Source organism: Eschscholzia californica, unplaced genomic scaffold (genome assembly GCF_041429995.1).
Source record: "Eschscholzia californica isolate CP2 unplaced genomic scaffold, dmEscCali1.0.p SCAF_5, whole genome shotgun sequence".
Taxonomy (NCBI): domain Eukaryota; kingdom Viridiplantae; phylum Streptophyta; class Magnoliopsida; order Ranunculales; family Papaveraceae; genus Eschscholzia; species Eschscholzia californica.
In genome coordinates this window covers 21,416,728-21,488,816 of record NW_028238472.1, presented here as the reverse complement: position 1 = coordinate 21,488,816, position 72,089 = coordinate 21,416,728, and the positions used below count along the sequence as shown (strand labels likewise).

General features: G+C 35.0%; 3 protein-coding genes and 1 pseudogene across 4 annotated transcripts; all 4 read right to left on the bottom strand.

Moving 5' to 3' along the window:
* Positions 1-7,586: 7,586 nt before the first annotated feature.
* On the bottom strand, positions 7,587-18,235 carry LOC147537790 (putative indole-3-pyruvate monooxygenase YUCCA10). 2 transcript variants are annotated; one of them, XM_086643871.1, is made up of 5 exons: positions 18,099-18,235; positions 14,442-14,577; positions 8,561-8,797; positions 8,206-8,325; positions 7,587-7,977 (listed from the first exon to the last, which is right to left on the bottom strand). In XM_086643871.1, the coding sequence occupies exons 2-5, from the start codon at positions 14,511-14,513 to the stop codon at positions 7,771-7,773; spliced, it is 636 nt and encodes a 211-aa protein (XP_086499997.1). In that variant the 5' UTR covers positions 14,514-14,577; positions 18,099-18,235; the 3' UTR covers positions 7,587-7,770. The 2 variants fall into 2 exon arrangements, with proteins under 2 accessions (XP_086499997.1, XP_086499998.1); XM_086643872.1 differs by lacking the exons at positions 14,442-14,577; positions 18,099-18,235 and adding exons at positions 9,019-9,056; positions 11,506-12,146.
* A 12,916-nt stretch (positions 18,236-31,151) lies between these two features.
* On the bottom strand, positions 31,152-33,203 carry LOC147537789 (putative indole-3-pyruvate monooxygenase YUCCA10; annotated as a pseudogene).
* A 12,353-nt stretch (positions 33,204-45,556) lies between these two features.
* On the bottom strand, positions 45,557-58,106 carry LOC147537788 (putative indole-3-pyruvate monooxygenase YUCCA10). The gene is made up of 7 exons (XM_086642273.1): positions 57,981-58,106; positions 53,788-54,402; positions 49,033-49,182; positions 47,906-48,943; positions 46,491-46,727; positions 46,163-46,282; positions 45,557-45,934 (listed from the first exon to the last, which is right to left on the bottom strand). The coding sequence occupies exons 4-7, from the start codon at positions 48,512-48,514 to the stop codon at positions 45,752-45,754; spliced, it is 1,149 nt and encodes a 382-aa protein (XP_086498399.1). The 5' UTR covers positions 48,515-48,943; positions 49,033-49,182; positions 53,788-54,402; positions 57,981-58,106; the 3' UTR covers positions 45,557-45,751.
* Positions 58,107-68,266: 10,160 nt separating this feature from the next.
* On the bottom strand, positions 68,267-70,471 carry LOC147537787 (putative indole-3-pyruvate monooxygenase YUCCA10). Its single transcript, XM_086642846.1, has 4 exons — positions 69,745-70,471; positions 69,057-69,293; positions 68,702-68,821; positions 68,267-68,473 (listed from the first exon to the last, which is right to left on the bottom strand). Exons 1-4 carry the CDS (start codon positions 70,351-70,353, stop codon positions 68,267-68,269), a joined length of 1,173 nt encoding a protein of 390 aa, XP_086498972.1. The 5' UTR covers positions 70,354-70,471.
* Positions 70,472-72,089: the final 1,618 nt, after the last annotated feature.

Sequence of the window (72,089 nt, the reverse complement as noted above, 5' to 3'; positions counted from 1 at the left end):
ATGGCTCCTGTCGCTTCCTGTCAAAATATAACCATGTCTGATTTGGTCAGAAATTCGTGGCAATTTCTTGCATTATCATTATTACTTAGGCCATTTTCGACGCACTTTATTCCTTAACTCTTCAGCCGAGGCTTCTTGCTCTTCATCTTCCCTTTATTGTTTTTCCTAACTCATTATTTTCTTTAAGATTCCTCTCCAAGTCTTCTGATTTTCTCAAGTTCAAGGATAAGACCTTTGTTTGATCTTCTGTTAGAAGTTGTTCGTTTTTCATATTTCATGGAATGTGGATGCTGACCTAAGGTGCTAATTGGGGTCTCTTCTCCAGAAGGCTCGGGAATCTGGCATAAACGAAACATACTGCCTGACCCATTTTCTTGATGAAGTCTTGCCAGTAGTTTTTTTTCCTTCTAGAAACTTGTTGATTTGGGAGAAGCCTTGAGATCTTCCAATCTCTATATATCTTTCAGAGTTTTCATGCTCCTCTTGGATTGTTTTGCCCCTGCTCCTTTTCACTTTCCGCTGGTCCAGTTGCAAGATATTAGATATAATTTCTTCGACTCTCTTGTAATTTCTTCTGTAATAGACCGGAGTAGACGTGCTCATTTTGGTATCTTAGCGGTTATTTCTTCTGTATTAGACATCATGATGAATAAAAGTTTTCTTTCTTTTTTATGACTTCTTAGTCCCTTGCATTAATTTTCCATTGGCTTATTGTTTTTGGCCTCCCTTTGATTATTTTAATTGCGTCTCCTTGTTCTCCATGCGATGCCTTTTACCTTCTGATCATGGTGCCCGGTCGTTTTGAATTCTTCGACGAGCCTTATTTATAGTTCTTGTGTATTCTCCTTGTTTGCCTACCTAAGCAGAGCTTTTCTTCTTGATATTTTACGCCTTCTTAAGTAGTCATAGGTTGGGCTAGCAGGGCTTCCAATTTTTCCTGCTAGGCAGGTCTGATCTTAAAAGCTCTTAGGTTTTTAAATGTTTGAGGCGTGCAGAGCACGACTTTAAGTTTTGCCTGCGAAGCAGGACTTGTGGGTGCTCGGCCAACGAGGCTTTTGTTTAAATTTTGAATACGACTTCTTTTTAATTTCGACTTTTGACTAGGACTCTCTCTTAGGCATGCGCTTTAGCAAGGCTTATGTTTTTATGGTTGGGTTATCGCTTGGGCTATCCGGGCTTTCGTATTAACAAGTTTCGACTAGGGCTCCCCCTTAGGCCTTCACTTTAGCAGGGTTTATTTTTTGATGGTCGGGTTATTACTTGGGCTATCCGGGCTTACGTTTTAACGGGTTTCGACTAGGCATCCCCCTTAGGCCTGCGTTTAAGTAGGATTTGTTTTTTGATGGCCGGGTTATCACTCGGGCTATCCGGGCTCACGTTTTAATGAGTTTTAACAAAGCCCCCCCTTACGCTCTGCGCTTCAGCATGGCTTATTGTTTTATGATCGGGTTATCGCTTCGTCTATCCAGGCTTACGTTTTAACGAGGTTTGACTAGGGCTCCAACTTAGGCATGCGCTTTGACATGGTCTAGTTTTAATAGTCGGGTTATCTCTTTCGCTATCCGGACTTCCGTTTTAATGAGGTTCGACTAGGGCTCCCCCTTAGGCCTGTGCTTTGGCAGGGCTTAATTTTAGTGGTCAGGTTATCGCTTTCCCTATCCGGGTTTAAGTTTTAACGAGGTTTTGATGATACTTGAAATGGTCATTCCTTGAGTAACGTCAAGAAGTCAAGAAAAGACCAGTAGCCCAACGGGCAACCCGTCTCTAGGCAACAGGACATCTTAGCCCGAAGAGGTCTACAACTTAAACCCAGAATCGAGAGGTTGGCCAAATTATCTAAGGAGTTTCAGCCTGCCTGCCTCAAACACGACCAGGTCTGCCCAGGGATTCAAAGGAGAGTTGGGGGGGGGGGGTCCATGTAAGCAAGGTTGATGCCTTACACTCTGAACACGGCTAGACAGAAGCACGCCGCGCGACTACCGTCTTAATCCCAAATCCTCCTAAGGATCTCAGACGGTTAAGATCTTAAGTGTTTGATTAACTTGGGTTGCAAGAGTCTCAAAGGAGGAAGCATATCCTAGAAGATCTATCATCTCAGCAGGATATCTACGAAACATCTTTAAGGAGAGGAACTTCCAATTATCTTAGATACGAGATAAACTCAAAAGAAACCCTAACTAAGAAATAGTAGTTTCAATACAACACGGTGTATTCGAACCGCCTCAATCTCACAGTCTGTCCAAAGCAGCCTATAAAAGGGCATCACATCACCTTCAGCAAGGTACGTTCCCTAAGGATCGATCAATACTCAATACTTTAACTAGGAAAGGGCAATCAGCTGACTGTCATGAGCGTGGGAGAGGTTTTCGGACACTTTGCAAGTCTTCCCCCCAAGTTTCCAAGAGCGGGAGCTAAAGGAACAGTATCATTCAATCAGACGAAATATCAACCATTCAGACGTGATTAAGCATCAAGTCTCTACTTTTAAACTGATAATCAGAATTGCCACTTTTTGACCTCAGCAGGTTACACTAAAAGGATGATTGACTCTAGCAATATCATCAATTCGGTAACCCGAATCCTTACTCAGTGCTTCTGAAAATTACCTTCGTTATTTTTCTGCTCCAGCAATGTCTTCACAAGAGGATACCCACAACGAAACTGAACGTTCTCAGTTGGAGGAATCGATGTTTGAGGTTGAGCGTCTCACGGCAGAAGAACTTCACAGTGATGAAGACGTATGCAGCCTTCGTGAAGATCTCTGCAAAGCTATAGAGGAGGCAGATTTGGTTTTGAAGGAGCGAGCATTGGGAGAGAAAGTGAAAAGCCTCTAAAGCTCTTCCTTACACCATCCAGTGCTTTCCGAACACATCTCGATGAGTACCGAATGAAGGCCTTTAAGCAGCTATACAAGGAAAGGGAGCAATATTAGACAACACTTTTGGACCCACATCGACAATACATCCCATAGCTCCTAGGGGCAGGTTCGAAATTCAAGGCTGGCCCTAACTTTTAGGTGGCCGAAGTGAAGTTCAAAAATGAGGCCCCTTGTATTATCCATAAATTGAAAATTTACCTTAGGCCCTCAAGAACGTAAATCAACCCCGAACCCATCATACAAAATTTGTGCAAAAACTAAACATCTTTCCCTTCATTCAAAAATGCATACATAATACGCTTATTTTTATCAATTTAATCCTAGTTGGATTTATCGTAATAGTTAACCAACAGACACGGGTGCACTTTTTTGTGATGCTAAAATGGACCAGAGGATATTTAGGCGATTTTGTGGTGTACTTTTTTAGTAATGTTTTTGTTATTCTCTTGGGGTGACTTCTTAAAACATTGAGTTTTGAGATCTCATATAATATTTGAAGGAGATGTTTCACAATAAAGATGGTCATTTAGATTCGTCTAGAGTAAAATAAAGTTTATGTAACTTAAATTATTTTGAACTTAACTACATTACGTATAAAAACAGTTTTAGGTTTTACATTATTAGAAAAAAGACTACAAAATTTTTCGCTACAGAAACAAAGTTCTCGACCTCCATTGATGAGAAGAAACTGATTTGTTTGTAAAGAAATGTAAATTTCGGAAGGGTTGTAAAATCCTAACTTTTTTACTCTCATTTGACATAACATTAGCATGACGAAAAATGATGGAAGCCATCCAAAATAAATTGTACTTTACAAATATGAAAAAATTTATTGTAATAACCATACCATCATGTTGAAACAATTTATTGATGAAGACTTTCAACAAAAAATACAAAATTTAGTGATGAAGCCAAAAGATTATAACTATATATTCTAAAAATATTATATTCTTTTTGTACTCAATCCCAAAATAATGATTAATATCCTACCGTAACTAATAATGTATATTACAAAACATATCAATATGACTGGGACATAATTAATACAAAATAATGTGACTAGGATATGTGATTAGGACAAAATTAACATGATTAGGACTAGGATATATGATTAGGATATGAATTAAATTCCTTTTATTGTCTTAATAATTATTAAACCCCATCTTTACCTCTACCTCCTCCATTATTAATTTCTTTGTAATTATTTCTCATTTTAATATGTACTTACGCCTTCCACATTTTCTCATCTTAATGTGTACTTACTCGTTTCACATTATATCAGATTTTAGTTTTTATTACTCCTTCCACATCAACATAATTAGGACAAAATAAATAATCCTAGATGATTAGGATAACCCCATAGACATCTATATAACAAAACAGAACAAGGTTGTGCTGACTGGGACAAAATAAATGCTCCTAAATGATGATTTGGATGCTTGGATGATGACTTGGACAACCAGATACTTCCTTCTCTTTTAATCTGGGCCGTTCAGACTAATATCACATAAGGGACCCTCGATCGTAACCGTTAAATCCTACTTGACTTGGTAATCGAAACGGCTATATCAAATCCTTGTCGTTCCAATCTCTTTGTCTTCTCTTCGTTCCGTACCTTAACTCCCTTCATCTGAATTCACTTCTTTCCTCTTCTCCCTTAAAATTCTCAAAAGACTTTGCCCATTGCTTCCTCTTTAACCCTTCACTTTCTTCATTTAACCGGAAACTTAAAAATAGACGCTGTGAATCTCTTCCAATCGGTGAAACACTGGACCGTGTGGAATCAATTGAAACGACATTGAAACGTCAATCTCCACGGTTATCCTATTTTTTTTTCTTCACCCATTAAACTGAATTTTTCATTTGTTGCTTATTGTCTACGCCCTCTTCCCATCCCTACAACTGTGATCACCAACTCATTCAGCAACAGTGTAAGTTTAACTAATGGAAACTTGTTTATCATTACGCAAAATTGGTTCGTAACTAGGTTTTCTAAATTCTTCATGAATCCTCTAAGAGCTTGCCTTTATTTTCTCTTGTATTCCCTCAACATCTCTTCCTTTTTCTCTTGCTGGGGATTCACAAATTGAATCAGTATGCTTCTTCCTTGAAACCTAAGGTTTTGCCTCAAGTTTGTTCTATTTAGGGCTTTAAATATATTCATATCATCAACTTCAAGCAACCCTGTATTCCCCTTAATTTGTTGTTTAAGTTCTCTGATTTTTTAAAGTGTTTCTTTTCAATCTGTTTTTGTATGTTTCAGGTGGAAGAAGAAATGTTCATGAACAAATTCTATGGTTACATATGGTCGTCTCTAAAATGAAAATGTAAACCACCTACTTATTTCAAGACGTCCTAGAATTAAATAGAGGAACTTTTTACTTATATATATATAATTGACCCTCTGCTTATATTAGAAAGGTAGGGAGGTGGGATCTTATCAGTTCGAGTGGTTCCTATGCTTTTTACTTGTATATAATTGACCCTCTCTTAAATTTTGTACATATTCTGGTGTGAGAAGCGCAGATTTGTCCGAGTATCTATGAAGAAGTAGGTGCAGTTAACCTCTTATTGATCTCGACTGGAGATAAATGGATCTGTTGTAAAGTACCATTAGCAGCAGTAAGAAAAAACTAACTTCTATAGAGTTTTTATTTAGTTTCTATAGAGTTTTGGTGATTATTGAGTTTCTATGGAGTTTGGTTTCTGTAGGGTTTCTATTTGGAGTTTTGTGGAGTTTGTAGAGTTTCTATGTGGTTTTAATTTTTATACATCTGTATTTCAGGTATGGTAGAGTTACTATTGAGTTTCAAACATCTGCACATAACCTAAATCAAACTACACAGAAACATGATTAGTCTTTATAGAGTTTACATTCAATTTCAATCATGAGCACATAACATGTTTGAGAAAACTCCCCAAATAGCTTACACCCTTGGCTAAATTTTGTTGTGTTGATGACTACCTAGGTTGTTGAGGCTGCTTTGAGGTTAGTTTATATTATATAGCAGTGAAATTTTAGTGAATTTGCTCTTCTACTGTATATTACATGGCAGTGAAGATTGACGGTGTTTATACCAGGTCTGATTTGAAGTAATTCGAGTTTTGTTTGTGTTTTTTACTTCTGAATTAGTTTATATTCTTATAATAGTGAGTTTCTAAGATTATTTCATGGTTATTAGATATTTTAATTCGTAGTATTCATTTCCCAATTTTGAATATTGATTTGTTAACCTTCTTAATTGCTTAAATATCTGATTTTCAAGTTGTGATCCTCCAAATAAGCTAGCACGGGAGAATCTCTTTTTCTTCTTCTGGGTAAAAGGTTTACTGATTTGCTGTCTACTACTCTATTACTCATACATAGAGGGTATACATTTGCATTGTTCGTGATACTTGTAAAGAAACGGAAGAGTGAATCGAGTATTGTAAGATTCAAATTTGTCTTTGTTGTGCTCGTATCTCTTAGTATAGTTATGGATTCATGGATGTATATTCGATGTGCATTAGTGCTCATCGATTCCATTCAACGGCTTAACATTTTTTTTTCCTTCATCACTTCCTGGTTTAGAAGTTAGGAACACTCGTGGCTTATGAAAACAGGTCTTATATGAAAACCAAGTAGTTGATGAGAGTAGATGTACCTCTAACCCTGCTATGTTGAATTGACACATGGGTTTGGTCCGAAATTACTAAATATAATTGTAAGGCGGCTTGCTTACGGTTGGTGATATGCTAATTAGGTATCTGATAACTGAAGTTTCTATAATCTTTGGTTTTCCAATTTGTCTGGATGAAACCTAGATTGTCAAGTTTTAGTTACTATTTGATTCATTTTTCTTTTATGTAACATCTTTAAAATTTTGCTCAGATGATCTTCATTCAAGTAGGTTTAATCTCTATAAGCTTATTTCTTTTTTTTTAATTGTTTTTTGTATTGTTTTTTTATAATAAAGTACTAATTAGCAGGCACTTTCTCGAATTTTCCACCATTAGCTATTCATCCATTATAGTGAAATGAAAGAACTATTACAATTGACTCTGTTTCTGGATCTTGCTCTTTGATTCTATATTCTTATAAACTGCAGAATGTTTTCCCTCCATTATAGTATTATTATTTCATTCATTATATGTTTTTAAGTATAGGTGCGTGATGTATAGGGCCCCAAATCCCAAATCTCAAGCCGCCTTGAAATCGAATATTTGAGACCTTCAAACTGGATCCACGAGCGACGCCTACCTTGAGTGCACAATCAATACCTGAAAATAACAACCCTAGGTTTATGACCCTTCTCTTTAGGAGAGGAACCATTCGAAATGAAGGGTCGTAAGAAAAAGAAAATATTGGTTGTTAATTTTAATTGATTTCATTTCACTTAATCCCTAACAAACTATTACCAGTCTTTGTATAGTGAATCAACAGAGAGAAAGACGAAAACAAGAAAAGCTAAAGGTTTGTTACAAACGGTTATAGGTTGTTAGACAGAAAATAACAACCCTAGGTTTATGATCCTATACGTCTCATCATGATCTTGTGCATCGCGCAGCTAGATAAGCTCTATTAAATTTGACTAACGAATCATAGTCTTGGAAGCTAAACTTAAATATTAGACAATTGTATACGCCAAATTTTTTCATTGGTTATTGGTCGGGGGCAAATTAAAATGAACCGATATTTCAATTCAACAAATTTAGATTGCTCAAAACGTAGTCAAAGAATATCATTTCATTAGAAAATTACAAGATGTATTACCCGACTAAATTTTTCATTCAAACAATTATGTTTACAATTATCCAAAGGATAAATATTCTAAATACCAATTTACAACAAAAACTCTCTTGGAGAGTTAAAGGTGTGGAACCAAAATTTTATTCTGACCAATGCTATACTGTCACAATATCTGCTTCAACGATAGACCAGATATCTTTTCACTAGAAATGACAGACTTGATGTCATGTGCTATGGCTTGAGCATCCATGGAAACTCCAGCTAAACCTCTCCGGGAAAACCCAGCACAATATATCCCATTTTCCCCTTTCCAGTGAGTAGGATATTTGTTCTTCGGCATCCCATCATTATTTAGCAAATAACCATTATCCTGCACATATTTAACAAATGAGCTACATTTTACTCAATTTATCAACCAAATTACAATAACATCACTTCTTAGTATTATTGGAGTCAAAGGGATCTGGTGTCTAAGTTGTGTTATCTTGGCAAGTTCATTCCAAACACAAAATGGGTGACATCGAAGGGGCTTCTTAGTATTATTGGAGTCAAAGGGATCGGGTGACTAAAGTGACCAGTAGAAACTAGAATCGCTTACCTCAACCCAAGCATTTGAAGCACGATAACCAGTTGCGAAGACAATGACATCGAATTTATGCAATTGTCCATTTTGAAAGGTCACATTATTATCTTTAACCTCCAATATCTCAGGTAGTACCTGTGAACACATATTAATGCATCATAAGTTCGTAAACATATAAGATCTTGATACGTCGGTCAATTACTTCGAGAATGCATAAGGGTAGCTCTATAGGCGTGTACATCATCAAATTTGATGATTTATTTAAACTATTGATTAGTACTTTATTTATGGCCAGATTGAGCAAAAATCTTAACTAATTTGCCTATTTGTATAAAATGTACTAAATTATAGCGACAGAAATTATAGTTACCTTGATGACCCCACTTTTTATCTTTTCAACCGTGCCAACATCAATAACGGGAGCTTTGCCTATTGTGGCTTTCTGGGTAAATGGACCTTCCGTAGGCCTACGGATGCCATACTTGGTTAAATTGCCGTATCTGAATCTAGCAAGTGTAGCAACTATAGTATCCATTAGTCCAATAGGAACTCCCATATTTGAAAGAAGCATACCGAGGTATATCATCTCCTTGTTTACAACATGCACCTGCATCCATATCAAATTTTATTTTAAGTTTGATCAAACATTTCGATAAAATTACCTTTTAGCTGTGTATTTGCAAAGTTGGTCAAAAGGAAATTTAAACTCGGTCTATTTTTCGTTTTAATTTAGTTTAGTTGTTTTTATCAACTTTTTTAATCTTGGTCTCTGTAAAGTTTGTACCAAGAAAACGAAACTAGTAAATATGAAGATAAATTTAAGCTTACCGGACTCCTGATAACAATGGAAGTTGATGCTCCATGATGTGACACGAAAATGTCACATTTGGAGAGCCTAACTTAGACTAATTAGTCATTTTCGAGTGTTATCAATAACATTTTATGTGTTTTTCTTGTTTAGGTACCATATTTGGAGCTAAACATGGAATCGGAATAAAGGGGGCGAATTATCACTATCATTTCATGTGCCCAAAATGAGAGAAAAAGACTTCAAGCAAATCATATGAGAAGAGGAGTCAAAGACGAGCCCAACGGTGAAAACGGAAGTCAATTCCGAGTTCGGACGTGGAAGTTGTGAAAGAAAGAAGTCGAGGTTCGGTCTTAAAACAAGGATTCTATGAAGGCACCCTCCTTTGGTTATAATTCTAGAAGGCACCCTCTTGATTTCCAAGTGAAGTCTAAAACCCAAGCCCAAAGAAGATGAAAGAAGGAAGGGATTTTGGAGGCACCCAATGGACTCAAGTTTGAGTCAAAGTCAAGGTTGACTAAGTCTAGGGTTTGAGTCAAAGACACTATTCATCTTCTTCTTCATTCATCATTAAACACACAAGTGAGGGAGAGAGAAAGAGGCTAGGGTTTGGTGTTCTTCATCAACTTCTAGGGTTTGAGTTACTTGAGGGTTTGCTACAGAGAAGAAAGAGAGGGGAAGGAGACCGGCCAAAGCTTGGCCGGCCAAGCTAGGCCGGCCAAAGCTTTGGCCGGACACAAGAGTCTCGGGTAGCAGCTGCTGCAGGCCGGAACAGCAGCTTGCACGGACGCGCACAAAGAGGAGCAGCAGCTTCAACCGGCACGGGATGGACGCTTCTCATATGCTTGGATCTTCACGGGATGCAGCTGTGCTTGCTCGGGACGCGCCTGCAGCACGGGACAGCAACTCGGACGGCTTAGGGAGCAGCATCTTGGCCCGAGAGCTCCACATTTGGCCGGATCTAGCTTGTTTTGGCCGGAATCTTCTTGTCTTTGGCCGGATTTTTCATGGTGTTCCGGTAACCCTCTTGATCCGAAACCATGGGGCTTTTACTTCTCATGTCCTTGGCTTGCTTCTCATGTGGCTTGATTTGATTTTGGGTGAAAAATCTCTAGAGAGAGAAAGCTTGATGAAGCTTTAATGGAGGTTGTGTTCTAATTGGAGAAGATGATGGTGGTCGCTATGGGAAACCCAGAAATTGCTAAGGGGAGATCGGCTGCAACTAAAAACTTATATTTTCCGACGATCTTAGCCTCGAACCATCATCGAAAAAGGGGGATTCTCTCACCATTTCCTTTCCATTTCTTATTCAATCACCATATTTAGCTAAATCAAGTGTGTCGATTATATGAGATGAAATGTGATAAATTCGTGATTATGTTTAATATGATTTGATGTTTTGATTATGAGTTGATGTTCATTTGATTCGATTATCGTTTCGATCGTATTTTCATGTGTCTTGTCAAGCACTTCGCATAGTTAATAGACGAAACGAAGTATTCGATATCGATAGTAGTTTAAGTCATAATTTCATGTGTCTTGTCATGCACTTCACATAGTTAGGCGACTAAATGACACTTTCGGCGACTCGGGATTAACCGATTTAGGACGTTTGTTTGACTAAGTATGATCTCCGGATATACGTAGTACTTATAGACATCACTTTACGAGTCGAACATTGATTGTATTCGACACGTTACATCGGACAATACATAGTTGTAGATTTATCATTATGGATTCCCGGACTTCGATACATTAACTCTCGTATTCGGATACTCTTGAAGCATGATTTGGATGTGATGATTGACTTATTATTTGTTTACATGTGAGTTTAATTGTCTTCGTCTAGTTTTATAAACTAGAAGCCTTGATCTTAATGGTCTATTGACACAAACTTTGATAATGCGTACTTAGTTTGATATTCGATGCTTATTAACCTTTGATCGGTTATACTTAGTTTGACGTATTATACTTATTAGTGTCATTCTTGTTCATTTTCAATTCAGTAGATAATGTGTGTAAGTTTGATAGCCGATGCTTAGTGACGTTTGATCGGTTATGCTTAGTTAGACACATGACGCTTGGGATTGTCAATGTGGGTGAAGATAATTACATTTTCATGTGAATAGATACATAGTACTTGTCACTTTCGATTTTGTGGATCGAAGTATCCGTCTCAATCGATCTTTGCCCGAATCAACTCTTACCGTCTCCCGACTCTTGTTCCTCTGACTCTTCTCTCGAATCTCTCTCACCCGTTTACTTTTGATTATTAGTTAGTTTATTTGCTTTATTCTTTTGTTTCTCAATCAATCATCAAAACCCCCCATGTTATCTTGCTTCTTTTCCGTTTTTGTCTAAGTTAGCTTTTAATATCTAGACCGAGGGATAAGACCCTTCGTCATCCAAGCTACCTTCCTATCCTTGGATCGACCCCGGCTTTGCCGGATTACTACTTGATACCTCCGCTTGGGTGTGCAACCTTTTCGGGTGCATCACTCCATAATCTGAGAGATCGTATGCTATCTCCATGCCAGAATTTCCACACCCAACAACTAAAACATTCTTCCCATTATAATCTTCACCAGATTTATATTGGCTTGAATGGATTATTTCTCCCTCAAAAGTCTCTAATCCAAGTATTTGTGGAATATATGCATCACAATTTTCTCCAGTAGCCACTACTAAGAATTTAGCAACATATATCTCATCCACGCCAGTATCAGTCTTCTTGACTTTGATTTTCCATTTTCCATGGATATCATCATATTCCGCCGACTCAACTGACCGATTATATAATGGGTTGACATTGAAGTTGGATACGTATTGATCTATATATTGGATAAAATTTGCTCTTGGAATGAAGGTAGGAGTATTGGGAGGATGTGGCATATGAGGGAGATGGCAAAATTGTTTGGCTAGGTGAAGCTTCAATCTGTCATAGGATCTTTTCTTCCACAAGGAAGCATAACAATCTTCTTTCTCTAAGATTATATTAGGAATAGATAGAAGATTGAGACATGCGGAAGTTGCTATTCCTGAAGGACCTGCTCCAACAATTACAACAACTTCCTCCATTGCTTGAACTAATATTGCTTGATATGTTAGCTCCTCTGTTTTAAGTTTGGTCGAGAAATTATTTTTAGGAAGGAGAAGAGAGTCTTATAAATATGAGTAGTAAATGAACAATCTTGCATGGAGAATCTCTTCTGCATGCTCACCTAAAAGCATTTGTACATCAGTCGAAAAAATAAAAATAACTTCCCACAAATGTTTGGTCATTTGGAGAGTTAGTTTTTTTTTTTTGGTTGGTCATGATGAAATCGACAAGGAGAAAGTTTGTTGTTGGAGGATGCATCCACATTTGTTGTCATGTAAACTTTATTATTTATTTCTTGTTTTATGACATGGACTAGACTGAGATACTATAAAGTGTACAGCGAGCAAAGCCTCGTTTTAGGACACCAAATTTAGGAGCCACCCTAGCTTTCATTTGGCTTACATAAAAGAATTTACAGGCACTTATGTTTGAATTAAAAGGGCCACCAAAGCCAACTTACTAACCCAATGGAAAAGACGGAAGGAGCAGCACCAAGCACGGTGACCTTTAAAGACTATCCTAAGCAGTCATCCTTTATTGTATTTATAATTAAGTTCAATAAATCATGAGTTTCTACTTCCTGGATTCGGATCGGGATCCTTAAAGTTGCAGTGTGGGTATCTAACCACCATACTAATAAATGGTGGAGGACTATTATTCATTTTGGGTACATGAAATTAATGTAAATAACTAAAGTAATTTGTAAGAAAATTATCCGGCCCAGTCCCACATGCTAAGGTCATTGATATGTGATCTGTGATAGCCGAAATGTCTAAGGCCGGACTAGAAGTACCCATGAGCATCCGTGCCTGGCCCGATTCTCACCCCAACCTATATAATTTAACTCAGCTTACTCTCTCTTTTGACTATAGGTAATGGTTCAACCTTTATCTTATATTCTTTAGTTTTTGGGGTTTAAATTATTTCAGTTAAAATAATAATTACAAGCAACACTTTCTTAATTATTATTTAGGTCAAAATATTTATAAAAATCAAACTACCTCATTCCATAACTAACTCCTTAATTTTCATTTTAAATTTACATAAAAATATATAAATCTTTCATTAAATGTTGAATCTCAATCAAACTTATTTACTTAGAAAAAAATTTTGTTATCTTTTTAACATACAACAACCTAGGTCTTCATCCATAATCGAACACAAAAAACGATATGAAAACAAGTCGACGAAATTGAAACCTCAAAAACAGATTTGATCTAACTTCTTCGTCTTCCTCTTGGTTTCTAAAATAGATGTGGTTTAACTTTTTCGTTAGGAGAGAGGTTAAGAAGATTGTCGGTCTCAGATTGTTTCTCTATCTACATTCCATAACAGTGAAAATGAGAATAGGATGAAGACGGAGAAGATGAACTCTGTCTAAAGTAGAAGAGCAGGAGGAGGAGGAGGAGCATAACTGTATAATTTCTGTAAAGAGAAAATCAATTTTGTTGGCAAAGGGTATTTCTGGAGCGAAGATAAATACAAAATGACCAGAATGATAATCGGAGATACTATCTCACTATCTCACAAACAGGACATAGTTACACAAAATTAATGTGACACATTTCGTTATTTCAAAACGCCATTGACGTTTTTGCTTATTATACCTACTATTTTGACCCAAGCAGCCATTCTCTATAAATATTTGTATTATACAATTATGTTTTTATTTTTATTGAATAATTATGTGATATATTGATTGATCGTAACATTGAAAACTTTTAATGTGTGTCATTAAGTCGGAAATATAGCAGATGTTTTAAGTTTTTGTGAAAAATATTACTATATGGCCCTGAACGCCTAAACTGTATTACTAAGTCTGACTAAAAAGTTGCTAGCATGTATCTAATTTTGCTCAAAGTTGTTATTACAGTCGAATGTCATTCAGAAAATCTTAATTGGAATGACTCAGACATTTTTGCTAAAAGTAGAAATGAAATAGTTGCTAAAACCATGATTCTTGGCAGCTTTTAAATTTAATATGCCTCTCAAATTTTAAAATGACACTAAATTGATTTTTTCTTTTTTATAAATTCACAACTATTTCAAATTTCAGTTGAAATTTTCAATTTTAATTGGGTGTATATAGATTTATGTATTTTCAATAAATGTATAACTGATTGATAGATCTACTCAGGCACAATTAAGTGACGATGTCATAAAATTAATAAAGGGACCTCTCTTTCCGAGTCTACTTTAGGCCCATTCCACCATTGAGCCGGTCCTAGATGTATCAATCTCACGTAAGGTTGTAACTTGTAATGATACAAATGACTTGTAATACTTGTGAAATAAAAGTCTCATTGTGTATTAGTAGGTAGTTGATGGTTTTAGGATACTTACCATGTCCGTTGGAGCAATTATCACGATTCCTGTATTGTTTGGGTTTTCCCCACTTAAGCTTATCACATCCATTTGATATACCCACGTTGTAATATGTATCGAGTAGTGCGGACAATGTTGTAATCGTATAATTATCCTGCAAATGTATGAAGTATTTAAACTATAGAAAATGACTCTTTAAGTCAAAATATTTTACATAATAAGTAAAAAAGCACTTAACTTTTCAAACAACTAAAATGTGTTGTAATATTACGCATATTTGTCAGCCTTGTGTAAAATAATATGACTAGTTATTTTTTAGGTCATTTATAAAAAAACCATTCCAGAAATACCCCCTTACTCTTTACTTCTATTTTTTCTCCCCTCATTTACTTTCTCTCTCTAGAATGCCCTAGCCTTCATCTTCTTTATCTTATTCTTAATCTGTCACATAACCATCTAATTTCATGGATAAATTCGTATTATTATTGATTTAATCTCTTCTTGTTTAATAGGGTTTGAAAAAAGGTTTGATTCAGCCGTGGAAGCCCTTTGCAAACTTTGGAATTCTTCAAATCAACCTAAATATAAAGATTGACAAGGCTTCATATGATCTCACTCCTTCATGCGATTGTACTGATTGGCACTAGAAAACAAAATATAGATTTTGTTACATGAAAATGAAGAAGATGAAAGCTTTTCTATGTCATTTACTTCATGTCTGTTTCTTTAAGCTCGTTTTTCATTCCGCTGGAAGATTTGCGGTTGAGACGGTGAGGCAGTTCTGGTTCGGGTCTTTGTTTTACGTGATATTTTTTTCTTTGTTGGTTCATCTCTTCTTTTTCTTCTTTGATTCTTTTCTTTAGATCTAGTTCATCACCACCACTAAGTTTTAGATATTGTTTTTAAGTGCAAACTAATTCAGATATATGAATATGAAAATTTTCAAGTTTGAAGAAGAAACCTCGGTTTTTTTGTTATCGTGTTGCAAATCGAGTTTGCAAAATCTGAGCCCGAGATTACAGTCTGTAAAGCTTGCAAATCCACTTTGCAATTTACATTTTGCAAACCCTAGTTTGCAACTTACATTTTGCAACCTCCAGTTTGCATTTTATATTATGCAAACCCTTGTTTGCAATTTACATTTTTTCAAGCCAGTGTTTACAAAAATTGCAAACCCAATTTGCAGAAAAACAAAAAAAATGACGTTCCGCTGAGTTTTTTTTTTAAATATTGTAGTGGATCTTGTTAGAAAGCTAATGAAAAATTCTTTCTAAATATATAAATAGATTTGAAGTGTTTTAAAAATAAAATAAAAGAATTAGTTACAAAAATGACAAAAGGGTACTTTAGTATTTGTATGGTTTTGACCTGAATCATAATTAAGAAATGTGTTGTGTTTTTCTACTAATTTTCAATATTATTTTGACCTTTTTAGTTCTTGTCCCTTTAAACAACATTTAGAAATAAAAAAATAAGACCGAAAACTCAATTTTAATTTTTTAAGCTAAAAAGGCGATTTATACTTTGTTTGGTTAAAAACCCAAGTCTTTACATTTTGTTTAGTTAAAACTCTAATTTTTTTTGCTAACCTCTTGCAAGCTGTTAGAAATTACAAAAATACCTAAAGATTTGAAGTCTTGAAAAAATTGATTGATCCCTTTTCAACGAAATGAAAATTTATATGGTATTTTTGACAAAAATTTTCGAATTAATATGTAAATTGATAAAATTACAAGAGGGCAAAAAATTAGTCCTGTAAATAAAATAAATTTTGGGTTAATTTCGTAACAACTTCACATTTGTGGCCGTCTCACCCGTTTGACCCCATAAGTGTGCGGCACTTCCTTTTGGCCCCCACGGGGATTTTTTTTTTCAACTCTTTCTAGAAATACGCTTAGAGGCCAAAAAAGAATTAATTTTTGAAAACAATGAAATCCACCTCATCTCTCCTTCTATCCTACAGTTCCTCACCTCTCTCCTGCACCCCCTTTATTCCTCTCGCCACCTCACCATCTTTTCCGACGAAGGTCGCTGGCCGGCCACTTCCTCCATCGACCTTCAAACTACATTTTATTTATTTATTTCTTATTTTTCCTTTTTCCTCTCTCTTCTTTCTATCTTCCTTCTTCTCTCCCTTGTCTATCTTTTCTTTCTCCTCTCTCCAAAACTCCGTCATAAGGTCAGAGGTTTCATTCACCAAACCTTTGAAGGTCTGGTTCACTAGATCTTCGAGGTCTAGTGAACAAGATCTCCGATGAAGGCCCCCTTTGCTTGAGGTTTGGAGAGAAAGAGAAGAGAGAGAAGGGATAGAAGAGAGAGAAGGGAGAGAAGAGAAGAAGAAATGAAGAAAGAAAGAAGAGAAAATAAGAAGAACAGAGAGAAAAAAAGAAAGAAAAAGATAGAAAAAGGAAGAACACGAGAGAAAAAGAAGTGATAAATAAATAATTTTATTTTTAATTTGAAGGTTGCGGAAAAAAGTAGCCTGCAGGAGACCTTTGTCGGAGAAGATGGTGAGGTGACGAGAGAGGGAGAGAAAGAGGGACATAAGGTTAAAGAGAGAGGTGGTGAAATGGAGGAGAGAATGAGAGATTAGGTGATTTAATTATTTTTAAGTGTTTTGGTAGTTCGTTTTTGACCGCTAAGAGTATTTCTTGAAAGAGTTGAAACTCTTTTGGCCCTTGGGGGTAAATATGAATTGTCGATCAATTATGGGGCCAAAACAGCGAGTTAGTCACGAAGTAGTGGCGAAAACAGAATTAACTCATATTTTCTTAGGGGAAAGAACGTATATACCACAAATGACCAATTGTTGGTATCGAGTCAAAAACTTTTGGTTGGAGTGGTTTCAAAATCGGTTTTGATCCTTGAGGTCTTGAGATCTTGAGCTCGAGACATGAATACTATATTATCTTAATATAAAGAAATTGTTGGTATCTATAAAATTTATCAATCAAATTTGAAGATCCGAACCCCTAAAAAATTAATAGACCCCAAAAAATTTAATAGTTGAAAACTTTGAAATATAATCGTCTAGGTATGGCAAGATTAATTTACGGTATTTAAGACCAGATCATTCAAATCACTGACTCTCTTTGCTTAATAAACGTTACGAATAAGAACAAGAAAAAAAAACATGAAGAGTTGGTTTTTACCAAATTGAAAATAAAAATGAAGAAAACAGAAATCTAAATCCTTACTTGATCAAAGTTTTCTTTGAAAATGCTAACACATTAAATTCAATTTGACAAACGATTGCTTAAAATCAGAAAATTTTCTATGTGGCGAAGAAAAAATGATTTTAGAGAAATAATAAGATTTTGTAAATCTAATACGAAATAGGTTATACAAAGACTTGCATGCTTCAACAGATATGTAAATTATAAAATAGATCGTGCATGCTTCAGCAGATATGTAAATAATAAAATAGATCGTGTTGTCTTTTAAGTTTGTTTACAACTTTTTCTTTCTCACGCATTCCTTAATAAAAGTTTCACAAGACTTCATCTGGAGATGTATTGATTACAACAAGGCTATGATTTGATAGATCTCTGAAACTCGAGATTCAAAAAAAGATATTTTCGGGTAATGCCTAAGTATGCATGAAAATTACTCTGCGGTCGGAGCATGGAAATCCATTACAATTAAAGGAGAAAATAGGGGAGGATGAACGCTTACCTTAAATCTTGATTTGTAGCATCTACTTAAGAAAGCGAAAATGAAAATCAATACCATCCTTCTTTTATCTCACTTTCCCTCTCTGGAACGCTTTTCTCATTTTCTTTATTTCTAAATCATGTTCTCGCTCTTTAGTCTGGACAACCAAAGAACATATATACTTTCAAAATATAAAATAACGCTGATACAGAAGTCGAGAAAAGCAGATTACATTCAATGAAATCAACGGCCTTTCCTTTTTTCGTCTTTATATCATACCATTTAACACTTGGTCCTTTTGCAGACGACGGTTTTCTTTTCGTCTTTTTATCATATCATTTAACACTTGGTCCATTTCTTTCAAGAAACATTTTAATACCTTCTTTTTCTTGTAACTCACTTTACCTCTTTAAAGCTCTTTTTTTCTTCTTTTAATTTCTAAACCCATTTTTAGCGCTTCAGTTTGGAAAACCAAAAAATATATATACTACCAAAATATAAAATAATGTTGATAAAGAAGTCGAAAAAATCAGACTACAATCAGCGAAATTTTTTATCCCCGCCTCTCTAAAACGCCAGTCTTGTTTCTTCGTCTTTTCTATTGATTAAGACAATGTTTGTTATTAGAAATATTCAAGGTTCTCAGGTAATTGCAGAACGATTCTCGATGGTAGGTTTATCTATGACTTGTTAAACGTTATAGTGTCCTTCTATCTTTATTTTCTCATCTTATCATCAACAACTACATTTTTCTTGAAATTACAGTGTCGACGATAACATTGTCCTGTCTAATGATAGATGTCCTCATTCTTTATTTTCTTATGTTATCGAGGCAACAATATTTTTTGTGAGGATATAGGATCAACGATAGTTTATTCTTATATATAGACTATAGAGGCCTTCATTCTTTATCTTCTCGTATCGAGAATAGTTATTGTTATAGAATGTTCATCGATTATTTTGTAAGATGGTACCTCAGTTTTATTGTTCGGTTGTTTCATATTTCAGAGTTTGCTTTGGAGTAGGCGTTTGATGCGGGAAGAGGAAACATATATGTCATCTTATTCTATGGTTGCACATGTTACTGTTTAACCTCAGTTTCACTCCATGGTATTATAGGTTAGATTCGGGATATGAAGAGTTGGATCTAGTTTGTTTATAGAGTTTAGTTAGATTGACTTTTTTAAATGTCGTAAGTTTGGAGTTTCAGAAATGATATAAGTTCAATCAAGTTCAGAGTTGGTACGTAAAACTGGATAGAGGAGAATAGAAGAGGTTGGTTCGTTGTGTTCATAGCACATAGTAAGATTTTTTAGCATCGTAAATGCATTATCCAACACATTTTGAAATTGCTCAGATTTTTGTTTGGACTTTATTCTCATTAGAAAGATATCGTTTGAGTTTTGGGTCTGAGAGCTTGTGTTTGTTATCATTTATAGATTTGAGTTATAGATTTTCTTGGGGTCAGATTGCAGAGAGGACAAAAGAGTTTGTTGATCATCAACACAGATTGTTGAGTATTACGGTGAACTCTTTTCTTATTTACGTACGTCACAACAGAATAGTTAAGGAAATTCTAATTCCGGTGAGGTACCACTAGGAATAAGAAAATCTTAAGGAGGTTACAGGTTATAGAAGTCTGAGTTGGCATCGAAACTGGTTGTTCTCTTGGTTCGAGTTTTGTGGCAGATTCTGTTGACATTGGGAATTTTTGTTTCAGTTTCTAGCAGTTTTCAAGATTTGGTTTCGGATACTTATTTTCAGTAAAGGAATCAGACGATTTAAAGCGCTGAGAAGAGCTAGCAATTTTCAAGATTTGGTTTCGAATACTTATTTTGGTTGTTCAGACAACTCATCCGATAGTTCTTGAAAAGTTATGAATTTTGAGTGGTCACACGGAAAGATCGGATATGATTTGGCTATCGTTTCTTATTCGACAATTTCCATCGTTATCGAATTAATATGGACTACATAGTTTCTTCATAGTTGATTCTGGGAGGAAAAAGAAAGAAAAAGATTTAAACTACATTTAATTTTCCACTGCGTTTGTTCTTGATTTGTAACCCGTGATGAGAGTTTTGGCTTGGGTTTATATTTGAAACTGGTTTTGGTGAGAATTCGAGCGAGTTTCTTTTATAAACTGCTTTGGAAAAGGTGATTCGAAACACAGAGCGTCACACTCACTTATTGGGATCTTATTTGATCAGATTCGGGCTTAAGTCGGTAAGCGCTAACACACTTCTCTACCTTCTCATAGTTAGGGCTTAAGGTATTGACCTTGCTTACGTGGGCCTCCCCATCCTTCTCGTGAATCCCAGGGCAGACCTGGTGGTATTTGAGTCAGGGCAAGGCTTAGGTGCCTAGGACAGTCGTACCGACCTCCCCAGTTCATAGCTTGAGGGGCAGACCTCCTTCACATTTGACCTCCCCAGCTTTATGACTTGATGTGGGTTGATCCACAGGCTTTTAGTCTTCTCCATAATCATTAACTTGGGTTAACAAATGACTATTTTTTGTATATTCACGAGTCCCGCCCCTCATCTGCTGACATAAAAAAATTAGATAAATGATCAAATAAATCTCCAAAGTTTCGAATATACCTGAATCAGAGTTCCTTCTCCTAGCCTGGATTTTACTGACATCATCTGCGCGTCTGTTCGCATGTGCTGCGCGTTTAATGCCTTTGCTCTTAGGAGTTGGTTTATATTACCTCATTCTTTGATCTTTTCACGTCAGGCGTTTGATCTTCTGATCACACGCTTTTTGAATTCGCCTTTTGGGTAACTGTTCACGTTACCTTTTCTGTCAGTCGTGGGACGCGTGTTATCATTTGATTGCCGCATGGCTCCTGTCGCTTCCTGTCACATTATAACCATGTCTGACTTGGTCAGAAATTCGTGGCAATTTCTTGCATTATCATTATTACTTAGGCCATTTTCGAGGCACTTTCTTCCTTAACTCTTCAGCCGAGGCTTCTTGCTCTTCATCTTCCCTTTATTGTTTTTCCTAAGTCATTATTTTCTTTAAGATTCCTCTCCAAGTCTTCTGATTTTCTCAAGTTCAAGGATAAGACCTTTGTTTGATCTTCGGTTAGAAGTTGTTCGTTTTTCATATTTCATGCAATGTGGATGCTGACCTAAGGTGCTAATTGGGGTCTCTTCTCCAGAAGGCTCGGGAATCGGGCATAAACGAAACATACTGCCTGACCCATTCTCTTGAAGAAGTCTTGCCAGTAGTTCCTTCTAGAAACTTGTTGATTTGGGAGAAGCATTGAGATCTTCCAATCTCTATATATCTTTCAGAGTTTTCATGTTCCTCTTGGATTGTTTTGCCCCTGCTCCTTTTCACTTTTTGCTGGTCTAGTTGCAAGATATTAGATATAATTTCTTCGACTCTCTGGTAATTTCTTCTATAATAGACCGGAGTAGACGTGCTCATTTTGGTATCTTAGCAGTTATTTCTCCTGTATTAGACATCAAGATGAATAAAAGTTTTCTTTCTTTTTTATGACTTCTTAGTCCCTTGCATTAATTTTCCATTGGCTCATTGTTTTTGGCCTCCTTTTGATTATTTTAATTGCGTCTCCTTGTTCTCCATGCGATGCCTTTTACCTTCTGATCATGGTGCCCGGTCGTTTTGAATTCTTCGACGAGCCTTATTTATAGTTCTTGTGTATTCATGGAGGGCACATGTGCTTCTTTTTACCATGGCTTCTCTTGCTGTTCGTGTCACCCTTCCTCCACGAAACACTGGTATGGCTTTCTATATGACTTTCTCTGATCCTGATTTTACCATTGAAAACCTTCACGCCGAGGTAGAAGGTGAAGGTTTTGTAAGAGTTATTTGTTTGGGGCATCTGACTCTTCATGCGAATCTAGAAGTTGTTCTTAACGCTTATCCTTTATGTCCATTGGTGCAATCTGTGAGGGGTGTTCTGAACGATTACAAACCCGTTGTTTTCGAAGTGATGGGATATCTTTTTCGTTTGAGAGGAAGGGGCAGGTTGGTAGCTGTGGTAATTTTTACTTCTGTCCTTTTCTCGTTCTTCCTCCGATGTGTAATTGTGATGATTTTTTATAGCATACGTAAATGTTTTTCTTAATTTGTCTTTTCTCTGATTTTCTTCTTGCGCTATCTTCCCTCCCTAAAATTCTTACTTAAACAATGATTGTTTGTAGGTTAGTTCAGATCATGCAGGACCTAGGCTTACTAGATGATGAACTATAACTAACTAAAATATTGGGCTCTCTTGCAAAATAGAAAAAGTATTAGTACAATAACCTACGTAAATTCATTACATTACTTTGCCTACCTAAGTAGAGCTTTTCTTCTTGATATTTTACGCCTTCTTAAGTAGTCATAGGTTGCGCTAGAAGGGCTTCCAATTTTTCCTACTAGGCAGGTCTGATCTTAAAAGCTCTTAGGTTTTTAAATGTTTGAGGCGTGCAGAGCACGACTTTAAGTTTTGCTTGTGAAGCAGGACTTGTGGGTACTCGGCCAACGAGGCTTTTGTTTAAATTTTGAATACGACTTCTTTTTAATTTCGACTTTTGACTAGGACTCTCTCTTATGGTACAAATACCCCATCTTGACTCTAAAGTCACTCACATAGCCTGGAAAAAAGGCATAAGACAAGGCGATGTTGTTGAAAGTGTCTTGGATATGGGTTGATATCGAACCCGATTTAGGACCCGCAAACCCTGGCGAATTTTGAACCCGTTAGCGGAGCTGATTACTGAGACATGGCTGGTATGCGAAGCAGGGCTCCGAGGTAGAGATGGACTCTGAGACAGAGCTGGAATGCGAAGCTAGGCTTATGTCGGATATTAGTGTTGGCGTATCCATGTCTAATTCGGATTTAGAGAGTCAGTGAGGCGGTGGGGTTAGGGTTTAGTGGCTATATAAACTAAATTCTAAGGAATTATCAGAGGCACAATCTCACGAAATCTCTTGTATAACTTGTTTTCTTATCATAGTGGAAATCATCGCACCGTTATCACCGTGGAGTAGGTCTCACCAACCGAACCACGTAAATTTCTGTGTTCTGTTCTTGATTGTTCTTTATTTCCTATTGCTTCTGCTTGATTACTCGTTATTGATCACATTAAAGCCCAATTAGCATAACAAATGTCATCCAAAAAATAGCGACCAACAAAACTCACAACCTCGTCCAGTGTATCATAAAAACAGAGGACTACAGAAAGATGAAGGAGGTCGCCAAGATCCCATACGAAAAGGACCAACCTAAAAGGAGGGAGGGAGAAGAAACCAGACCTGTCTAAGAACAAGACCGAGGCAAACATGGAAGGCCCAATACACATGCTACACACTTGTGACCCAAAAAAGGGAAGAGATCTTAAAGATTTTTGTCAAGAAAGACAAACTTCAGCTACCTAAATGCAACGATGACAAAGAAGATTTCGGGTCAAGGGACACGACAGTGTCGTGTGCTTTCCACAGAGAATACGCCCATAAAACTGATAATTGTCGACACGTCGAGAACTTGGTAGACGAACTCGTAAGAAAAGAGAGCCCAACAAGTACATCAAAAGGGACTACCAATCCCTTGAGTACAAAGGAAAGAAGCCTTCTGGAAAAGGAGGAGACTGGTTCGGGCTCGACACAAACACCTACTCCACTTCAACCAAGAAACCCGAGAAAGAAAATGTAACACCCCTATTTTCTTGATATACCAAATTGGGTGGAAATAATAAAAGTCTAGGTCAGTTTTGTTTAGATGAAATACTGGTGGATTTAAAAACCCTATTTCTCTTCACTTTTGAGGAAACCCTATAGAAAAGAAAGAGGGTGCACCCGCTCCTTAGTGAAGGGAGGAGGAATAAAGAAGAAAACTGATGGAAATAGAGTTCTCTTGTGAGAGAACAAGCCATGGTTGTGGTCTTAATGTCATCTAAGGCGAAAAGAGGTAGATTTCCTATCTCCTAATTTTTTTGTAGGCTCTTTCAATTTATTCCATGATAGGTATAGTATTGTTAATCACATGAAAGAACGATTAAATGGCTTAGAGACTAGTTTTATCTAGAATTTCATAAAACATATAGAGAGGATAGTATTTCGGTCTAAATTCAACTTACATCTGGTATTGATATATGAAGAATCTCGGTATGATTATTATATGTTTAGAAAGGTCTGTTCGTCTACTTTCTAGTAGTTCAAACGGTTCGTTAATCCGAGTTCCGAGTGAATAGTTACGATAGTTTTCGTACAAGGTGTCAGAACAGTGTCTACTGCACGTCGGTTTATATTAAAATTGAATCTGGTGTAGATATATAACGAATGTAAGTGTGATTCTTATATGGTTGGAAAGGTCTGTTCGTCTACTTTTTAGTAGTTCAAACGATTCATTAATCCGATTTTCAAGTGAGAAGTTATGATTGTTTTCGTACAAGGTGTCAGAACAGTCTCCGATGGACGAATTTATTGAGATAATTCGCATGGTTTCTGTTCTTTGGGCAATGTATCTCCTAGGTAGATACCTTCTAGTGGTGAGTCTATGTTTGTTAATTATTATTTTTATTTGCTTGTTTGAGATTGCGATCCACGTGAGGATCTACTATGAGCATCATCCCTTCTGACTTGTCATGTGTTGTTGACTTGAATTGTTTGGTGAGCTTGTTTGTAATTCTTGGTAAGAGTCAATGTTTGTTGTATATTAGTCTGAGATACCTGAACGAGATTTTGATGGTTTTGTCTTTCGACATAATGTGTTTGTCGACGTACATGTCAAGTTTGTGGCTATCTCTTTCGCTATCCGGGCTTACGTTTTAATGAGGTTCGACTAGGGCTCCAACTTAGGCATGCGCTTTGACATGGTCTAGTTTTAATAGTCGGGTTATCTCTTTCACTATCCGGGCTTACGTTTTAATGAGGTTCGACTCGGGCTCCCCCTTAGGCCTGTGCTTTGGCAGGGCTTAATTTTAGTGGTCAGGTTATCGCTTTCCCTATCCGGGTTTAAGTTTTAACGAGGTTTTGATGATACTTGAAATGGTCATTCGTTGACTAACGTCAAGAAGTCAAGAAAAGACCAGTAGCCCAACGGGCAACCCGTCTCTAGGCAACAGGACATCTTAGCCCGAAGAGGTCTACAACCTAAACCCAGAATCGAGAGGTTGGCCAAATTATCTAAGGTGTTTCAGCCTGCCTGCCTCAAACACGACCAGGTCTGCCCAGGGATTCAAAGGAGAGTTGGGGGGTCCATGTAAGCAAGGTTGATGCCTTACACTCTGAACACGGCTAGACAGAAGCGCGCCGCGCGACTACCGTCTTAATCCCAAATCCTCCTAAAGATCTCAGACGGTTAAGATCTTAAGTGTTTGATTAACTTGGGTTGCAAGAGTCTCAAAGGAGGAAGCATATCCTAGAAGATCTATCATCTTAGCAGGATATCTACGAAACATCTTTAAGGAGAGGAACTTCCAATTATCTTAGATACGAGATAAACTCAAAAGAAACCCTAACTAAGAAATAGTAGTTTCAATACAACACGGTGTATTCGAACCGCCTCAATCTCACAGTCTGTCCAAAGCAGCCTATAAAAAGGCATCACATCACCTTCAACAAGGTACGTTCCCTAAGGATCGATCAATACTCAATACTTTAACTAGGAAAGGGCAATCAGCTGACTGTCATGAGCGTGGGAGAGGTTTTCAGACACTTTGCAAGTCTTCCCCCCAAGTTTCCAGGAGCGGGAGCTAAAGGAACAGTATCATTCAATCAGACGAAATATCAACCATTCAGACGTGATTAAGCATCAAGTCTCTACTTTTAAACTGATAATCAGAATTGCCACTTTTTGACCTCAGCAGGTTACACTAAAAGGAGGATTTATTCCAGCAATATCATCAATTCGGTAACCCGAATCCTTACTCAGTGCTTCTGAAAATTACCTTCGTTATTTTTCTGCTCCAGCAATGTCTTCACAAGAGGATACCCACAACGAAACTGAACGTTCTCAGTTGGAGGAATCGATGTTTGAGGTTGAGCGTCTCACGGCAGAAGAACTTCACAGTGATGAAGACGTATGCAGCCTTCGTGAAGATCTCTGCAAAGCTATAGAGGAGGCAGATTTGGTTTTGAAGGAGCGAGCATTGGGAGAAAAAGTGAAAAGCCTCTAAAGCTCTTCCTTACACCATCCAGTGCTTTCCGAACACATCTCGATGAGTACCGAATGAAGGCCCTTAAGCAGCTATACAAGGAAAGGGAGCAATATTAGACAACACTTTTGGACCCACATCGACAATACATCCCATAGCTCCCAGGGGCAGGTTCGAAATTCAAGGCTGGCCCTGACTTTTAGGTGGCCGAAGTGAAGTTCAAAAATGAGGCCCCTTGTATTATCCATAAATTGAAAATTTACCTTAGGCCCTCAAGAACGTAAATCAACCCTGAACCCATCATACAAAATTTGTGCAAAAACTAAACATCTTTCCCTTCATTCAAAAATGCATACATAATACGCTTATTTTTATCAATTTAATCCTAGTTGAATTTATCGTAATATTTAACCAACAGACATGGGGGCACTTTTTTGTGATGCTAAAATGGACCAGAGGATATTTAGGCGATTTTGTGGTGTACTTTTTTAGTAATGTTTTTGTTATTCTCTTGGGGTGACTTCTTAAAACATTGAGTTTTGAGATCTCATATAATATTTGAAGGAGATGTTTCACAATAAAGATGGTCATTTAGATTCGTCTAGAGTAAAATAAAGTTTATGTAACTTAAATTATTTTGAACTTAACTACATTACGTATAAAAACAGTTTTAGGTTTTACATTATTAGAAAAAAGACTACAAAATTTTTCGCTACAGAAACAAAGTTCTCGACCTCCATTGATGAGAAGAAACTGATTTGTTTGTAAAGAAATGTAATATTCGGAAGGGTTGTAAAATCCTAACTTTTTTACTCTCATTTGACATAACATTAGCATGACGAAAAATGATGGAAGCCATCCAAAATAAATGCTTAAATAAATTGTACTTTACAAATATGAAAAAATTTATTGTAATAACCATACCATCATGTTGAAACAATTTATTGATGAAGACTTTCAACAAAAAATACAAAATTTAGTGATGAAGCCAAAAGATTATAACTATATATTCTAAAAATATTATATTCTTTTTGTACTCAATCCCAAAATAATGATTAATATCCTACCGTAACTAATAATGTATATTACAAAACACATCAATATGACTGGGACATAATTAATACAAAATAATGTGACTAGGATATGTGATTAGGACAAAATTAACATGATTAGGACTAGGATATATGATTAGGATATGAATTAAATTCCTTTTATTGTCTTAATAATTATTAAACCCCATCTTTACCTCTACCTCCTCCATTATTAATTTCTTTGTATTTATTTCTCATTTTAATATGTACTTACGCCTTCCACATTTTCTCATCTTAATGTGTACTTACTCGTTTCACATTATATCAGATTTTAGTTTTTATTACTCCTTCCACATCAACATAATTAAGACAAAATAAATAATCCTAGATGATTAGGATAGCCACATAGACATCTATATAACAAAACAGAACAAGGTTGTGCTGACTAGGACAAAATAAATGCTCCTAAATGATGATTTGGATGCTTGGATGATGACTTGGACAACCAGATACTTCCTTCTCTTTTAATCTGGGCCGTTCAGACTAATATCACATAAGGGACCCTCGACCGTAACCGTTAAATCCTACTTGACTTGGTAATCGAAACGGCTATATCAAATCCTTGTCGTTCCAATCTCTTTGTCTTCTCTTCGTTCCGTACCTTAACTCCCTTCATCTGAATTCACTTCTTTCCTCTTCTCCCTTAAAATTCTCAAAAGACTTTGCCCATTGCTTCCTCTTTAACCCTTCACTTTCTTCATTTAACCGGAAACTTAAAAATAGACGCTGTGAATCTCTTCCAATCGGTGAAACACTGGACCGTGTGGAATCAATTGAAACGACATTGAAACGTCAATCTCCACGGTTATCCTATTTTTTTTTTCTTCACCCATTAAACTGAATTTTTCATTTGTTGCTTATTGTCTACGCCCTCTTCCCATCCCTACAACTGTGATCACCAACTCATTCAGCAACAGTGTAAGTTTAACTAATGGAAACTTGTTTATCATTACGCAAAATTGGTTCGTAACTAGGTTTTCTAAATTCTTCATGAATCCTCTAAGAGCTTGCCTTTATTTTCTCTTGTATTCCCTCAACATCTCTTCCTTTTTCTCTTGCTGGGGATTCACAAATTGAATCAGTATGCTTCTTCCTTGAAACCTAAGGTTTTGCCTCCAGTTTGTTCTATTTAGGGCTTTAAATATATTCATATCATCAACTTCAAGCAACCCTGTATTCCCCTTAATTTGTTGTTTAAGTTCTCTGATTTTTTAAAGTGTTTCTTTTCAATCTGTTTTTGTATGTTTCAGGTGGAAGAAGAAATGTTCATGAACAAATTCTATGGTTACATATGGTCGTCTCTAAAATGAAAATGTAAACCACCTACTTATTTCAAGACGTCCTAGAATTAAATAGAGGAACTTTTTACTTATATATATATAATTGACCCTCTGCTTATATTAGAAAGGTAGGGAGGTGGGATCTTATCAGTTCGAGTGGTTCCTATGCTTTTTACTTGTATATAATTGACCCTCTCTTAAATTTTGTACATATTCTGGTGTGAGAAGCGCAGATTTGTCCGAGTATCTATGAAGAAGTAGGTGCAGTTAACCTCTTATTGATCTCGACCGGAGATAAATGGATTTGTTGTAAAGTACCATTAGCAGCAGTAAGAAAAAACTAACTTCTATAGAGTTTTTATTTAGTTTATATAGAGTTTTGGTGATTATTGAGTTTCTATGGAGTTTGGTTTCTGTAGGGTTTCTATTTGGAGTTTTGTGGAGTTTGTAGAGTTTCTATGTGGTTCTAATTTTTATACATCTGTATTTCAGGTATCGTAGAGTTACTATTGAGTTTCAAACATCTGCACATAACCAAAATCAAACTACACAGAAACATGATTAGTCTTTATAGAGTTTATATTCAATTTCAAACATGAGCACATAACATGTTTGAGAAAACTCCCCAAATAGCTTACACCCTTGGCTAAATTTTGTTGTGTTGATGACTACCTAGGTTGTTGAGGCTGCTTTGAGGTTAGTTTATATTATATAGCAGTGAAATTTTAGTGAATTTGCTCTTCTACTGTATATTACATGGCAGTGAAGATTGACGGTGTTTATACCAGGTCTGATTTGAAGTAATTCGAGTTTTGTTTGTGTTTTTTACTTCTGAATTAGTTTATATTCTTATAATAGTGAGTTTCTAAGATTATTTCATGGTTATTAGATATTTTAATCCGTAGTATTCATTTCCCAATTTTGAATATTGATTTGTTAACCTTCTTAATTGCCTAAATATCTGATTTTCAAGTTGTGATCCTCCAAATAAGCTAGCACGGGAGAATCTATTTTTCTTCTTCTGGGTAAAAGGTTTACTGATTTGCTGTCTACTACTCTATTACTCATACATAGAGGGTATACATTTGCATTGTTCCTGATACTTGTAAAGAAACGGAAGAGTGAATCGAGTATTGTAAGATTCAAATTTGTCTTTGTTGTGCTCGTATCTCTTAGTATAGTTATGGATTCATGGATGTATATTCGATGTGCATTAGTGCTCATCGATTCCATTCAACGGCTTAACATTTTTTTTTTCCTTCATCACTTCCTGGTTTAGAAGTTAGGAACACTCGTGGCTTATGAAAACAGGTCTTATATGAAAACCAAGTAGTTGATGAGAGTAGATGTACCTCTAACCCTGCTATGTTGAATTGACACATGGGTTTGGTCCGAAATTACTAAATATAATTGTAAGGCGGCTTGCTTACGGTTGGTGATATGCTAATTAGGTATCTGATAACTGAAGTTTCTATAATCTTTGGTTTTCCAATTTGTCTGGATGAAACCTAGATTGTCAAGTTTTAGTTACTATTTGATTCATTTTTCTTTTATGTAACATCTTTAAAATTTTGCTCAGATGATCTTCATTCAAGTAGGTTTAATCTCTATAAGCTTATTTCTTTTTTTTAATTGTTTTTTGTATTGTTTTTTTGATAATAAAGTACTAATTAGCAGGCACTTTCTCGAATTTTCCATCATTAGCTATTCATCCATTATAGTGAAATGAAAGAACTATTACAATTGACTCTGTTTCTGGATCTTGGTCTTTGATTCTATATTCTTATAAATTGCAGAATGTTTTCCCTCCATTATAGTATTATTATTTCATTCATTACATGTTTTTAAGTATAGGTGCGTGATGTATAGCGCCCCAAATCCCAAATCTCAAGCCGCCTTGAAATCGAATATTTGAGACCTTCAAACTGGATCCACGAGCGACGCCTACCTTGAGTGCACAATCAATACCTGAAAATAACAACCCTAGGTTTATGACTCTTCTCTTTAGGAGAGGAACCATTCGAAATGAAGGGTCGTAAGAAAAAGAAAATATTGGTTGTTAATTTTAATTGATTTCATTTCACTTAATCCCTAACAAACTATTATCAGTCTTTATATAGTGAATCAACAGAGAGAAAGACGAAAACAAGAAAAGCTAAAGCTTTGTTACAAACGGTTATAGGTTGTTAGACAGAAAATAACAACCCTAGGTTTATGATCCTATACATCTCATCATGATCCTGTGCATCGCGCAGCTAGATAAGCTCTATTAAATTTGACTAACGAATCATAGTCTTGGAAGCTAAACTTAAATATTAGACAATTGTATACGCCAAATTTTTTCATTGGTTATTGGTTGGGGGCAAATTAAAATGAACCGATATTTCAATTCAACAAATTTAGATTGCTCAAAACGTAGTCAAAGAATATCTTTTCATTAGAAAATTACAAGATGTATTACCCAACTAAATTTTTCATTCAAACAATTATGTTTACAATTATCCAAAGGATAAATATTCTAAATACCAATTTACAACAAAAACTCTCTTGGAGAGTTAAAGGTGTGGAACCAATATTTTATTCTGACCAATGCTATACTGTCACAATATCTGCTTCAACGATAGACCAGATATCTTTTCACTAGAAATGACAGACTTGATGTCATGTGCTATGGCTTGAGCATCCATGGAAACTCCAGCTAAACCTCTCCGGGAAAACCCAGCACAATATATCCCATTTTCCCCTTTCCAGTGAGTAGGATATTTGTTCTTCGGCATCCCATCATTATTTAGCAAATACCCATTATCCTGCACATATTTAACAAATGAGCTACATTTTACTCAATTTATCAACCAAATTACAATAACATCACTTCTTAGTATTATTGGAGTCAAAGGGATCTGGTGTCTAAGTTGTGTTATCTTGGCAAGTTCATTCCAAGCACAAAATGGGTGACATCGAAGGGGCTTCTTAGTATTATTGGAGTCAAAGGGATCGGGTGACTAAAGTGACCAGTAGAAACTAGAATCGCTTACCTCAACCCAAGCATTTGAAGCACGATAACCAGTTGCGAAGACAATGACATCGAATTTATGCAATTGTCCATTTTGAAAGGTCACATTATTATCTTTAACCTCCAATATCTCAGGTAGTACCTGTGAACACATATTAATGCATCATAAGTTCGTAAACATATAAGATCTTGATACATCGGTCAATTACTTCGAGAATGCATAAGGGTAGCTCTATAGGCGTGTACATCATCAAATTTGATGATTTATTTAAACTATTGATTAGTACTTTATTTATGGCCAGATTGAGCAAAAATCTTAACTAATTTGCCTATTTGTATAAAATGTACTAAATTATAGCGACGGAAATTATAGTTACCTTGATGACCCCACTTTTTATCTTTTCAACCGTGCCAACATCAATAACGGGAGCTTTGCCTATTGTGGTTTTCTGGGTAAATGGACCTTCCGTAGGCCTACGGATGCCATACTTGGTTAAATTGCCGTATCTGAATCTAGCAAGTGTAGCAACTATAGTATCCATTAGTCCAATAGGAACTCCCATATTTGAAAGAAGCATACCGAGGTATATCATCTCCTTGTTTACAACATGCACCTGCATCCATATCAAATTTTATTTTAAGTTTGAAAGTTTGATCAAACATTTCGATAAAATTACCTTTTAGCTGTGTATTTGCAAAGTTGGTCAAAAGGAAATTTAAACTCGGTCTATTTTTTGTTTTAATTTAGTTTAGTTGTTTTTATCAACTTTTTTAATCTTGGTCTCTGTAAAGTTTGTACCAAGAAAACGAAACTAGTAAATATGAAGATAAATTTAAGCTTACCGGACTCCTGATAACAATGGAAGTTGATGCACCATAATTTGAGAGATCGTATGCTATCTCCATGCCAGAATTTCCACACCCAACAACTAAAACATTCTTCCCATTATAATCTTCACCAGATTTATATTGGCTTGAATGGATCACAATTTTCTCCAGTAGCCACTACTAAGAATTTAGCAACATATATCTCATCCACGCCAGTATCTGTCTTCTTGACTTTGATTTTCCATTTTCCATGGATATCATCATATTCCGCCGACTCAACTGACCGATTATATAATGGGTTCACATTGAAGTTGGATACGTATTGATCTATATATTGGATAAAATTTGCTCTTGGAATGAAGGTAGGAGTATTGGGAGGATGTGGCATATGAGGGAGATGGCAAAATTGTTTGGCTAGGTGAAGCTTCAATCTGTCATAGGATCTTTTCTTCCACAAGGAAGCATAACAATCTTCTTTCTCTAAGATTATATTAGGAATAGATAGAAGATTGAGACATGCTGAAGTTGCTATTCCTGAAGGACCTGCTCCAACAATTACAACAACTTCCTCCATTGCTTGAACTAATATTGCTTGATATGTTAGCTCCTCTGTTTTAAGTTTGGTCGAGAAATTATTTTTAGGAAGGAGAAGAGAGTCTTATAAATATGAGTAGTAAATGAACAATCTTGCATGGAGAATCTCATAAATATTACAGTAAATGACACAATCCTTGCATGGAGAATCTCATAAATACTAAATGACACACCCTTGCATGGAGAATCTCTTCTGCATGCTCACCTAAAAGCATTTGTACATCAGGCGAAAAAATAAAAATAACTTCCCACAAATGTTTGGTCATTTGGAGAGTTAGTTTTTTTTTTTTGGTTGGTCATGATGAAATCGATGGACAAGGAGAAAGTTTGTTGTTGGAGGATGCATCCACATTTGTTGTCATGTAAATGTTATTATTTATTTCTTGTTTTATGACATGGACTAGACTGAGATAATACAAAGTGTACAACAAAAACAGCTAATTGATTAAGCAATACAGGGGCGGCACTGACCCAAAGCGAGCAAACCCTCGTTTTGGGCCACCAAATTTAGGGGGCACCTTAGCTTTCATTGGGCTTACATAAAAGAATTTATAGGCACTTATGTTTGAATTAAAAGGGCCACCAAGGCCCAACTCACTAACCTAATCGAAAAGACAGAAGGAGCAGCACGGAGCACGGTGACTTTTAAAGACTATCCTAAGCACTCATCCTTTATTGTATTTATAATTAAGTTCAATAAATCATGAGTTTCTACTTCCTGGATTCGGATCGGGATCCTTAAAGTTGCAGTGTGGGTATCTAACCACCATACTAATAAATGGTGGAGGACTATTATTCATTTTGGGTACACGAAATTAATGTAAATAACTAAAGTCTAAAGTAATTTGTAAGAAAATTATCCGGCCCAGTCCCACATGCTAAGGTCATTGATATGTGATCTGTGATAGCCGAAATGTCTGAGGCCGGACTAGAAGTACCCATGAGCATCCGTGTCTGGCCCGATTCTCACCCCAACCTATATAATTTAACTCAGCTTACTCTCTCTTTTGGCTCTAGGTAATGGTTTAATCTTTATCTTATATTCGTTGGTGTTTGACGTTTATGCTTTTTGAGTCAAAAGCAATACACTAACATTATTTGTAACTATTTTTCATGTCAGAATATTTAGAAAACCTAAACCACCTCCTTGTGTAACCAATTCCTTAATTGTCTCTTTAAACTTTTATATGTACCAGGGTATATCCCATGCCCTAAGCCACGCACATTTGTATCAATCAAATGTTACGAAATTTATTGTTATATTTTATTGAGAGAGAGAGATTTTTATTAGTTATTATTTTTATTACTTTTTTGTTTCTTTTCTCTTAAATTAATTATTATTCTATTGAGAGAGAGAGATAGATTTCAATTTCTTTTTTTAACCCTTGAAATTTATTTTGTTTCTTTATTTCTTAAATTAGTTATTTTATTTCTAAGAAAGAAACGACTATTGTTTTTTGAATAGGTAACTTTATTTCTACGAAGGACTATATTTTAAATTTTGAGAGGGGCTTCTAGACAATATCATTTATTAAAAAAAGATGTTTGTCCCAGTCATCGTTTTCCTTTCTGTTTGATTATATAGACTAGGGTATATCCCGTGCCCCAAGGCACAGACAATTGTATTCTCCAAACGTGTCACCCGATTTTCTATATTTAATATTGTTATATTCTCGATATCGTAACTTTTTGGTATTATTTTCTTTTGTTTCATTTTCTTAAATTAGTTATTATTTTATTGATAGAGATTTTAATTTCTTTTTTTTACTCTTGAAATATCTTTTGCTTCCTTTTTGTTTAAAAATAGTTAATTTTTTTTCAAAGACACGGTAATTTCTTTCTTGAAATAGGTTATTTTATTTCTAAGAAGGACTATAATTTGAATTTTGAGAAGGGCTTCCATATAATATCCGTTATTAAGAAAGGATGTTTGTCTCAGTCACCGTTTTCCCTTCTGTTTTATATAATAGATTTAAGTATATATAACTCAGTTTACTCCCTCTCTTGCCAATAGGTTATGGTTCAACCTTTATCTTATATTCCTTAGTTTTTGGGGTTTAAGTTATGGGTTATTTCCCTAATGGCCCCCTACTTTGTGACCAGCTTCCCGTCTGATCCTCCACTTTACGAGAATTACCCATATGGCCCCCTTTTGTTATAACACCGTTACTGTCTCTCCTCCATCTCTTTTTCTCTCTCTGCCAAGTCACGCCACATCATCTGTTACGCCACCTCATCACCTTCTCCGGCAGAGGTCGTCGGCCGGCGACCTTCAAATTAATTTTTTTTTCTCTCTTCCACTCTCTCTCTCTAACACTACTCCGGCGAAGGGAGACCTTCGCCGGAGTGGTATGTTCTTGAAGAACAGACATTGGTCTCTTCATTGAAGAACAAACCACTCCGGCGAAGGTCTCCCTTCGTCAGAGTAGTGTTAGAGAGAGAGAGAAAGGAAGAGAGAATTTTTTTTTTTAGTTTGAAGGTCGCCGGCAGGAAATTTGGCTGGCCGGTGACCTCTGCCGGAGAAGGTGATGAGGTGGCGTAACAGATGATGTGGCGTGACATGGCTGAGAAAGAAAAAGAGATGGAGGAGAGAGAGTAACGGTGTTATAACGGAAGGGAGCCATATGGTATTTCTCGTAAAGTGGGATGCCAATCGGGAAGCTGGTCACAAAGTAGGGGGCCATTAGGGAAATAACGCTTAAGTTATTTCAGTTAAAATAATAATTACAACCAAACTCTTTTAATTATTATTTAGGTCAAAATATTTATAAAACCCAAACTACCTCATTCCATAACTAATTCCTTAATTTTTACTTTAAATTTAAATAAAAATATATAAATCTTTCATTAAATGTCGAATCTCAATCAAACTTATTTTCTTAGAAATATTTTTTGTTATCTTTTTAACATACAACAACCTAGGTCTTCATCCATAATCGAACAAAAAAAAACGATATGAAAACAAGTCGACGAAATTGAAACCTCAAAAACAGATTTGATCTAACTTCTTCGTCTTCCTTTGGTTTCTAAAATAGATTTGGTTTAACTTTTTCGTTAGGAGAGAGGTTAAGAAGATTGTCGGTCTCAGATTGTTTCTCTCTCTACATTCCATAACAGTGAAGATGAGAATAAGATGAAGACGGAGAAGATGAACTCTGTCTAAAGTAGAAGAGCAGGACGAGGAGGAGGAGGAGGAGCAGAACTGTATAATTTCTGTAAAGAAAAAATCAATTTTGTTGGCTAAGGGTATTTCTGGAGTGATGATAAATACAAAATGACAAGAATGATAGTCGGAGATACTATCTCACAAACAGGACATAGTTACACATAATTAATGTGACACATTTCGTTATTTCAAAACGCCATTGACGTTTTTGCTTATTATACCTACTATTTTGACCCAAGCAACCATTCTCTATAAATATTTGTATTGTACAATTATGTTTTTATTTCTATTGAATAATTATGTGATATATTGATTGATCGTAACATTGAAAACTTTTAATGGGTGACATTACGTCGTAAATATAGCAGGTGTTTGAAGTTTTTGTGAAAAATAATACTATATGGCCCTGATAGTTTGAACGCCTAAACTGTATTACTAAGTCGACTAAAAAGTTCTAGCATGCATCTAATTTTGCTCAAAGTTGTTATTACAGTTGAATGTCATTCAGAAAATCTTAATTGGAATGACTTAAATATTTTTGCTAAAAGTAGAAATGAAATAGTTGCTAAAACAATGATTTTTGGCCGCTTTTAAATTTAGGGCAATGATTCATTGAGCTCGAGCTCATACCTCCGGATATGAGCTCGAGCTCCTTACCGTAGATATGAAAGAAGAAGAAACAGATATGGGAAGTTGACAGCTAGCATTACAAAGGTTGGTTAGGGAAATAATAAAAATAATGAATAAGTCTTGTAAATCAGTTTATTTACAACCAATGCCATTAACATTAACTCACGGTCACAAATTCACAATAAACGTTTCCCTCCTTCCATCTCACTTCTGATTCCCTTCAACAAAGAAACAAAAAAAAATCTAACTCCTAATTCATGGGCACAAATTTCCCAAGTCATTTATAACTATTAGTTTTTTTTTTCTTATCCATATTTTTCTAATTTACTAAAAATATTTGTCGAAAAATTAAAATTGATAAATCACAACAATTTGATAGAAAATTCGTAAATTGTAAGGAAGAAAAATAATTTCTCATTTGTTTTTTTTGTTTTACGTTCAAATTTGTTTTCAAGTGTAATCAATTTGGTAGTGACCTCTTGATATTCGTTGTCAATTCCTATTAATTATAACTCGTATATATTCAAAAGATACAAATAAAAATTGAAAATATGAATTGAACCAAAAGTTAAACAAAATTACTAATCGAACTTGCAAATGAGATTGAAATTTTGCTAGAAAGACCGCAATTAGAGTATTATGTAAGTCATGAACTTACAAACTAGATCGAAAAATTCATGGGAAGACGAAGTTAGAGTGTTATGTCTGTCGTAGTGATAAGAGAGGAAGAAATAAAATATAATAAGCGTACTGATTTTTTTCGTATTTTTAGGTGCAAAAATTGGAGATTCACTACTATCCAATTAAAAAAGAGAGTATCTCTAATTGGACATTAGGGATGAGGGAGTATCGCTAAATCCAACGTTGCGGTTACTCCCAGCTTCACGAACCATATAATCCATCATAAAATTTGTTTTCATACCTGTTAAACGCAAATTATTTAAAATTGTATTGCTATTTCATGTGTTATTATTATTTTTTATTAAATAAACTCTCTAAAATAATAGACGAGAAGAAAAAAAACTCTCCAGACATAAGAGAAATTTCAAATTCTATATAAGAAATAATTAATATGTTCCAAAAACTAAAAAGGAAAAAAGGTAAGTAATGGAGTATTTTTTTTGTTGACAGGTAGTAACTAATAGTCACGACACGAATGTCTTGAAAAGTTGTGCCTATGAATTAGAAGTGAGATGGAAAGAGGAACCCGTGGGTTAATGTTGATGGCATTGGTTGTAAATAAATTGACTTACAAGACTTATTCATTCTTTTTATTATTTCCCTAACCAATCTTTGTAATGCTAGCTGTCAACTTCCCAAATCTGTTTCTTCCTCTTTCATATCTACGGTAAGGAGCTCGAGCTCTCGAGCTTAATGAATCACTGGCCTTAAATTTAATATGCCTCTCAAATTTTAAAATGACATTAAATTAAATTTTTCTTTTTTATAAATTCACAACTATTTCAAATTTCAGTTGAAATTTTCAATTTTAATTGGGTGTACATAGATTTACGTACTTTCAAACAATTTGACATAAATGTATAACTGATTGATAGATCTACTCAGGCATAATTATGTGACGTTGTCATAAAATTAATAAAGGGACCTCTCTTTCCGAGTCTACTTTAGGCCCATTCCACCATTGAGCCGGTCCTAGATGTATCAATGACTTGTAATACTTGTGAAATAAAAGTCTCAGTGTGTATTAGTAGGTAGTTGATGGTTTTAGGATACTTACCATGTCCTTTGGAGCAATTATCACGATTCCTGTACTGTTTGGGTTTTCCCCACTTAAGCTTATCACATCCTTTTGATATAACCATGTTGTAATATGTATCGAGTAGTACGTACAATGTTGTAATAGTATAATTATCCTGCAAATGTATGAAGTATTTAAACTATAGAAAATGACTCTTTAGGTCAAAATTACATTTTTCCACGAAAAAAAGGTCAAAATTACATTATAAGTAAAAAAGCACTTCACTTTTTCAAACAACTAAAATGTGTTGTAATATTAAGGCATATTTGTCAGCCTTGTGTAAAATAATATGACTAGTTATTTTTTAGGCCATTTGTAAAAAAACCATTCCAGAAATACCCCCGTAATCTTGACTTCTATTTTTTCTCCCCTCATTTACTATCTCTCTCTAGAATGTCCTAGCCTTCATCTTCTTTATCTTATTCTCCACCAATGTTGTCTACAATGTTAGTTTTAATCCGACAAATAGCCATCTAATTTCATGGATAAACTCGTATTATTATTGATTTAATCTCTTCTTGTTCGATAGGGTTTGAAAAAAGGTTTGATTCAGCCATGAAAGCCCTTTGCAAGATTTGGAATTCTTCGAATCAACCTAAATATATAGATTGACAAGGCTTCGTATGATCTCACTGCTTCATGTGATTGTACCGATTGGCACTAGAAAACAAAATATAGATTTTGTTACATGAAAATGAAGAAGATGAAAGCTTTTCTATGTCATTTACTTTATGTCTGTTTCTTTAAGCTCGTTTTTCATTCCGCTGGAAGATTTGCGGTTGAGACGGTGAGGCAGTTCTACTTCGGATCTTTGTTTTACGTGATATTTTTTTCTTCGTTGGTTCATCTCTTCTTCTTCTTCTTCTTTGATTCTTTTCTTTGATTTAGTTCATCACCACCACTAAGTTTTAGATATTGTTTTTGAGTGCAAACTAATTCTGATATATGAATATGAAAATTTTCAGATTTGAAGAAGAAATCTCGTTTTTTTTGTTATCGTGTTGCAAATTGAGTTTGGAAAATCTGAACCCGAGATTACAGTCTGTAAAGCTTGCAAATCCAATTTGCAGTTTACATTGTGCAAACTCTAGTTTACATTTTGCAAACTCTAGTTTGCAACTTACATTTTGCAACCCCCAGTTTGCAATTTACATTATGCAAACCCTTGTTTGCAATTTACATTTTTTCAAGCCCATGTTTGCAAAAATTGCAAACCCAATTTGTAGAAAAAGAAAAACAATGACGTTTTGCTAAGTTTTTTTTTAAGTATTGTAAGTGTATCTTGTTAGAAAGCTAATGTAAAATCCTTTCTAAATATATAAATTTCATACAAATCCGACATCTCAAGAAAAAGTTATATAGATTTGAAGTGTTTTAAAAATAAAATAAAAGAATTAGTTACAAAAATGACAAAAGGGTACTTTAGTCTTTGTATGGTTTTGACCTGAATAATAATTAAGAAATGTTTTGTGTTTTTCTACTAATTTTCAATATTATTTTGACCTTTTTAGTTCTTGTCCCTTTAGACAACAATTAGAAATACAAAAGTAAGGCCGAAAACCCAATTTTAATTTTTTAAGCTAAAAAGACGATTTATACTTTGTTTAGTTAAAAACCCAAGTCCTTACATTCTGTTTAGTTAAAAACCCAACTCCTTACATTCTGTTTAGTTAAAAACCCAAGTCCTTACATTTCGTTTAGTTAAAACTCCAATTTGTTTTTGCAACCCTCTTGTAAGTTGTTGCTAACCTCTTGCAAGCTGTTACAAATTACAAAGATACCTAAAGAGTTGAAGCCTTGAAAAAATTGATCGATCCCTTTTCAACGAAATAAAACTTTATATGGTATTTTTGACAAAGTTTTTGGAATTAATATGTAAATTGATAAAATTACAAGAGGGCAAAAGATTAGTCCTGAAATAAAATAAATTTTGGGTTAATTTCGTAATAACCTCACATTTGTGACCGTCTCACCGTTTTGACCCCATAAGTGTGCGGCAATTCATTTTGGCCCCTGTGGAGAATTTTTTTTTCAACTCTTTCTAGAAATACCCTTAGAGCCAAAAAAGAATTAATTTTTGAAAACAATTAAATCCACCTCATCTCCTTCTATCCTCCAGTTCCTCACCTCTCTCCTGCACCCCCCTCTATTCCTCTCGCCACCTCACCATCTTCTCCGACGAAGGTCGCTGGCCGACCACTTCCTCCAACGACCTTCAAACTACATTTTAATTATTTATTTCTTAGTTTTCCTTTTTCCTCTCCCTTCTTTCTTTCTTTCTTCCTTCTTCTCTCTATTGTCTATCTTTTCTTTCTCCTCTCTCTAAACCTCTGTCATAAGGGAGCCTTCGTCGGAGGTTTCGTTCACCAGACCATTGAAGGTCTAGTTCACTAGATTTTCGAGCTCTAGTGAACAAGATCTCCGGTGAAGCCTCCCCTTTGCTTGAGGTTTGGAGAGAAAGAGAAGAGAGAGAAGGGAGAGAAAAGAGAGATGGGTGAGAAGAGAGAGGGGAGAGAATAAAGAGAAGGGAAAGAAGAGAAGAAGAAATAAAGAAAGAAAGAAGAGAAAATAAGAAGAATAGAGAGATAAAGATAGAAAAAGGAAGAACACGAGAGAGAAAGAAGTTATAAATAAATATTTTTATTTTTAATTTGAAGGTTGCGGAAAAAAGTAGCCGGCAGGAAACCTTTGTCAGAGAAGATGGTGAGGTGACGAGAGAGGGAGAGAAAGAGGGAGATAAGGTGAACGAGAGAGGTGGTGAAATGGAGGAGAGAATGAGAGATTAGGTGGATTTAATTATTTTTAAGTGTTTTAGTAGTTCGTTTTTTACTACTAAGAGTATTTCTTGAAAGAGTTGAAACTCTTTTGGCCCTTGGGGGTAAAAATGAACTGTTGATCAATTATGGGGCCAAAACAACGAGTTAGTCACGAATTAGTGGCGAAAACAGAATTAAATCATATTTTCTTAGGGGAAAGAACGTATATACCACAAATGACCAATTATAGGTATCGTGTCAAGAACTTTTGGTTGGAGTGGTTTCAAAATTGGTTTTCATCCTTGAGGTCTTGAGATCTTGACATCTTGAGCTCGAGACATGAATACTATATTATCTTAATATAAAGAAATTGTTGGTATCTATAAAATTCGTCAATCAAATTTGAAGATCCAAACCCCTAAAAATATAATAGACCCCAAAAAATTTAATAGTTGAAAACTTTGAAATATAATCGTCTAGGTATGGCAAGATTAAATTACAGTATTTAATATCAGATCATCCAAAATCACTGGCTCTCTTTGCTTAATAAACATTACGAATAAGGAACAAGAAAAAAACATGCAGAGTTGGTTTTTATTAAATTGAAAATAAAAATGAAGAAAACAGAAATCTAAATCCTTACTTGATCAAAGTTTTCTTTGAAAATGCTAACACATTAAACTCAATTTGACAAACGATAGCTTAAAATAAGAAAATTTTCTATGTCATACTTGTAATAATTATTCAAACGTCTAGAAAATCAATCATAGGTTTAGTTTACTAATTCTACTGGCAAAAACAGAAATGATTATAGAGAAATAATAAGATTTTGTAAATCTAATACGAAATAGGTTATACAAAGACTTGCATGCTTCAGCAGATATGTAAATTATAAAATAGATCGTGTTGTCTTTTAAGCTTGTTTAAAACTCTTTCTTTCTCAGGCATTCCTTAATAAAAGTTTCACAAGACTTCATCTGGAGGTGTATTAATTACAACAAGGCTATGATTTGATAGATCCCTAAATTTCGAGCTTCAAAAAAAGATATTTTTGGGTAATGCCTAAGCATGCAAGAAAATTACTCTGCGGTCGGAGCAAGGAAATCCATTACAATTAAAGGAGCAAATAGGGGAGGATGAACGCTTACCTTAAAACTTGATTTGTAGCATCTACTTAAGAAAGCAAAAATGAAAATCAATACCATCCTTCTTTTATCCCACTTTCCCTCTCCGGAACGCTTTTCTCATTTTTTTTATTTCTAAATCATGTTCTCGCTCTTCAGTCTGGACAACTAAAGAACATATATACTGTCAAAATAAAAAATAACGCTGATACAGAAGTCGAGAAAAGCAGATTACATTCAATGAAATCAACGACCTTTCCTTTTTTCGTCTTTATATCATACCATTAACACTTGGTCCTTTTGCTGACGACGGTTTCATTTTCGTTTTTTTATCATGTCATTTAACACTTGGTCCATTTCTTTCAAGAAACATTTTAATACCTTCTTTTTGTTGTAACTCACTTTACCTCTTTAAAGCTCTTTTTTTTCCTTTTAATTTCTAAACCCATTTTTAGCGCTTCAGTTTGGAAAACCATAAAAAATATATATATATATATATATACTACCAAAATATAAAATAAAGTTGATAAAGAAGTCGAAAAGATCAGACTACAATCAGTGAAAATTTTTACCCCACCCTCTCTAAAACGCCAGTCTTGTTTCTTCGTCTTTTGTATTGATTAAGACAATGTTTGCTATTAGAAATATTCAGGGTTCTCAGGTAATTGTAGAACGATTCTCGATGGTTGGTTTATCTATAACTTGTATAGACATTATAGTGGTCTTCTATCTTTATTTTCTCATCTTATCGATAACAACTACATTTTTCTTGAGATTATAGTGTGAACCATAACATTGTCCTGTCTAATGATAGATGTCCTCATTCTTTATTTTCTTATGTTATCGAGGCAACAATATTTTGTGTGAGGATATAGGATCAACGATAGTTTATTCTTATATATAGACTATAGAGGCCTTCATTCTTTATCTTCTCGTATCGAGAATAGTTATTGTTATAGAATGTTCTTCGATGATTTGGTAAGATGGTATCTCAGTTTTATTGTTCAGTTGTTTCATATTTCAGAGTTTGCTTCGGAGTAGGCATTTGATGCGGGAAGAGGAAACATATGTGTCATCTTATTCTATGGTTGTACATTTTACTGTTTAACCTCAGTTTCACTCCATGGTATTATAGGTTAGATTCAGGATATGAAGGGTTGGATCTAGTTTGTTTATAGAGTTTTGTTTGATTTAGTTTTGTTAAATGTCGTAAGTTTGTAGTTTCAGAAATGATATAGGTTCAATCAAGTTCAGAGTTGGTACGTCAAACTGGACAGAGGAGAATAGAAGAGGTTGGTTCGTTGTGTTCATAGCACATAGTCTGATTTTTGAGCATCGTAAATGCATTATCCAACACATTTTGAAATTGCTCGAATTTTTTTTTTGGAATTTATTCTCATTAGAAAGACATCATTTGAGTTTTGGGTTTGGGAGCTTGTGTTTGTCATCATTTATAGATTTGAGTTATAGATTTTCTTGGGGTCAGATTGCAGAAAGGACAAGAGAGCTTGTTGATCATCAGCATGTTGGGATTTATAGTCTACTAATGTTCTAAGCGGAATCTCAGACATCATATGTCTAACATTAGTATCCCCAGGATCATATGCATAAGACAATAATGATAACTAAGTAAAACTATTTTGATGATTACCTTAATCGCTAGTTTTCCCACGAACCTTTCCAATCGCTTTGGAGAAGACCAAAAGCTCCAATTGTAGCTCCTCTACTTGGGACACCGAGCAAACAATTTGATCTCCCACCTTGTTGCTAGCTAGAACACCAATGGTGGTTGGATGAAGAACTATTTCTTCTTTGACTAGATAGATAGTTGGGAATTAGCTCATTTTCTCCTTTCTACTTGATGTTGTAGAGTAAGAAGGCTCTAAGAGAAATTCCACACCTTATTCACTTCCCTAAGAGTCATTATATAGAACCCTAATAAGAGACCACCTCCAATTTGGATCCCTAAAAGACTCTTTTGAATAAGATTAAGGAAATAGTCGAAAATAGCAACTAGTTGATATTTTCCCAATTCCTTGAGGAGGTGACGCCCAAACCCATCCAAAATTGGCATATTTGGTCTTCCCTATTAGGGTAATCGACCCTCCAACTGTCAGCCCAATCCGAGCCCAAAAAGTCCCTTTTTGACTCTAGGCCCAAAATCCCTCTTTTGGGTTTTTTGTACTATCTTTGTCTAAACTTCCTTTAGGCCTATGAGACATATTTATGGGGATCTCCCATGATTATATATATCTCATCCCTCTAGTCATATCCTCCGATCAAATTAACACTCCTTGTGTAACTCGTTGTAGGATCCGGTCGAAGTTAGCCGCGAATTACTTCGTAATTCGACGATCGTAGTTGGTTTCCTCGTCATAAATAACACATAATTTACGTATTTGTTTCATAATTTTTATTCGATGTGTATTTATGTATGAGTAAAAACGAAAAAAATATTGTTGTAATGTTCCGAGAAAAATATACTATTTCCAAGTCTGAAAATTAAGTGAGAGAAAGTGATATATACGTTTTGTATATTAACCCCCAAATCACGCTAAATTGATCCCAAAAAATATACTCTTTCCAAATCAGAAAGTTTAGTGAGAGAAAATTGATTTGACTCGAAAAAATATTACATAGTAATAGAGAAAATTGATTTGGTCCAAATATGTAAAGAAGAGAGAGAAAATTTGATTTCCAAATCTGTTTAGAGGAGAGAGAAATTATGATTTGTTTCTATCCGTTTTTTGCTAATAAATCCCCCAAATCACGCCCAAATTTGATTTCCTTCTTTTCAGTGTTTTTTAGTTTCTGGTAATGGCGTTTCAAAGATTTAGGTTGGGGTTTTTGGAAACGTTTCGTATTGGGAAAGTTTCGATTTTGTTTCTAAACTGTTTAAGGATGGGAGAGAAAGTTGAGGGTTAGAAATATCCAAATTCTTATAATTTATCCCAAATTCACGGTTAATTAAGCCGTTGGAACTTTCGGTCCAGCCCCACAATTTAAAATCCCGCGGAAATGGTTTGGGACGCGGATTGAATTGTTGTATAGATAGTAAGGGTTTTTAGACCCAAGAGCAAAAGGACTAAAAATCCATTTTGTGATAAGATTGAACCCTAAACCCTTTTTGAACATTATTTTGGGTATATACCCATAGACCCTTTTTTTATTCAAAGAATTATGTTTACAATTATCCAGAGGATAAATATTCTAAATATTAATTTACAACAAAAACTCTCTTGGAGAGTTAAAGGTGTGAAACCAAAATTTTATTCCGACCAATGCTATACTGTAACAATGTCAGCTTCAACAATCAACTCTATCTTTTCATTTCACTAGAAATGACAGACTTGATGTCATGTGCTATGGCTTGAGCATCCATGGAAACTCCAGCTAAACCTCTCCGAGAAAACCCAGCACAATATATCCCATTTTTCCCTTTCCAGTGAGCAGGATATTTGTTCTTTGGCATCCCATCATTATTTAGCAAATACCCATTATCCTGCACATATTTAACAAATGAGCTAAATTTTACTCAATTTATCAACCAAATTACAATAACATCACTTCTTAGTATTATTGGAGTCAAAGGGATCTGGTGTCTAAGTTGTGTTATCTTGGCAAGTTCATCCCAAGCACAAAATGGGTGACATCGAAGGGGCTTCTTAGTATTATTGGAGTCAAAGGGATCGGGTGACTAAAGTGACCAGTAGAAACTAGAATTGCTTACCTCAACCCAAGCATTTGAAGTACGATAACCAGTTGCGAAGACAATGACATCGAATTTATGCACTTGTCCATTTTGAAAGGTCACATTATTATCTTTAACCTCCAATATCTCAGGTAGTACCTGTGAACACGTATTAACGCATCATAAGTTCGTAACAAGTAAGATCTTGATACGTGAAGTACTTAAGGAATGCATAAGCCTTGCTCTATAGGCGCGCACATCATCGCATTGATGATTTATTTAAACTACTGGTTACTTTATTTATGACCAGATTGAGCAAAAATCTTAGCTAATTTGCCAATTTGTATAAAATGTAAATTACAGTTACCTTTATGACCCCATTTTTTATCTTTTCAACCGTGCCAACATCAATAACGGGAGCTTTGCCTATTGTGGCTTTCTGGGTAAATGGACCTTCCCTAGGCCTACGGATGCCATACTTGGTTAAATTGCCGTATCTGAATCTAGCAAGTGTAGCAACTATTGTATCCATTAGTCCAATAGGAACTCCCATTTTTGAAAGAAGCATACCGAGGTATATCATCTCCTTGTTTACAACATGCACCTGCATCCATATCCAATTTCATTTTAAGTTCGATAAAACATTTCGATAAAATTACCTTTTAGCTGCGTATTTGCAAAGTTGGTCAAAAGGAAATTTAAACTCGGTCTATTTTTAGTTTTAATTTATTTTAGTTGTTATTATCAACTTTATTAATCTAGGTCTCTGTAAAGTTTTTGGTGATCTAACTCAAAATTAATTGTTAATGAGTGAGAGAACCAGTCATTATATTCTTGATTACTAGACCATCATTCTCCCCCGCTATTCTTACATGTCTCTTCACATGTGGTGTTCTTTAAGCCTAACACGTATTTTCTTATTTTCGGGTGACGCAAGCACGTGTGACTTTTAAACTAGTCACGAATGGGCCTAGCTTTGACACCATGTTTAGTTTTTTTATAACCAAACTCAAAAACAATTGGAAATGAGCGGGAGTGAATAGACATTATATTCTAAGTTACTAGATCAATCTTCTCTCACGTGGAAGTATTCTCACAACCTCCTTATTTAAACATCTAATCTAAGAATTGACAAAATAGTCAAATGGTCTCATTGTGTTGCGAAATTGGTAATCAAATGTACAATTAGTCTCATTTGATTGACAAAAGCAGCTACAATGCAAGATTCAATTAAAAAACTATTGTATCTAATGCAAAATTAAAACTAAATTAATTTGGATCTTAAAATGAAGTGGCAACATTTAATTCTAAGCGGTTTGAAGATAAAACTGAACATTTGAGATTTTCTTGATGATCCCAATTGATTAATCAAATTCTTTTGGGCCTAGTGGCCATTTTTCTTATCAAAATTCCAAAAACTCTAATCATGTCATGAACTGTATTACAATTTCTACATGAACAAACTAACTTGAATTATGAAGGGCATTAAATCAATTAAAAAAAAGTAAAAACTCTAAGAGGAAGTACAGTTCATCTCTTTTTTTGGAGCACATCAGAAAATTAATTACCCGATAAAAGTACCAGATGAAAAATTCTTGATTCTTTTATATAATAACAAATTTTTTTTTATTAATAAATAGCCCTTATTTTAATGAATTATAATCACTATAAATTAAAAGTGTTTATTCATTTAGAAAAAAAGTGATAGGATATATCAATAAATAAATCAATCTAATACCAAGAAAACGAAACTAGTAAATATGAAGATAAATTTAAGCTTACCGGACTCCTGATAACAATGGAAGTTGATGCACCATAATTTGAGAGATCGTATGCTATCTCCATGCCAGAATTTCCACACCCAACAACTAAAACATTCTTCCCATTATAATCTTCACCAGATTTATATTGGCTTGAATGGATTATTTCTCCCTCAAAAGTCTCTAATCCAAGTATTTGTGGAATATATGCATCACAATTTTCTCCAGTAGCCACTACTAAGAATTTAGCAACATATATCTCATCCACGCCAGTATCTGTCTTCTTGACTTTGATTTTCCATTTTCCATGGATATCATCATATTCCGCCGACTCAACTGACCGATTATATAATGGGTTCACATTGAAGTTCGATACGTATTGATCTATATATTGGATAAAATTTGCTCTTGGAATGAAGGTAGGAGTATTGGGAGGATGTGGCATATGAGGGAGATGGCAAAATTGTTTGGCTAGGTGAAGCTTCAATCTGTCATAGGATCTTTTCTTCCACAAGGAAGCATAACAATCTTCTTTCTCTAAGATTATATTAGGAATAGATAGAAGATTGAGACATGCTGAAGTTGCTATTCCTGAAGGACCTGCTCCAACAATTACAACAACTTCCTCCATTGCTTGAACTAATATTGCTTGATATGTTAGCTCCTCTGTTTTAAGTTTGGTCGAGAAATTATTTTTAGGAAGGAGAAGAGAGTCTTATAAATATGAGTAGTAAATGAACAATCTTGCATGGAGAATCTCATAAATATTACAGTAAATGACACAATCCTTGCATGGAGAATCTCATAAATACTAAATGACACACCCTTGCATGGAGAATCTCTTCTGCATGCTCACCTAAAAGCATTTGTACATCAGTCGAAAAAATAAAAATAACTTCCCACAAATGTTTGGTCATTTGGAGAGTTAGTTTTTTTTTTTTGGTTGGTCATGATGAAATCGACAAGGAGAAAGTTTGTTGTTGGAGGATGCATCCACATTTGTTGTCATGTAAACTTTATTATTTATTTCTTGTTTTATGACATGGACTAGACTGAGATACTATAAAGTGTACAACAAAAACCGCTAATTTATTAAGCAATACAGGGGCTGCACTGTCCCAAAGCGAGCAAAGCCTGGTTTTGGGCCACCAAATTTAGGGATCACCCTAACTTTCATTTAGCTTACATAAAAGAATTTATAGGCACTTATGTTTAAATTGAAAGGGCCACCAAGGCCCAACTCACTAACCCAATGAAAAAGACGCAAGGAGCAGAACGAAGCACGGTGACCTTTAAAGACTATCCTAAGCACTCATCCTTTATTATATTTAAAATTAAGTTCAATAAATCATGAGTTTCTACTTCCCTGGATTCGGATCGGGATCCTTAAAGTTTTAGTGTGGGTATCTAACCACCATACTAATAAATGGTGGAGGATTATTATTCATTTTGGGTACACGAAATTAATGTAAACAACTAAAGTAATTTGTAAGAAAATTATCCGGCCCAGTCCCACATGCTAAGGACATTGATATGTGATCTGTGATAGCCGAAATGTCTGAGGCCGGACTAGAAGTACCCATGAGCATCCGAGCCTGGCCCGATTCTCACCCCAACCTATATAATATAACTCAGCTTACTCTCTCTTTTGGCTGTAGGTAATGGTTAAATCTTTATCTTATTTTCGTTGGTGTTTGACGCTTAAGTTATTTGAGTCAAAAGCAATACACCAACATTTTTTTGTAACTATTTTTCATGTCAGAATATTTAGAAAATCTAAACCACTCCCTTGTGTAACCAATTCCTTAATTGTCTCTTTAAACTTTTATATGTACTAGGGTATATCCCGTGCCCTAGGCCACGCACATTTGTATCAATCAAATGTTACGAAACTTATTGTTATATTTTATTGATAGAGAGAGATTTTTATTAGTTATTATTTTTTTATATTACTTTTTTGTTTCTTTTGTCTTAAATTAGTTATTATTCTATTGAGAGAGAGAGAGAGAGATTTCAATTTCTTTTTTTAACCCTTGAAATTTATTTTGTTTCTTTATTTCTAAAATTAGTTATTTTATTTCTAAGAAGGAAACGATTATTGTTTTTTGAATAGGTAACTTTATTTCTACGAAAGACTATATTTTAAATTTTGAGAGAAGCTTCTAGACAATATCATTTATTAAAAAAAGATGTTTGTCCCAGTCATCGTTTTCCCTTCTGTGTTATTATATAGACTAGGGTATATCCCGTGCCCTAAGGCACGGACAGTTGTATTCTCCAAACGTGTTATTTAATATTGTTATATTGTCGATATCGTAACTTTTTGGTATTATTTTCTTTTGTTTCATTTTCTTAAATTAGTTATTATTTTATTGATAGAGATTTTAATTTCTTTTTTTAACTCTTGAAATATCTTTTGCTTTCTTTTTGTTTAAAAATAGTTAATTTTTTTCTAAAGACACGGTAATTTCTTTCTTGAAATTAGTTATTTTATTTCTAAGAAGGACTATAATTTAAATTTTGAGAAGGGCTTCCAGTAATATCCATTATTAGAAAACGATGTTTGTCCCAGTCATCGTGTTTCCTTCTGTTTTATATAATAGATTTAAGTATATATAACTCAGTTTACTCCCTCTCTTGCCACTAGGTAATGGTTCAACTTTTATCTTATATTCCTTAGTTTTTGGGGTTTAAGTTATTTCAGTTAAAATAATAATTACAACCAACACTCTTTTAATTATTATTTAGGTCAAAATATTTATAAAACCCAAACTACCTCATTCCATAACTAATTCCTTAATTTTCACTTTAAATTTAAAGAAAAATATATAAATCTTTCATTAAATGTCGAATCTCAATCAAACTTATTTTCTTAGAAATATTTTTTGTTATCTTTTTAACATGCAACAACCTAGGTCTTCATCCATAATGGAACAAAAAAAAAATGATATGAAAACAAGTCGACAAAATTGAAACGTCAAACACAGATTTGATCTAAGTTCTTCGTCTTCCTCTGGTTCTAAAATAGATTTGGTTTAACTTTATCGTTAGGAGAGAGGTTAAGAAGATTGTCGGTCTCAGATTGTTTATCTCTATACATTCCATAACAGTGAAGATGAGAATCAGATGAAGAAGGAGAAGATGAACTCTGTCTAAAGTAGAAGAACAGGAGGAGGAAGAGGAGCAGAACTGTATAATTTCTCTAAAGAGAAAATCAATTTTGTTGGCTAAGGGTATTCCTGGAGCGAGGATAAATGCAAAATAACCCGAATGATAATGGGAGATACTATCTCACAAACAGGACATAGTTACACATAATTAATGTGATACATTTGGTTATTTCAAAACGCCATTGACGTTTTTGCTTATTATACCTACTATTTTGACCCAAGCAACCATTCTCTATAAATATTTGTATTGTACAATTATGTTTTTATTTCTATTGAATAATTATGTGATATCTTGATTGATTGTAACATTGAAAACTTTTAATGTGTGACATTATGTGAAGGGGTATAAACCTTTGTAGATGTTCGTCTCGGATGAAGCCGAGATAGAGAGGTGAACTCGGTGAAGCCGAGTGAGATGGTGATGTGAGCTCGGATTGAATCCGAGAAGGAGAGAGGGAGATAGAGATCGAGTGATAGAGAGATGTAAACATAAAGTAAATAACACCATAGTTTACGTGGTTCGGTCGGAGGATCACGGCCTACATCCACGGAGAAAGCCATTAATGGCTACATTATATTATCTCCACAATCGTGGGATTGATTGGTTACAGACTCGAAGACTCAATGCAACTCAATTTAATGTAAAATACATAGAGGTCACTTCTATTTATAGATTGATTCAGGTATCTTATTTTCCTAGGACTCTATCTAGGATAAGTATAAGTATAAATAATATCTTCATATATCTTGGACGGTTGATACGGATCTCGATTCATCTCGATCTTTATACTCTAACACTCCCCCTCAAGTTGGAAGCGGAACTTGTGAAGTTTCCAACTTGGAAATTGAACTTGAAAAAGATGGATGTTGCTCGCATACGATCAGATTCAAACTTGAACTTGAATTTTAATTGTTGTTTAATGTCGAACAATTGCCAATGATGCTGAATTCTTTGTCTGCAACTTGAACTTGTAATCGCACATAAACTTGATATCATAATATTTTCTTTCGTAAGCTTGAATCTCATTCTTTTCTTCTTTTGCTTTATTTCATTCTCGAGCTTGAATAAAACTTGGTGAGAGGGAGGTGAGCTTCAAATTAATCAACAAACGAAGGAGTAAACGATACCATATGTAGTTGATGATGGAAGAGAGTAACCGGTCAATCCATGAAGAGGATGATGAAGACATAGTGTCACAAAAAGAAGAGATAGGTGACAGAATTTTTTTTTATCACAACTAGAAATAGTCGGAGATAAGAAACAGTAGTGATTTGTCCCAGAAAGATTTTGCAACAATATGAGCAAAAGATGTCACACAAAACTGTGGTAAAATTTTGTCACAAATAAAAGAGAAGGTGACAGAAAGATAGCGTCTCGAAACCATGTGAAATTTCACACTCACGTGAGAGAAACCATGAGGGAGAGCTTACAACCCACGAGTGATATTGTGAGGGAGAGATATATAGCCGAGAGGGAGGGTTATGGCCGAGAGAGATGATAGATTTCAATAATAATAAAGATTGGGACTAGATCGTCCAACAAACTTGGATGAGAGAAGATATTGAATCACAACAGTTTTCATCCATTAGTTGGACTCGTGATGCTGTCCAATCCCTTCAGTGTCTAAATAGGCACCTAAGAAAGAAGTCAAGGAGGCTCCCAAACCTATAGAAGTTGACGTGCAAAAGAAAGAGGTATCAAAGCGGAAAACTAAGAATCCTCTTGATGTCTTGAATAAGAAGGCATGCATGAAATCCGTTGGAATTGAAAAGATAAAAATCCAAAATTGCATGAAGTCGGCTTGATTAATCACCGGATAATTTGGGGTAGCGCCCAAAACAGATTGACAGTTAACCTACTTTTGCTGTTTGAAGCAGCACCGAATTCATCATCCAACATCTTCGGGACTCGAGCTAATTGATTCAACAGGATTAACTTGGACAAATAATATCGACAAAGTGATTTATCGATCACAACGTTGATAATAGCGGAAGCTAAAGAAATTTGATAAAACATGATTGATGAACCTGCTTAGGATAATTTAATTGATCCATAAAAAAATCGAAAATATGCGAAAGTTTGATCAGGATTGATTAACCTGCTCTTGATACCATGTGAAGAGGTATAAACCTCTATAGATGTTCGTCTAGGATGAAGCCGAGATAGAGAGGTGAACTCGGTGAAGCCGAGTGAGATGGTGATGTGAGCTCGGATTGAAGCCGAGAAGGAGAGAGGGAGATTGAGATTGAGCTGATAGAGAGATGTAAACATAAAGTAAATAACACCATAGTTTACGTGGTTCGGTCGGAGGATCACGACCTACATCCACGGAGAAAGCCATTAATGGCTACATTATATTATCTCCACAATCGTGGGATTGATTGGTTACATACTTGAAGACTCAATGCAACTCAATTCAATGTAAAATACATAGAGGTCACTTCTATTTATAGAGTGATTCGGGTATCTTATTTTCCTAGGACTCTATCTAGGATAAGTATAAGTATAAATAATATCTTCATATATCTTGGACGGTTGATACGGATATCTACGGATCTCGATTCATCTCGATCTTTATACTCTAACACATTACGTCGTAAATATAGCAGATGTTTTAAGTTTTTGTGAAAAATATTACTATATGGCCCTGATGGTTTGAACGCCTAAACTGTATTACTAAGTCCACTGAAAAGTTGCTAGAATGCATCTAATTTTGCTCAAAGTTGTTATTACAGTCGAATGTCATTCAGAGAATCTTAATTGGAATGACTCAGATATTTTTGCTAAAAGTAGAAATGAAATAGTTGCTAAAACCATGATTCTTGGCAGCTTTTAAATTTAATATGCCTCTCAAATTTTAAAATGACATTAAATTGATTTTTTCTTTTTTATAAATTCACAACTATTTCAAATTTCACTTTGAAATTTTCAATTTTAATTGGGTGTATATAGATTTATGTACTTTCAAACAATTTAACATAAATGTATAACTGATTGATAGATCTATTCAGGCACAATTAAGTGACGTTGTCATAAAATTAATAAAGGGACCTCTCTTTCCGAGTCTACTTTAGGCCCATTCCACCATTGAGCCGGTCCTAGATGTATCAATCTCCTCATGTAAGGTTGTAATGATACAATGACTTGTAATACTTGTGAAATAAAAGTCTTAGTGTGTATTAGTAGGTAGTTGATCGTTTTAGGATAGTTACCATGTCCTTTGGAGCAATTATCACGATTCCTGTACTGTTTGGGTTTTCCCCACTTAAGCTTATCACATCCATTTGATATACCGACGTTGTAATATGTATCGAGTAGTACGTACAATGTTGTAATCGTATAATTATCCTGGAAATGTATGAAGTATTTAAACTATAGAAAATGACTCTTTAAGTCAAAATATTTTACATAATAAGTAAAAAAACACTTAACTTTTTCAAACAACTAAAACGTGTTGTAATATTACGCATATTTGTCAGCCTTGTGTAAAATAATATGACTAGTTATTTTTAGGTCACTTGTAAAAAAACATTCCAGAAATACCCCCTTACTCTTGACTTCTATTTTTTCTCCCCTCATTTACCTTCTCTCTCTAGAATGCCTTAGCCTTCATCTTCTTTATCTTATTCTTAATCCGTCAAATAACCATCTAATTTCATGGATAAATTCGTATTATTATTGATTTAATCTCTTCTTGTTCGATAGGGTTTGAAAAAAGGTTTGATTCAGCCATGGAAGCCCTTTGCAAGCTTTGGAATACTTCAAATCAACCTAATTAAAGATTGACAAGACTTCATATGATCTCACTCCTTCATGCGATTGTACTGATTGGCACTAGAAAACAAAATATAGATTTTGTTACATGAAAATGAAGAAGATGAAAGCTTTTCTATGTCATTTTCTTCATGTCTGTTTCTTTAAGCTCGTTTTTCATTCCGCTGGAAGATTTGCGGTTGAGACGGTGAGGCAGTTCTGGTTCAGGTCTTTGTTTTACGTGATATTTTTTTCTTCGTTGGTTCATCTCTTCTTCTTCTTCTTCTTCTTCTTCTTTGATTCTTTTCTTTAGATCTAGTTCATCACCACCACTAAGTTTTAGATATTGTTTTTAAGTGCAAACTAATTCAGATATATGAATATGAAATTTTTCAGATTTGAAGAAGAAACGTAGGTTTTTTTGTTATCGTGTTGCAAATCGAGTTTGAAAAATCTGAGCCCGAGATTACAGTCTGTAAAGCTTGCAAATCCAGTTTGCAATTTACATTTTGTAAACACTAGTTTGCAACTTACATTTTGCAACCCCCAGTTTGCATTTTACATTATGCAAACCCTTGTTTGCAATTTACATTTTTTCAAGCCCGTGTTTACAAAAATTGCAAACTCAATTTGCAGAAAAAGAAAAAAAATGACGTTTCACTGAGTTTTTTTTTTAAGTATTGTAAGTGGATTTTGTTAGAAAGCTAATGAAAAATTCTTTCTAATTATATAAATTTCATACAAATCCGACATCTCAAGAAAAAGTTATATAGATTTCAAGTGTTTTAAAAATAAAATAAAAGAATTAGTTACAAAAACGACAAAAGGGTACTTTAGTCTTTGTATGGTTTTGACCTGAATAATAATTAAGAAATGTTTTGTGTTTTTCTACTAATTTTCAATATTATTTTGACCTTTTTAGTTCTTGTCCCTTTAAACAACATTTAGAAATAAAAAAAATAAAAACCGAAAACTCAATTTTAATTTTTTTTAAGCTAAAAAGGCGATTTATACTTTGTTTGGTTAAAAACCCAAGTCTTTACATTTTGTTTAGTTAAAACTCTAATTTGTTTTGCAACCCTCTTGCAAGTTTTTGCTAACCTCTTGCAAGCTGTTAGAAATTACAAAAATACCTAAAGATTTGAAGTCTTGAAAAAATTGATTGATCCCTTTTCAGCGAAATGAAAATTTATATGGTATTTTTGACAAAGTTTTTCGAATTAATATGTAAATTGATAAAATTACAAGAGGGTAAAAAATTAGTCCTGTAAATAATATAAATTTTGGGTTAATTTCGTAATAACCTCACATTTGTGGCCGTCTGACCGGTTTGACCCTATAAGTGTGCGGCACTTTGTTTTGGCCCCCACTGGGATTTTTTTTCAACTCTTTCTAGAAATACTCTTAAAGGCCAAAAAAGAATTAATTTTTGAAAACAATGAAATCCACCTCATCTCTCCTTCTATCCTCCAGTTCCTCACCTCTCTCCTGCACCCCCTCTATACCTCTCGCCACCTCACCATCTTCTCCGACGAAAGTCGCTGGCCGACCACTTCCTCCATCGACCTTCAAACTACATTTTATTTATTTATTTATTTCTTATTTTTCCTTTTTCCTCTCTCTTCTTTCTATCTTCCTTCTTCTCTCCCTTGTCTCTCTTTTCTTTCTCTTCTCTCCAAACCTCTGTCATAAGGTCGGAGGTTTCATTCACTAGACCTTTGAAGGTCTGGTTCACTAGATCTTCGAGGTCTAGTGAACAAGATCTCCGATGAAGGCTCCCCTTTGCTTGAGGTTTGGAGAGAAAGAGAAGAGAGAGAAGGGAGAGAAGAGAAGAAGAAATGAAGAAAGAAAAAAGAGAAAATAAGAAGAACAGAGAGAAAAAAAGAAAGAAAAAGATAGAAAAAGGAAGAAAACGAGAGAAAAAGAAGTGATAAATGAATATTTTTATTTTTAATTTGAAGGTTGCGGAAAAAAGTAGCCTGCAGGAGACCTTTGTCGGAGAAGATGGTGAGGTGACGAGAGAGGGAGAGAAAGAGGGAGATAAGGGTAAAGAGAGAGGTGGTGAAATGGAGGAGAGAAAGAGAGATTAGGTGAATTTAATTATTTTTAAGTGTTTTGGTAGTTCGTTTTTGACCGCTAAGAGTATTTCTTGAAAGAGTTGAAACTCTTTTGGCCCTTGGGGGTAAATATGAATTGTCGATCAATTATGGGGCCAAAACAGCGAGTTAGTCACGAAATAGTGGCGAAAACAGAATTAACTCATATTTTCTTAGGGGAAAGAACGTATATACCACAAATGACCAATTGTTGGTATCGAGTCAAGAACTTTTGGTTGGAGTGGTTTCAAAATTGGTTTTCATCCTTGAGGTCTTGAGATCTTGAGCTCGAGACATGAATACTATATTATCTTAATATAAAGAAATTGTTGGTATCTATAAAATTAATCAATCAAATTTGAAGATCCGAACCCCTAAAAAATTAATAGACCCCAAAAAATTTAATAGTAGAAAACTTTGAAATATAATCGTCTAGGTATGGCAAGATTAAATTACGGTATTTAAGACCAGATCATCCAAAATCACTCACTCTCTTTGCTTAATAAACGTTACGAATAAGGAATAAGAAAAAAAAAACCTGCAGAGTTGATTTTTACCAAATTGAAAATAAAAATGAAGAAAACAGAAATCTAAATCCTCACTGATCAAAGTTTTCTTTGAAAATGCTAACACATTAAACTAAATTTGACAAACAATAGCTAAAAATCAGAAAATTTTCTATGTGGCGAAGAAAAAATGATTTTAGAGAAATAATAAGATTTTGTAAATCTAATACTAAATAGGTTATACAAAGACTTGCATGCTTCAGCACATATGTAAATTATAAAATAGATCGTGCATGCTTCAGCAGATATGTAAATTATAAAATAGATCGTGTTGTCTTTTAAGCTTGTTTACAACTCTTCCTTTCTCAGCATTCCTTAATAAAAGTTTCACAAGACTTCATCTGGAGATGTATTGATTACAACAAGGCTATGATTTGATAGATCCCTAAAACTCGAGATTCAAAAAAGATATTTTCGGGTAATGCCTAAGTATGCATGAAAATTACTCTGCGGTTGGAGCATGGAAATCCATTACAATTAAAGGAGCAAATAGGGGAGGATGAACGCTTACCTTAAAACTTGATTTGTAGCATCTACTTAAGAAAGCAAAAATGAAAATCAATACCATCCTTCTTTTATCTCACTTTCCCTCTCTGGAACGCTTTTCTCATTTTCTTTATTTCTAAATCATGTTCTCGCTCTTTAGTTTGGACAACCAAAGAACATATATACTTTCAAAATATAAAATAACGCTGATACAGAAGTCGAGAAAAGCAGATTACATTCAATGAAATCAACGGCCTTTCCTTTTTTCGTCTTCATATCATACCATTTAACACTTGGTCCTTTTGCAGACGACGGTTTTCTTTTCGTCTTTTTATCATATCATTTAACACTTGGTCCATTTCTTTCAAGAAACATTTTAATACCTTCTTTTTCTTGTAACTCACTTTACCTCTTTAAAGCTCTATTTTTCTTCTTTTAATTTCTAAACCCATTTTTAGCGCTTCAGTTTGGAAAACCAAAAAATATATATACTACCAAAATATAAAATAATGTTGATAAAGAAGTCGAAAAAATCAGACTACAATCAACGAAATTTTTTATTCCCGCCTCTCTAAAACGCCAGTCTTGTTTCTTCGTCTTTTCTATTGATTGAGACAATGTTTGTTATTAGAAATATTCAAGGTTCTCAGGTAATTGCAGAACGATTCTCGATGGTTGGTTTATCTATGACTTGTATAGACGTTACAGTGGCCTTCTATCTTTATTTTCTCATCTTATCGACAACAACTACATTTTTCTTGAAATTACAGTGTCGACGATAACATTGTCCTGTCTAATGATAGATGTCCTCATTCTTTATTTTCTTATGTTATCGAGGCAACAATATTTTCTGTGAGGATATAGGATCAACGATAGTTTATTCTTATATATAGACTATAGAGGCCTTCATTCTTTATCTTCTCGTATCGAGAATAGTTATTGTTATAGAATGTTCTTCGATTATTTGGTAAGATTGTATCTCAGTTTTATTGTTCAGTTGTTTCATATTTCAGAGTTTGCTTCGGAGTAGGCGTTTGAGGAGGGAAGAGGAAACATATGTGTCATCTTATTCTATGGTTGCACATATTACTGTTTAACCTCAGTTTCACTCCATGGTATTATAGGTTAGATTCCGGATATGAAGAGTTGGATCTAGTTTGTTTATAGAGTTTAGTTAGATTGACTTTTTTAAATGTCGTAAGTTTGTAGTTGCAGAAATGATATAGGTTCAATCAAGTTCAGAGTTGGTACGTAAAACTGGGCAGAGGAAACTAGAAGAGGTTGGTTCGTTGTGTTCATAGCACATAGTAAGATTTTTTAGCATCGTAAATGCATTATCCAACACATTATGAAATTGCTCAGATTTTAGATTGGACTTTATTCTCATGAGAAAGATATCGTTTGAGTTTTGGGTTTGGGAGCTTGTGTTTGTCATCATTTATAGATTTGAGTTATGGATTTTCTTGGGGTCAGATTGCAGAGAGGACAAGAGAGTTTGTTGATCATCAACACAGACTGTTGAGTATTACGGTGAACTCTCTTCTTATGTCCGTACGTCACAACAGCATAGTTAAGGAAATTCTAATTCCGGTGAAGTCCCACTAGGAATAAGAAAATCTTAAGGAGGTTACAGGTTATAGATTTCTGAGTTGGCGTCGAAACTGGTCGTTCTCTTGGATCGAGTTTTGTGGCAGATTCTGTTGACATTGGGAATTTTTGTTTCAGTTTCTAGCAGTTTTCAAGATTTGGTTTCGAATACTTATTTTCAGTCAGGGAATCAGACGATTTAAAGCGCTGAGAAGAGCTAGCAATTTTCAAGATTTGGTTTCGAATACTTATTTTTGTTGATTCAGACAGCTCATCGGATAGTTCTTGAAAAGATATGAATTTTGAGTGGTCACACGGAAAGATCGGATATGATTTGGCTATCGTTTCTTATTCAAAAATTTCCATCGTTATCGAATTAATTTGGACTACGTAGTTTCTTCATAGTTGATTCTGGGAGGAAAAAGAAAGAAAAATGTTTAAACTACATTTAATTTTTCACTGCGTTTGTTCTTGATTTGTAACCCGTGATGAGAGTTTTGGCTTAGGTTTATATTTGAAACTGGTTTTGGTGAGAATTCGACCGAGTTTCTTTTATAAACTGCTTTGGAAAAGGTGATTCGAAACACAGAGCGTCACACTCACTGATTGGGATCTTATTTGATCAGATTCGGGCTTAAGTCGGTAAGCGCTGACACACTTCTCTACCTTCTCATAGTTAGGGCTTAAGGTATTGACCTTGCTTACGTGGGCCTCCCTATCCTTCACGTGAATCCCAGGGCATAAATCTCCAAAGTTTCGAATATACCTGAATCAGAGTTGTGCGCGAAGCTCAGTTGTCTTCCGCGTGACTTAAACATTTTAATGACGCTGTTGGGGAGGTCTGCGTACCAGAGTTCTTTCTCCTAGCCTGGATTTTACTCACATCATCTGCGTGTCTGTTCGCATTCGCTGTGCGTTTAATGCCTTTGCGCTTAGGAGTTGGGTTATATTCCCTCATTCTTTGATCTTTTGACGTCAGGCGTTTGATCTTCTGATCACACGCTTTTTGAATTCGCCTTTTGGGTAACTATTCACGTTACCTTTTCTGTCAGTCGTGGGACGCGTGTTATCATTTGATTGCCGCATGGATCTTGTCGCTTCCTGTCACAATATAACCATGTCTGATTTGGTCAGAAATTCGTGGCAATTTCTTGCATTATCATTATTACTTAGGCTATTTTCCAGGCACTTTATTCCTTAACTCTTCAGCCGAGGCTTCTTGCTCTTCATCTTCCCTTTATTGTTTTTCCTAACTCATTATTTTCTTTAAGATTCCTCTCCAAGTCTTCTGATTTTCTCAAGTTCAAGGATAAGACCTTTGTTTGATCTTCGGTTAGAAGTTGTTCGTTTTTCATATTTCATGGAATGTGGATGCTGACCTAAGGTGCTAATTGGGGTCTCTTCTCCAGAAGGCTCGGGAATCTGGCATAAACGAAACATACTGCCTGACCCATTCTCTTGATGAAGTCTTGCCAGTAGTTTTTTTTCCTTCTAGAAACTTGTTGATTTGGGAGAAGCCTTGAGATCTTCCAATCTCTATATATCTTTCAGAGTTTTCATGCTCCTCTTGGATTGTTTTGCCCCTGCTCCTTTTCACTTTCCGTTGGTCCAGTTGCAAGATATTAGATATAATTTCTTCGACTCTCTTGTAATTTCTTCTGTAATAGACCAGAGTAGACGTGCTCATTTTGGTATCTTAGCGGTTATTTCTTCTGTATTAGACATCATGATGAATAAAAGTTTTCTTTCTTTTTTATGACTTCTTAGTCCCTTGCATTAATTTTCCATTGGCTTATTGTTTTTGGCCTCCCTTTGATTATTTTAATTGCGTCTCCTTGTTCTCCATGCGATGCCTTTTACCTTCTGATCATGGTTCCCGGTCGTTTTGAATTCTTCGACGAGCCTTATTTATAGTTCTTGTGTATTCTCCTTGTTTGCCTACCTAAGCAGAGTTTTTCTTCTTGATATTTTACGCCTTCTTAAGTAGTCATAGTTTGGGCTAGCAGGGCTTCCAATTTTTCCTGCTAGGCAGGTCTGATCTTAAAAGCTCTTAGGTTTTTAAATGTTTGAGGCGTGCAGAGCACGACTTTAAGTTTTGCCTGCGAAGCAGGACTTGTGGGTGCTCGGCCAACGAGGCTTTTGTTTAAATTTTGAATACGACTTCTTTTTAATTTCGACTTTTGACTAGGACTCTCTCTTAGGCATGCGCTTTAGCAAGGCTTATGTTTTTATGGTTGGGTTATCGCTTGGGCTATCCGGGCTTTCGTATTAACAAGTTTCGACTAGGGCTCCCCCTTAGGCCTTCAGTTTAGCAGGGTTTATTTTTTGATGGTCGGGTTATTACTTGGGCTATCCGGGCTTACGTTTTAACGGGTTTCGACTAGGCATCCCCCTTAGGCCTGCGTTTAAGTAGGATTTGTTTTTTGATGGTCGGGTTATCGCTTGGTCTATCCAGGCTTACGTTTTAACGAGGTTTGACTAGGGCTCCAACTTAGGCATGCGCTTTGACATGGTCTAGTTTTAATAGTCGGGTTATCTCTTTCGCTATCCGGACTTACGTTTTAATGAGGTTCGACTAGGGCTCCCCCTTAGGCCTGTGCTTTGGCAGGGCTTAATTTTAGTGGTCAGGTTATCGTTTCCCTATCCGGGTTTAAGTTTTAACGAGGTTTTGATGATACTTGAAATGGTCATTCGTTGACTAACGTCAAGAAGTCAAGAAAAGACCCGTCTCTAGGCCACAGGACATCTTAGCCCGAAGAGGTCTACAACTTAAACCCAGAATCGAGAGGTTGGCCAAATTATCTAAGGAGTTTCAGCCTGCCTGCCTCAAACACGACCAGGTCTGCCCAGGGATTCAAAGGAGAGTTGGGGGGGTCCATATAAGCAAGGTTGATGCCTTACACTCTGAACACGGCTAGACAGAAGCGCGCCGCGCGACTACCGTCTTAATCCCAAATCCTCCTAAAGATCTCAGACGGTTAAGATCTTAAGTGTTTGATTAACTTGGGTTGCAAGAGTCTCAAAGGAGGAAGCATATCCTAGAAGATCTATCATCTCAGCAGGATATCTACGAAACATCTTTAAGGAGAGGAACTTCCAATTATCTTAGATACGAGATAAACTCAAAAGAAACCCTAACTAAGAAATAGTAGTTTCAATACAACACGGTGTATTCGAACCGCCTCAATCTCACAGTCTGTCCAAAGCAGCCTATAAAAGGGCATCACATCACCTTCAGCAAGGTACGTTCCCTAAGGATCGATCAATACTCAATACTTTAACTAGGAAAGGGCAATCAGCTGACTGTCATGAGCGTGGGAGAGGTTTTCGAACACTTTGCAAGTCTTCCCCCCAAGTTTCCAGGAGCGGGAGCTAAAGGAACAGTATCATTCAATCAGACGAAATATCAACCATTCAGACGTGATTAAGCATCAAGTCTCTACTTTTAAACTGATAATCAGAATTGCCACTTTTTGACCTCAGCAGGTTACACTAAAAGGAGGATTGACTCTAGCAATATCATCAATTCGGTAACCCGAATCCTTACTCAGTGCTTCTGAAAATTACCTTCGTTATTTTTCTGCTCCAGCAATGTCTTCACAAGAAGATACCCACAACGAAACTGAACGTTCTCAGTTGGAGGAATCGATGTTTGAGGTTGAGCGCCTCATGGGAGAAGAACTTCACAGTGATGAAGACGTATGCAGCCTTCGCGAAGATCTCTGCAAAGCTATAGAGGAGGCAGATTTGGTTTTGAAGGAGCGAGCATTGGGAGAGAAAGTGAAAAGCCTCTAAAGCTCTTCCTTACACCATCCAGTGCTTTCCGAACACATCTCGATGAGTACCGAATGAAGGCCCTTAAGCAGCTATACAAGGAAAGGGAGCAATATTAGACAACACTTTTGGACCCACATCGACAATACATCCCATAGCTCCTAGGGGCAGGTTCGAAATTCAAGGCTGGCCCTGACTTTTAGGTGGCCGAAGTGAAGTTCAAAAATGAGGCCCCTTGTATTATCCATAAATTGAAAATTTACCTTAGGCCCTCAAGAACGTAAATCAACCCCGAACCCATCATACAAAATTTGTGCAAAAACTAAACATCTTTCCCTTCATTCAAAAATGCATACATAATACGCTTATTTTTATCAATTTAATCCTAGTTGGATTTATCGTAATAGTTAACCAACAGACACGGGTGCACTTTTTTGTGATGTTAAAATGGACCAGAGGATATTTAGGCGATTTTGTGGTGTACTTTTTTAGTAATGTTTTTGTTATTCTCTTGGGGTGACTTCTTAAAACATTGAGTTTTGAGATCTCATATAATATTTGAAGGAGATGTTTCACAATAAAGATGGTCATTTAGATTCGTCTAGAGTAAAATAAAGTTTATGTAACTTAAATTATTTTGAACTTAACTACATTACGTATAAAAACAGTTTTAGGTTTTACATTATTAGAAAAAAGACTACAAAATTTTTCGCTACAGAAACAAAGTTCTCGACCTCCATTGATGAGAAGAAACGGATTTGTTTGTAAAGAAATGTAATATTCGGAAGGGTTGTAAAATCCTAACTTTTTTACTCTCATTTGACATAACATTAGCATGACGAAAAATGATGGAAGCCATCCAAAATAAATGCTTAAATAAATTGTACTTTACAAATATGAAAAATTTTATTGTAATAACCATACCATCATGTTGAAACAATTTATTGATGAAGACTTTCAACAAAAAATACAAAATTTAGTGATGAAGCCAAAAGATTATAACTATATATTCTAAAAATATTATATTCTTTTTGTACTCAATCCCAAAATAATGATTAATATCCTACCGTAACTAATAATGTATATTACAAAACACATCAATATGACTGGGACATAATTAATACAAAATAATGTGACTAGGATATGTGATTAGGACAAAATTAACATGATTAGGACTAGGATATATGATTAGGATATGAATTAAATTCCTTTTACTGTCTTAATAATTATTAAACCCCATCTTTACCTCTACCTCCTCCATTATTAATTTCTTTGTAATTATTTCTCATTTTAATATGTACTTACGCCTTCCACATTTTCTCATCTTAATGTGTACTTACTCGTTTCACATTATATCAGATTTTAGTTTTTATTTCTCCTAACACATCAACATAATTAGGACAAAATAAATAATCCTAGATGATTAGGATAACCCCATAGACATCTATATAACAAAACAGAACAAGGTTGTGCTGACTAGGACAAAATAAATGCTCCTAAATGATGATTTGGATGCTTGGATGATGACTTGGACAACCAGATACTTCCTTCTCTTTTAATCTGGGTCGTTCAGACTAATATCACATAAGGGACCCTCGATCGTAACCGTTAAATCCTACTTGACTTGGTAATCGAAACGGCTATATCAAATCCTTGTCGTTCCAATCTCTTTGTCTTCTCTTCGTTCCGTACCTTAACTCCCTTCATCTGAATTCACTTCTTTCCTCTTCTCCCTTAAAATTCTCAAAAGACTTTGCCCATTGCTTCCTCTTTAACCCTTCACTTTCTTCATTTTACCGGAAACTTAAAAATAGACGCTGTGAATCTCTTCCAATCGGTGAAACACTGGACCGTGTGGAATCAATTGAAACGACATTGAAACGTCAATCTCCACGGTTATCCTATTTTTTTTTCTTCACCCATTAAACTGAATTTTTCATTTTTTGCTTATTGTCTACGCCCTCTTCCCATCCCCTACAACTGTGATCACCAACTCATTCAGCAACAGTGTAAGTTTAACTAATGGAAACTTGTTTATCATTACGCAAAATTAGGTTTTCTAAATTCTTCATGAATCCTCTAAGAGCTTGCCTTTATTTTCTCTTGTATTCCCTCAACATCTCTTCCTTTTTCTCTTGCTTGGGATTCACAAATTGAATCAGTATGCTTCTTCCTTGAAACTTAAGGTTTTGCCTCCAGTTTGTTCTATTTAAGGCTTTAAATATATTCATATCATCAACTTCAAGCAACCCTGTATTCACCTTAATTTGTTGTTTAAGTTCTCTGATTTTTTAAAGTGTTTCTTTTCAATCTGTTTTTGTATGTTTCAGGTGGAAGAAGAAATGTTCATGAACAAATTCTATGATTACATATGGTCGTCTCTTATTTCAGGTGGAAGAAGAAACCACCTACTTATTTCAAGACGTCCTAGAATTAAATAGAGGAACTTTTTACTTACATATATAATTGACCCTCTGCTTATATTAGAAAGGTAGGGAGGTGGGATCTTATCAGTTCGAGTGGTTCCTATGCTTTTTACTTGTATATAATTGACCCTCTCTTAAATTTTGTACATATTCTGGTGTGAGAAGCGCAGATTTGTCCGAGTATCTATGAAGAAGTAGGTGCAGTTAACCTCTTATTGATCTCGACCGGAGATAAATGGATTTGTTGTAAAGTACCATTAGCAGCAGTAAGAAAAAACTAACTTCTATAGAGTTTTTATTTAGTTTCTATAGAGTTTTGGTGATTATTGAGTTTCTATGGAGTTTGGTTTCTGTAGGGTTTCTATTTGGAGTTTTGTGGAGTTTGTAGAGTTTCTATGTGGTTCTAATTTTTATACATCTGTATTTCAGGTATGGTAGAGTTACTATTGAGTTTCAAACATCTGCACATAACCTAAATCAAACTACACATAAACATGATTAGTCTTTATAGAGTTTATATTCAATTTCAAACATGAGCACATAACATGTTTGAGAAAACTCCCCAAATAGCTTACACCCTTGGCTAAATTTTGTTATGTTGATGACTACCTAGGTTGTTGAAGCTGGTTTGAGGTTAGTTTATATTATATAGCAGTGAAATTTTAGTGAATTTGCTCTTCTACTGTATATTACATGGCAGTGAAGATTGACGGTGTTTATACCAGGTCTGATTTGAAGTAATTCGAGTTTTGTTTGTGTTTTTTACTTCTGAATTAGTTTATATTCTTATAATAGTGAGTTTCTAAGATTATTTCATGGTTATTAGATATTTTAATCCGTAGTATTCATTTCCCAATTTTGAATATTGATTTGTTAACCTTCTTAATTGCCTAAATATCTAATTTTCAAGTTGTGATCCTCCAAATAAGCTAGCACGGGAGACTCTATTTTTCTTCTTCTGGGTAAAAGGTTTACTGATTTGCTGTCTACTACTCTATTACTCATACATAGAGGGTATACATTTGCATTGTTCCTGATACTTGTAAAGAAACGGAAGAGTGAATCGAGTATTGTAAGATTCAAATTTGTCTTTGTTGTGCTCGTATCTCTTAGTATAGTTATGGATTCACGGATGTATATTCGATGTGCATTAGTGCTCATCGATTCCATTCAACGGCTTAACATTTTTTTTTCCTTCATCACTTCCTGGTTTAGAAGTTAGGAACATTCGTGGCTTATGAAAACAGGTCTTATATGAAAACCAAGTAGTTGATGAGAGTAGATGTACCTCTAACCCTGCTATGTTGAATTGACACATGGGTTTGGTCCGAAATTACTAAATATAATTGTAAGGCGTCTTGCTTACGGTTGGTGATATGCTAATTAGGTATCTGATAACTGAAGTTTCTATAATCTTTGGTTTTCCAATTTGTCTGGATGAAACCTAGATTGTCAAGTTTTAGTTACTATTTGATTCATTTTTCTTTTATGTAACATCTTTAAAATTTTGCTCAAATGATCTTCATTCAAGTAGGTTTAATCTCTATAAGCTTATTTCTTTTTTTTAATTGTTTTTTTGATAATAAAGTACTAATTAGCAGGCACTTTCTCGAATTTTCCACCATTAGCTATTCATCCATTATAGTGAAATGAAAGAACTATTACAATTGACTCTGTTTCTGGAACTTGCTCTTTGATTCTATATTCTTATAAATTGCAGAATGTTTTCCCTCCATTATAGTATTATTATTTCATTCGTTATATGTTTTTAAGTATAGGTGCGTGATGTATAGCGCCCCAAATCCCAAATCTCAAGCCGCCTTGAAATCGAATATTTGAGACCTTCAAACTGGATCCACGAGCGACGCCTACCTTGAGTGCACAATCAATACCTGAAAATAACAACCCTAGGTTTATGACCCTTCTCTTTAGGAGAGGAACCATTCGAAATGAAGGGTCGTAAGAAAAAGAAAATATTGGTTGTTAATTTTAATTGATTTCATTTCACTTAATCCCTAACAAACTATTACCAGTCTTTATATAGTGAATCAACAGAGAGAAAGACGAAAACAAGAAAAGCTAAAGGTTTGTTACAAACGGTTATAGGTTGTTAGACAGAAAATAACAACCCTAGGTTTATGATCCTATATGTCTCATCATGATCCTGTGCATCGCGCAGCTAGATAAGCTCTATTAAATTTGACTAACGAATCATAGTCTTGGAAGCTAAACTTAAATATTAGACAATTGTATACGCCAAATTTTTTCATTGGTTATTGGTTGGGGGCAAATTAAAATGAACCGATATTTCAATTCAACAAATTTAGATTGCTCAAAACGTAGTCAAAGAATATCTTTTCATTAAAAAATTACAAGATGTATTACCCGACTAAATTTTTCATTCAAACAATTATGTTTACAATTATCCAAAGGATAAATATTCTAAATACCAATTTACAACAAAAACTCTCTTGGAGAGTTAAAGGTGTGGAACCAAAATTTTATTCTGACCAATGCTATACTGTCACAATATCTGCTTCAACGATAGACCAGATATCTTTTCACTAGAAATGACAGACTTGATGTCATGTGTTATGGCTTGAGCATCCATGGAAACTCCAGCTAAACCTCTACGGGAAAACCCAGCACAATATATCCCATTTTCCCCTTTCCAGTGAGTAGGATATTTGTTCTTCGGCATCCCATCATTATTTAGCAAATACCCATTATCCTGCACATATTTAACAAATGAGCTACATTTTACTCAATTTATCAACCAAATTACAATAACATCACTTCTTAGTATTATTGGAGTCAAAGGGATCTGGTGTCTAAGTTGTGTTATCTTGGCAAGTTCATTCCAAGCACAAAATGGGTGACATCGAAGGGGCTTCTTAGTATTATTGGAGTGAAAGGGATCGGGTGACTAAAGTGATCAGTAGAAACTAGAATCGCTTACCTCAACCCAAGCATTTGAAGCACGATAACCAGTTGCGAAGACAATGACATCGAATTTATGCAATTGTCCATTTTGAAAGGTCACATTATTATCTTTAACCTCCAATATCTCAGGTAGTACCTGTGAACACATATTAATGCATCATAAGTTCGTAAACATATAAGATCTTGATACGTGGGTCAATTACTTCGAGAATGCATAAGGGTAGCTCTATAGGCGTGTACATCATCAAATTTGATGATTTATTTAAACTATTGATTAGTACTTTATTTATGGCCAGATTGAGCAAAAATCTTAACTAATTTGCCTATTTGTATAAAATGTACTAAATTATAGCGACAGAAATTATAGTTACCTTGATGACCCCACTTTTTATCTTTTCAACCGTGCCAACATCAATAACGGGAGCTTTGCCTATTGTGGCTTTCTGGGTAAATGGACCTTCCGTAGGCCTACGGATGCCATACTTGGTTAAATTGCCGTATCTGAATCTAGCAAGTGTAGCAACTATAGTATCCATTAGTCCAATAGGAACTCCCATATTTGAAAGAAGCATACCGAGGTATATCATCTCCTTGTTTACAACATGCACCTGCATCCATATCAAATTTTATTTTAAGTTTGATCAAACATTTCGATAAAATTACCTTTTAGCTGTGTATTTGCAAAGTTGGTCAAAAGGAAATCGGTGATGCTAGTTTCCCAAAGAGGTTGACAAGGGGTTTGACATAATGATGAGGTGGATGCTTTTCATAAGTAAAAAAATTTATGAGCAATTTGTTTTAATCTGAGTCGTTCAATTTGAACGGTTCAGATTTGAGTCATCCGTTTTTTCACTTATGAAAGGCATCCACCTCATCATTATGTCAAACTCCTTGTGAACCTCCTTGGGAAAATAGCATTTCCCAAAGGAAATTTAAACTCGGTCTATTTTTTGTTTTAATTTAGTTTAGTTGTTTTTATCGACTTTTTTAATCTTGGTCTCTGTAAAGTTTGTACCAAGAAAACGAAACTAGTAAATATGAAGATAAATTTAAGCTTACCGGACTCCTGATAACAATGGAAGTTGATGCACCACAATTTGAGAGATCGTATGCTATCTCCATGCCAGAATTTCCACACCCAACAACTAAAACATTCTTCCCATTATAATCTTCACCAGATTTATATTGGCTTGAATGGATTATTTCTCCCTCAAAAGTCTCTAATCCAAGTATTTGTGGAATATATGCATCACAATTTTCTCCAGTAGCCACTACTAAGAATTTAGCAACATATATCTCATCCACGCCAGTATCTGTCTTCTTGACTTTGATTTTCCATTTTCCATGGATATCATCATATTCCGCCGACTCAACTGACCGATTATATAATGGGTTGACATTGAAGTTGGATACGTATTGATCTATATATTGGATAAAATTTGCTCTTGGAATGAAGGTAGGAGTATTGGGAGGATGTGGCATATGAGGGAGATGGCAAAATTGTTTGGCTAGGTGAAGCTTCAATCTGTCATAGGATCTTTTCTTCCACAAGGAAGCATAACAATCTTCTTTCTCTAAGATTATATTAGGAATAGATAGAAGATTGAGACATGCTGAAGTTGCTATTCCTGAAGGACCTGCTCCAACAATTACAACAACTTCCTCCATTGCTTGAACTAATATTGCTTGATATGTTAGCTCCTCTGTTTTAAGTTTGGTCGAGAAATTATTTTTAGGAAGGAGAAGAGAGTCTTATAAATATGAGTAGTAAATGAACAATCTTGCATGGAGAATCTCATAAATATTACAGTAAATGACACAATCCTTGCATGGAGCATCTCATAAATACTAAATGACACACCCTTGCATGGAGAATCTCTTCTGCATGCTCACCTAAAAGAATTTGTACGATAGGGTTTGAAAAAAGGTTTGATTCAGCCATGGAAGCCCTTTGCAAGCTTTGGAATACTTCAAATCAACCTAATATAAAGATTGACAAGACTTCATATGATCTCACTCCTTCATGCGATTGTACTGATTGGCACTAGAAAACAAAATATAGATTTTGTTACATGAAAATGAAGAAGATGAAAGCTTTTCTATGTCATTTTCTTCATGTCTGTTTCTTTAAGCTCGTTTTTCATTCCGCTGGAAGATTTGCGGTTGAGACGGTGAGGCAGTTCTGGTTGAGGTCTTTGTTTTACGTGATATTTTTTTCTTCGTTGGTTCATCTCTTCTTCTTCTTCTTCTTCTTTGATTCTTTTCTTTAGATTTAGTTCATCACCACCACTAAGTTTTAGATATTGTTTTTAAGTGCAAACTAATTCAGATATATGAATATGAAATTTTTCAGATTTGAAGAAGAAACCTAGGTTTTTCTGTTATCGTGTTGCAAATCGCGTTTGCAAAATCTGAGCCCGAGATTACAGTCTGTAAAGCTTGCAAATCCAGTTTGCAATTTACATTTTGCAAACACTAGTTTGCAACTTACATTTTGCAACCCCCAGTTTGCATTTTACATTATGCAAACCCTTGTTTGCAATTTACATTTTTTCAAGCCCGTGTTTACAAAAATTACAAACTCAATTTGCAGAAAAAGAACAAAAATGACGTTTCACTGAGTTTTTTTTTTAAGTATTGTAAGTGGATCTTGTTAGAAAGCTAATGAAAAATTCTTTCTAATTATATAAATTTCATACAAATCCGACATCTCAAGAAAAAGTTATATAGATTTCAAGTGTTTTAAAAATAAAATAAAAGAATTAGTTACAAAAACGACAAAAGGGTACTTTAGTCTTTGTATGGTTTTGACCTGAATAATAATTAAAAAATGTTTTGTGTTTTTCTACTAATTTTCAATATTATTTTGACCTTTTTAGTTCTTGTCCCTTTAAACAGCATTTAGAAATAAAACAAATAAAAACCGAAAACTCAATTTTAAATTTTTTTAAGCTAAAAAGGCTATTTATACTTTGTTTGGTTAAAAACCAAAGTCTTTACATTTTGTTTAGTTAAAACTCTAATTTTTTTTTGCAACCCTCTTGCAAGTTTTTGCTAACCTCTTGCAAGCTATTACAAATTACAAAAATACCTAAAGATTTGAAGTCTTGAAAAAATTGATTGATCCCTTTTCTGCGAAATGAAAATTTATATGGTATTTTTGACAAAGTTTTTCGAATTAATATGTAAATTGATAAAATTACAAGAGGGTAAAAAATTAGTCCTGTAAATAATATAAATTTTGGGTTAATTTCGTAATAACCTCACATTTGTGGCCGTCTCACCGGTTTGACCCTATAAGTGTGCGGCACTTTGTTTTGGCCCCCACTGGGATTTTTTTTCAACTCTTTACCCTCAGAGGCCAAAAAAGAAATAATTTTTGAAAACAATGAAATCCACCTCAT

Bases quoted from the DNA above. Each gene is read 5' to 3' on its own strand.
- LOC147537790 (XM_086643872.1), bottom strand. From the start codon at position 12,076: ATGGAGGAAGTTGTTGTAATTGTTGGAGCAGGTCCTTCAGGAATAGCA. The intron at 9,057-11,505 runs ATTATGGAGTGA...TTTTCGTGTCAC, and splicing joins GATAGCATACGATCTCTCAG to ATCATGGAGCATCAACTTCC. The intron at 7,978-8,205 runs GTAAGCGATTCT...AAATATGTGCAG, and splicing joins CTTCAAATGCTTGGGTTGAG to GATAATGGTTATTTGCTAAA.
- LOC147537788 (XM_086642273.1), bottom strand. From the start codon at position 48,514: ATGGAGGAAGTTGTTGTAATTGTTGGAGCAGGTCCTTCAGGAATAGCA. The intron at 46,283-46,490 runs GTAACTGTAATT...ACGTGTTCACAG, and splicing joins TAAAAAATGGGGTCATAAAG to GTACTACCTGAGATATTGGA. The intron at 45,935-46,162 runs GTAAGCAATTCT...AAATATGTGCAG, and splicing joins CTTCAAATGCTTGGGTTGAG to GATAATGGGTATTTGCTAAA.
- LOC147537787 (XM_086642846.1), bottom strand. From the start codon at position 70,353: ATGGAGGAAGTTGTTGTAATTGTTGGAGCAGGTCCTTCAGGAATAGCA. The intron at 68,822-69,056 runs GTAACTATAATT...ATGTGTTCACAG, and splicing joins TAAAAAGTGGGGTCATCAAG to GTACTACCTGAGATATTGGA. The intron at 68,474-68,701 runs GTAAGCGATTCT...AAATATGTGCAG, and splicing joins CTTCAAATGCTTGGGTTGAG to GATAATGGGTATTTGCTAAA.